The sequence below is a fragment of the Eumetopias jubatus genome, unplaced genomic scaffold, assembly GCF_037043125.1.
Source record: "Eumetopias jubatus isolate StellerSeaLion01/CBP00866 unplaced genomic scaffold, mEumJub1_p1.0 scaffold_13, whole genome shotgun sequence".
NCBI classification, from domain to species: Eukaryota; Metazoa; Chordata; class Mammalia; order Carnivora; family Otariidae; genus Eumetopias; species Eumetopias jubatus.
The window spans coordinates 84,601,799-84,672,648 of record NW_028274819.1 but is presented as its reverse complement, the minus strand read 5'-3'; the positions used below and the strand labels follow the sequence as shown (position 1 = coordinate 84,672,648).

Here is a 70,850-nt window from a genome sequence, read left to right as displayed (position 1 = left end):
ATTTTTTTCCTCACTAGTTAATATTTTTAAAACTCATCTTTGCCACAGAGCTGACAAATGTGACAAAAATGTTCCTTTCTGTCCACAGGCTCCTCCTGTCAAATACACACCACTGGGAGAGGATTAATGGGCCACTGGGTTTTGCCACCTACTGTGACGAAATTGAGAGCTGGCCTGCGTGAGGGTGGGTTTGGCGACGTAGCCACCACATTTATGTAAATAGGAGACAGTGAAATGCTCCTTCATGTATCGGCTTTTAAAAATCAAGTCCAGAGTCTACAAGAAGTATCAAAAAGATTTTTGTTATTGGGCGCCTGTGTGGCTCAGTTGGTTAAGCGACTGCCTTCGGCTCAGGTAAATGAACCCAGGGTCCCGGGACCGGATCCTGCATCCGGCTCCTTGTTCAGCGGGGAAACTGCTTCTCCCTCTACCCCTCCCCGTGCTTGTGCTCGCTCTCTCTCTCCCTATCAAGTAAATAAATAAAATCTTTAAAAAAACAAAAAGGTTTTCGTTATGGCCTGCTAAGAAAAAGGGAGGGCAGAAGCCATGAAATGGAAACTAGGTATGGATGAGAACTGTGACCAATAATCAAGGTCAAAGCAAGCTACGTGGACACTAGATAGAAAGCTCCCTGGCACCAGAGCCCCATCTCATGGTGTTCAGGGAATTTTATACGGAGACTTTTTACTCCATGGCAAATATGTTTAAATTTGTAGATGGACCTATTTTTGTCTGTGTCTGTGTTTGACTGATGGGTTGGTTGGTTGTTTCCTTCACTTGGGACTCTGAGCATAAATAGGGATATCATGGCATTTGCCCTGCACCCAAAGACCAAGTGAAATTAAAACCAAGCATCCTTTGAGTTGATATTCAGAGAGTACTGCAGAGATGGAACACAGGAAGGATATCAAGAAACAAGAAAGGGGCACCTGGGTGGTTCAGTGGGTTAAGCCTCCAACTCTTGATTTTGACTCAAGTCCTGAGGTTGAGCCTTGACTTGTGCTCTGTGCTGAGCATGGAGCCTGCTTAAGATTCTCTCTCCTTTTCCCTCTGCCCCCTCCCCCCAACTGGCACGTGCACGCACTCACATGAGCACTCTCACTCTCTAAAAAAAAAGAAAAAGAAAAAGAAAGAAAGAGGGAAAGAAAGAAAGAAAGAAAGAAAGAAAGAAAGAGAAAGAAAGAAAGAGAAAAGAAAGAAAGAAAGAAAAAGAAAGAAAGAAAGAAAGAAAGAGAAAGAAAGAAAGAGAAAGAAAGAAAAGAAAGAAAGAAAAAGAAAGAAAGAAAGAAAGAAAGAAAGAAAGAAAGAAAGAAAGAAAGAAAGAAAGAAAGAAAGAAAGAAAGAAAGAAAGAAAGGAAGAAAGAAAGAAAGAAAGAAAGAAAAGAAAGATGGTGTGTTAAGAGAGGGAAAGCATTCTGATTTAGGCAAGTCAAATCCACCAAATCAACCTTGGGGATGATGGAATGAGATGCGGAAGGCTGCTAATCCCTTCAAGTGAAAGGAAAGACATAACTCAAGCATGAAGGGTCAGGGCACCCCTGGCTCCTGTAGTAACATTTTGCCTAGGGCCAGCCTGGATTAGAGTGGGGGCTCAGACAAAGATGGAATCAAAAAACTCTCTTCATCCCATAATTGAAGAGTCAGCATATCTTCTAGTCTGTAAAGCTCTCAGGCATCTTAAAAAATATCTACCAAGTTAAAGAACTTTATGCGCATTAGACACTGAGCTGAGCTACCCATTAGTTTTTGCTCGAGTGTTATTGTCCCAGGGAGGCCCATTCAGGTGATCTGTTTTAAACTGCAACCAGTTTAAGCTGCCCTCCCTCTGCACTCCACCTGTCCCTTATCCTGCTCTATTTTTTTTTTCCCAAAGCTCTTATCACCTTATTATATTCTATGTAATTTTCTTATTGCAGTATTTGCTTATTGTTGGTCTCCCCACCACTAGACTAGAAGCCCTAGAAGAATAGAACCCTTATCTGTTTTGCTCACCGATGGATTCCAACTACATGGAACAGGGACTCACACATAATATACCCTCAGTACATATTTGCTCAATGAATGAAGAGTCATTCCTTAATCTCCAAGCCTCAAATCCTTCCAGAATCAGGTTCAGTCATGAGTTTAAAATTTTAGGGTTAATTAGAGAGACCTAAAGCCAGAGGTGAGATTAGAAGATATCAGAAAATACTTCTTAGGTATAAATAAAATTAGAAAATAAACTTTTTTAGCAAATGTTTATTTATATCAAAATACAAAACATTTGTGAAGCAGAGTAATGTTACATGAGGAGCAATTAAATACTCAACTTCTTTTAATCAGTTTAACTTGCAACACTCCCAGGATACCTTCACTGGCTACACATCTTGTCGTCTGATGTGTCTTTGTCCTCTTTTTCTTTGTTTGTGTATGTACGTGTTTGCTTGTTTTGATTTTTAACTCACTATATGAACATGCAGTGTTACTGGTGATGAGTTGGTTAGTATCCAGCAAGCCTGAAAGTACCAGCGAGCGGAGCCTGGCATGGCAGCCTGAGCCAACACAGGCTGCAGATCCTCTCCCTAATTGAGTTTGGGATGTCACTTGGTTTTTTAACTGGCAAGAGTCTAAGGCCAAAGGAGTCCTTGGTAGCCAGGGCAGGCATTATTGCTTAGGGCCACAGAGCAGGCATGGCTTAGGGGTCATCTCAAGCCGGGTCTTCTTTGTGGTTTGGGAAAAAAGGGGTAGGACAGCCAATCGGAGCCCACCTGGAGAGGTGGCAGCTAGAACAGGCCTGGGGCCCAGGAATGGAGGTCAAGGGACCCTGCAGGAGGAGCCCCCTTCCCCAAGAAAGCAAGAAAGAGCTGGAGAGAAGAAGGTTCCTCCCAATCTTGGCAGTCTGTGATTTGGTGGTTGGAGGTGCCTGCCTCTTAGATGGGCTCTTTATAGATGCTTAGCATTTGGAGACTTTGAGGGAAAAGCACCTGGTTAAGAGTGTAGCTGTTTCCCTACACCTCCATTCCCTGACGGAGAGGAAAGGGAAGGACAGGAAGTAGGGGAGAGGACACCCCCCCCCTTTCATTACAACCAGCCCGCTCCCAGACCCAACCTGGGTCTCCCTTTCAGACCCCCAGTTAGTGCATTCACTTTGGCATTGTGCACCTGTAAGCACACACACACACACACGCACGCACGCGCACGTGCGCGCACACACACATACACAAATGCCTGGTTTCCTTGCAGAGTCTACTCAGGAAGCAGAACGGTGTCCCATCTTCACCATCATCCTCTGCTCTAAGGGGTCCCCTTGGCCCACAGGTTCCCAAGACCCAGCCCCAGGCTTGGCACACGCTGACCTTCCCAGGCTTTGGAGAAGAGGGTGAGAGAGAGCAAGAAGCTCAGCAGAGACAGGCTATACAGAGTGTAAGTATGTTCATATAAGGCTTTGGTACAGCACCGATTTAATGTTCTTATCGTTTGATTTCTAAATTGTCTCTTAGAAGAAAAAAAAAAGCTTACTGAAAAAATAGTGTTTTTATTTACTTTTGAGTTACATACCTGAAGTTCAAAAAGTAAGCCTCTAGTTGCCATTCAAATCCACACTTAAAGGTGTTCTGTGTGCAGCTGTACAATTTGTTGGTGTGTCTTTAATAATTAACCAAAGTCAGCCAACCAATACCATGAAGTCAGCTGCCCATGATAACTGACTTTAACCAGTCCATACATGAAGAAAAGAGAGGGAGAGAACACAAAAGCCACCCGCATGTCTCCCACCCCCAACCCCTAGGGGGAAAAAAATCAAATAGAAGACAAAATACAGCAAGATTTAAGGAACCAGTGGGACGAAGGAGGTTCAGTCCAGCTGGCCTCTTCAAGAACAGCACCATAAAGCACCCTAGCGCAGTTATGTGGTAATACTTGACATTCAAGAATGGAAACGAGGTTTGAATGGTCTTCACGAGAAGGCCTGGCATGGGTGGAGAGCAACTCCCAAAGGAAGCTGAAGGAAAAGAAAGAGGTTGAAATGAGAGCAAGAACTCCCATGACGAAACTGATCATCACATCCAGATTCATCAGAAAAGAATTCACACAAAAGGCTACCAGGCATCTGGAGGTATGGAGTTTTTAAGAGGTCTTGGGGAGGGGGCATCAGGAGCCCCTCCCCACCTGCACTGCCTAGCCACCCCCACCCTCTGGGGAAAAGAAATTTATACAAAATTGCCTCCAGGTGTGTGATGGAAGAAGTCTGCTCGGGACAACAGAGTCTGTCCTGGTAGAAGAGAAAAAGCTGAAGGTGAAGGGAACCAAGCATCCCTGGCATGAAGCAGGATGCAGTCCCCGCAAGTCAATGGCTGTGGAGAAGGAGCAACGGGGGGAAACACACGTCATCCATGCCCTCGCTCTCTGGCCCCACAGATGGTAGTGTGGAAATGAAATCTGAATGAGATGTCAAGATCTTTTGAGATTGATGTATACGCCTTGGTAAATGGAGCTTTAAACTGCTATTCTTCCCTAAACCAACCATTCCATCTAAAGTTCCAGCAGTCGAGATCATTCCATAAAGCATTCCCTCCCAGTCCCTGGGCACACTGCACTGTGGCTTACTAAACAACAGATGATACCCCCACAGTCCAGTGTCATGGCCAATCCCTTATGGACAGGAAGAGTGCTGCGCAGGTTCTCCTGTTCTCCCACCTCCCACTTCTTATACTGCCCAAAGTGGCGCAGCAGGGACATCTACAGCAAAGAGGAGTGAAAGGGCTGAGCAAAAAGCCGAAGGGCAATAGACAAAACCCCTCTTCCCCAAGCTCCTAGTTGATGATAAAGGGGGAAAGGCTATGACCCACCCGGATCCTTGGGTGAGCAATTCCCAGTGACTCAGTCTACTCCAAACTCTTCTTGTTCCATCTAGCAGACAGAGGTAGCAAAAGTAAAACAACTCCACACATCCTGCCACCAGCTACCAAAAAGGAAAAGCCAAAATTCAATATCCCTTCTACCACATGGGGACCAAGGAGCATGGCACAAGCATATGGAACAACTCATGTCCCCAACGGGGGCTATGGGCCTCGTAGGCCTAATCGGAGCACCCATCCCACCAACTTGTCCTGTTAACTGAGAGGTTCAAAGACAGGGAATTTTGCTTACTCCATATATAATCAGATCTCAAGCCATTTTGCTCCATGTGCCTTTGCAAAAGGATGGCTCTTCAGAGAAACTGGAGGTCTACATTGGGCTATCTATCCTTCCCCCCTCTTCAGTGTCTATCTTTTCACCATCTTTCTGAGGGCTTATGGCCAGGGTTATGGAAAGGGTAGAAGTAAGCATTACATCCCTTCCAAGCTCAGAAATTTCAAGGTGGGGGCTACGTCCCTTGTCTTCACTTTTCCTTCCATAAATGAAGAGTCCAACTGGAGGTTAAAGAATGAAATGGGAATGTGGTCAACAACTTTTGACCTTGTATACTTTGATGCTGCTGAGGATTCTTAAGGATCAAGCCTTGAGTATAATGTGGGAAGAAGTAGAGTTTTTTAGAGCAACTGTAGATCTACTGAGGGTACTAACCCTCTGAGGGGCCTGGGATACTAAAGTGATTTATTTTGCTGGTTGCACTGAGTACCAGCAATGGGCCAGGGTCCACAGAGAGAGAAAGGATGACCACTTTAAGAGCAAAAAAACCCAACCAAACAAAAAACCAAACCAAAACAAAAACCAATAATGGAAAGCCCTCTTTGTGTGGAGGCTTGGGTAGGTTGGAATGGGTTAGGATGCGAGCTGGGAAGGGACATAGAATGTGCTGCTTTGTCTCTTGCCCAACCTCCCTGAAAAGTCTTACTAAGAAACATCTGGCTATATCCTCCTTTGGCCTCCTGGAAGACTGCAGAAAACGTTAGTCAAGGATGGACACACGGCCAATTGGACTCATAATTAGAGCCCTTCTAGTACTGCATGGACAAAGCCCATTTTCCTTCAGTGTCCTTGGAAAATGAGAAGTGTTTTGAGCGAGTGATCCCAGGGCCTCTAGGACAGTGCCTGAGTGAATGCCAGAGCCCTATAAGGTCTACGGTTGTGAGGGCAGTAGGGTCAGGAATCAGATTCAAGCTCCACCCCAACCTACTCTTCCCATAAAATCCCCAAAATGTAAAGAGAGCCCTTTCAGTGGCTGGGTTATCTGAGTCCCTTTAATGATCAAACTCCCTATGACAAAAGCTCTTGGATAACATGACACTTTGGTTGGAGAGGCGGGGTTAATATTGCCTTTTGTAGTTGACGAGCAGGATGAGAGCAGAGATTGCAGCCACAAGTCTCTCCTGGCTGCCTGTACCATCTGGCCCCTTACCGGCTTCAAATACATCATTCGGAGCTCTTGGCAAGTCAGAAGAAAAAGCTAGCACCCAAGAGACGATTGTTGAGGCTGCAAGGTGCACAGCCTTGCAGTATATGTGAGGTCTTGAATTCTCAAAGAGGTATTCTTCAGGCCACACAGTTTCCTGCTCCAATGCAAGTAAGCTCCCACTCTCTAGAATCTCCAATCCTGGGCCAAATTCTTTCACTATATTGTTGGGGTCTGTAGGTCCCAGGCCAGGCGGCAGGAAGTTCCACCCAGCCCCATCCTCCCCATCATGCCCAAAGTTCTTCTCTCATACCTCATCTTCCACTCAGTGTCCCAGGACTGGACCATCCCATTTCCAACGACACTTTATTTTCCAATTAAAATAATAGCTGTAAAAAGCATATATATTTATATGAGATATCACATTCACACTGGTTCCAAGAATCTGCAGCAAGAATGACCAGGGTATTCTTCTCTATATCTGAGCCCATGCAGGCAGCCTGGCCAAGCTCTCTCAAGATGCCTCCGTCTCACTGCCACACCCTCCAGGAGTGCTCGAGTCAAGGTGCTACAACCAGGACAAGTACTGCTGTAAGCCCGTAGGTAATCCTAACCTTCTCTTTTCTAATGCTGCTGAGCCAGACTCCTCCAGGGGAACTGGGTACCAACCCCCAGCAATAAGAGGATAGATTCACAGTCTTCAACTCTCCGTCCTCACTGTAGTAAGCACCTGTATCAAATCCAACAGCTTCCTACAACCTTCAGCTCACTTGTCCTTTCTGCAAGTGAATTATTGTTTTGCTATTTTTTAAATTTTCATATCCACACATTTCTATCAGAAGGACCCAAGCAACTCTGAACAGAGAGTGTCTCAGAGGAAGAAAGGCATGGAGGAAGGGCAGGGGAAGTGGGAGCATCAAGGCATGAGCTAGTATTCCAGACCACCTGGGGAAGGCAGTCCTGCTCAAAACATCTCTAAGCACAGGTACAAAAATAAAGCAAACTATGACTTCATATAGATATATAGATATATAGATAAGCTAGCTAGATAGACTTTATATAGGTTTTCTGTATATTTATATATGTGCGCCAAGGGCGTGAGCCCCACTCCTCCTGCCCAGCTTGAATTCTGTCTTCCCACTTCCCACTCCCCAGATGCCCCATTTGCCTGAAGCCTCCCACTCTTGACTATTGCATCTGATCCTTGCACCCACCCACCCCTTACATAAGTTCCCCTCTCTTCTTAAAATAGAACAAATTATATGGATTTATATAATTTTATATACAATCTCCATAAAAAATACACTAAAGATGGTATATTACTAATTTCACCCTCCTACCTAAACAGAAGTTGCCTATCAAAGAATCAACCAAAAAGAGGGTCATCTAGGGCCTGATGCTACTCAGACAAATCAGTGTCCTTATAAACTTCTACACACACACACCCCACACATACACCCCAAACCACAAATACACCCCACACCAACACACGACACACATGACAGACACACCCACATACCACAAACACACATCCAACACACTCACATACCCACACCCTAAACACGCCAAACAAAAACACCCATATCACACCACAACACACACCACGTGCCCCCAAAACACCATATACACACCATACCCACTCATATCCACATGGCACACACTCTCACAGCCCATATACTCACATACACAGACAAACCAGACACCCTCATACCCACACAGCATGCACACTCTCACTTCCTGAGCCCAGGAAAGGAACACAGACTAGACAGCTGGCTGGGGCTGGAGACCAGGGAGATGACCTGACAACTTCAGAGGGCCATGTGAGACAGCCCCATTTCTCTGACCCAGCTAGGACCCTGTCTACTCATGACAGACCTCTCATTGTTCACATAGGCAATATAGATATTCATTGACAGAAATGATTGACAATTGCCAAGGATTGCAAGATGACCATGAGGAGGTTTACTCCCCTCCATCAGGAATGAGGCTTCATAGATGCCCTAAGCCAAAAGGGAGCAAAAGCCTCTAAGTCCTCATCGCCCATGAGGGGGGCCAGCATTTCCCTCTTCCACCTACTATGTGAAAATCCCACACATCACCCAAAAGCATGCTCGCAGTATTTCTAAGGCTGAAAATGTAAATCCCCCCTCCCAGCCCAACCCGTCTCCCCTCCCAGGTTCCCTTCCCCACCCAACCATCTCCCCACTGTAAACCATGCACAAGTTCAAGATCCCTGGAGCCATAAAGAAGTAGGGTAAGGAAGGAAAGGCCTAATTGGTGTGTATATGGGGTGGAGGTGGAGAGCTTGCCCTAGTTCCTAAAATAAATCCAGGAAACCCAGTGCCAGGGAGAGGTGGGGATGGTGGAGCACACGTCTTTAAGACCAAAAAGAACAGAACAACAGGCCCAGACAGCCATTCACGTCCCCATCTCGTGAGCTGGGAAAGGCAAACAGCCAAGGTACCAGGGACAGGAACTGAGAATCTGTACACTCTACCTCCCCAATCTAGCTCTCCCAGCCAGGGGTCCAGAGCTGGCAATTACTTCTTCAGCCCTCTTCAGAAACCCCAAGTAATACTATAGACTTATCACAGAAGAGAATACCTAAAGTGATTTTAATTGCTGGTTGCTCTCCTACCAAAGTATTTATTAATCAAGATACTTCAACTCTTCCTTCTGTAAGGTGTGGTGAACCATTAATGATATTTGCACTAATGCTTAATTTTTCCTACCCAGAAATCTTTGGGGAAGGAGGGCCTTTGGATCGGACCCAATCTACTGGAAATTATTTGATCAGCTTAAAATGAGGTTATGAAAACACGTCTACCCTCTCAGCAACCCAAAACACAGAACATGTGGTGAGGATATTATATTTGTTCATGAAAGACTTATTTGAAAGTATAGACAGGGGGCCCAGAAATAAAGCACTGGACCGGTGTGGTTTCACAACCAGTTGGAAGGAGGGGTAGTAATGGATACCCCTCCTTAACCAAACATTAAGGTGCTAGGAGGGCTGAAGTCCCACCTGGGCTTGATTTTTATGGACTTCTTCTAAAGAAGAGATTTTTCATTCTACCTCTCAATCTGAAAGGAGGCAGGGTTGGAGACATCAAAGAGGACAGCAGAATGGCTGGTCTGACTTTAGAGTGAAACTCTTTTGTTCTTCTATGTCAATCAGACTGGTGGCCTTACCCTGTCAAAGGAGGAGAAAGTGAGACCCAAACTTCTAGGCATAAAGCCACTGTGTGGCTTCATGGTCTGAAGGCGGTCTCTGTGCCTCAAGAAGAAAAGGTGACAAATGTAAAAGCAAACCCCAGTTTTTCCTCTCCATCACCAGCAACAATGTCTTACGAGCAGTTCAAGATCATGGGAGAGAGGGAAAGGGCCATCTGCCACTTCTGCTTATGAAAACAAACACACACAGCTCATGAGAATGAATCTTCCTTCTCTGCTGACACAGAGCTGGCAATACGATGGGGATCTCAAGACAAGTCTCCTAGCTTTGGGCCTGAGGAACCCCTGAAAACAAACAGATGAAGTTGAAGGACATCACAGAGAATATGACCATGTTGGGTTTGGGCACTTCGTGTTGTAGGCTAATTCTAGAAGAAGCAAGGAAGTCCAGCTAAGAAGCAAGACCTCTTCCAAGATCCAGTCTGGGCCTATGTGCCAAGACCCCACCCCTCAGTCTTTTTTCAATGACTGTATCACCCTCCCACACCTGTCCCCCAAATGATCTTCACTGCCACTACTCCACAGCCTGCCCCACCCCAGGCAACTGCTCCTCTTTCTTTTCTTGGGATGACCCCCCAACTTGTACACTGCACCCTTAGGGGTAACTAAGTTATCACATGCCCCGATGAGAAAGGAAAGGTAAGGCTTGATGTCCCCTGGCTTTGGCCTTACTGTCATATATCAGGATCCCCAGCTTCTTTCTACTTCGTGATTGACCTAGCCCCCTATTCCCCTTCCAGCCTTACAGATACCAGGTAAAAGAAACTGGCCTCCTTTCTGTGCTCCAACTCTCTAACTCCCTTTCCTGAAACACCCCACCCGATCAATTCCCTTATTCAGTTTAGATCTGGACCCTCTCCCCAAAACAATAAGCACAGCCCCATGGGGCTCCAAGCCTCCAGACTGCCGGAGCCTGCCTCCCTTTATTTTGGAGAAGATACAAAGGCGGAGCTGGCCCATAAGGTCTGGTGAAAATGTGCACTCTTCCCCAGGGGGAGCAGTGGGGATGCACTCAGGGGAGCCGCCCCTTGCTCCCACCCATCTCTCCCCTTTGACTCCTTCCTACTACTCCCCAGAAATCCCTGTGATGGCACCCAAAGCTCCTTTACATGCAAGCAAAGCAAGCCCAAGATTAACCGTTAGCTTCTCTTTTCTTATGTTTCTACATAGTAATAAAATGTACTTTATGTACAGTTCTCCCCCCAGCCCACCCCAGCCCCCCAGAAGGCTTTTCTAACAAAACTGGAAGAAACAGCTGCAGCCACGCGCACCTCAGCCCTGGATTCTAATCCCGGGGAGTGGCAAAGTCGCCCTGACGCTTTGTGAAGTCTGTTTCTCCCTTGAAGCTACTGTTTTGTCAATTCAGCAAAAAACCAAACAAGATAAAACAAAAACCAAACTAGTCAGGAAATTCCATATCTGAACCCTACCCAGTTTCCTCTGCATAAAAAAAGGCACAGGAAAACAACTGGAATCAGTACAACCCTAAATATTTTAGATCCCAAATCAAAATAAAGACAGAGAGCATTGAAAAATATTAATTACTCACCCCAATCCACCCCTGCTTGAGATGCCCCCAAGAGCATGATCACTGGACACAGGCTCTTCAAAGTGGGGCATAGACCCCACCAGCCCTGTGGGATGAAGCATCCTTCCTATAGAGAAAGTGGAATCTCCAAAGGTCTCTCCTACTCCGCCCCCCATCTCGCAAGGAAAGAAGCTAGGGAGGCAGGCAGGGAGATAGAGTGGTGGGGTTCACCAGCACGTGCTGAACTTGGCCACAAACAACGATCCACACACATGGCCCCACGCAAGCCATGAAACCCACTCGGTGTGGTCAGCCAGCAATCAAGAAACAGGATTCGCCTTCTCCTTATTGCTCATTTATTCCCCAAACAATTGCAGTCTCAGACCCTCCTACATACTTTCAGCCTCAGGCTCCTTCGAGAATCACGTTACCCTTGTCCCAGTCCGCAAATCGCCTAACCCTGAAACAGTCACAGTTTCTGGTCAGGGTGCAGAATGAAGGGGCAGGCAAAAGTCTGAGACACAGGAATAGGTTTTTATCTGAGCTGCTTCTACTGCAAAGGTACCAGACCATAAAAGAGGAAGTCTGGAAGACATTTGATCACCCACAGAGTGGAGCGCAAAAGTCGTAGGAAGCTCAAGAGTGCACATTGCAATTGTTCAAGGGCAGAGTATAAAGGACATTTGTTCCCTAGAAATGGCTACACCCCCATCACACACACGTGCACAACCACACCCTCACACACGTGCACGCACCTAGCACAGAAGCATGTTCCTGCAACATCTTTACCCTCCATCACGTGGACAGAGGGCACTATATTCTGCCAATTTCCACCGCAGCCCTTCAAGGAAGGACTGAAATAGCTGCCGGGGGTGCAGAAAGGCTGCCGGTCTTCAAGGACACTGTCGCAAGAAGGAGGCCATCTTGAGAGAAGTGAGTGTGAGGCCGTTGAGAGATACTTCGGCTGTGTGTCCTTTCCCTAGCCTTGGGGACGCACCAGCACAGCTGCCACTCAGTGGCCAGCAAAAAGCACAGCTCCCACCATTTGGTCTGATGTGCTGAGGTAAGGGGCACTGCCAGAGGAAGAGAAGACAGGAGTCAGCACCTTTGTTAGCCCCGGTGAGAGCTTGCTGGTGGGCCCCTCGGGAAAGCACAGCCATAGTCTGAGGCACCTCAGCCCAGAGGTTGGCTCTCGGCCTTGTAGGACATTCTAAAGAGGCAAAGCCTTCCACCTCATCTTCTCCTCTTCTTTGCTAAGCTCAGCACCTGGAACTCCCAGCACAAGGCTCAGAAAGATTGGCCCAATTCACCCTGAAGTCCTATAGCCCTGGCATCCCACATTCACATTTCAGCCAGGATCCGCCCTGCTCGGCAAACCACACACCCACAGGGGCTACAAACTGACCTGGTGTGAGACCCCAAATGCCCCAGGAGAGGTACTCAGCGAGTCACTTGTGGGACATGGTGGCAGAGGTAGTGCTGCCTCGGAAACCAGATGGAGTTGCCCAACCTCTGCTTTTCCATTTCGCTGGCTGCCGCCTGGTGGTAAAGTGGGGGGTCTTGGATGCCCAGAGAAGGGTGTTAGCCCAAAGGTCCAGGCTCCACCCCAAGGGAGCAGGCCCAGCCCAGAAGAATGGAGCAGTCAGCAAGATGAGGACCAGAAACTGCCCCTTCCCCCCTGGGTCACAATGACTCATCGCCCTCAGAAATGAACTCTGGTTGTGTGACATGTGACAGAACCCCAACAGCGGAGTCGGTACCCCCTCATTAGGCGAGAGAAGGGAGGCACCAGGGCTTGTGTGGCAGAAAAGAATCCACTCCCTAAGATGGAAGCTCCCAGCAAGGAGCAGCTCCCCAGCTCTCAGAGCCTCCCCCTGCCGAGGTCATCAGGGCTAAGCCACTAGCAACTGCAGTGAGACCAGCAGATGCCTCTAGTGCTTTGACTTGGCCAACATCCAAGCAGGCAACTGGGGAGAGGTAGATGTCCCCAAACCCGCCAAGACAACAGCACCAAGAAGGAAATACTTCATGGAACCTGAAAGCCACCTTTCCTCCCAGGCAGCCAAAGGGTAGGCTCCTGCAGAAGAAGAGGGGAAAGAGCAGGGGCACCCCCATTCGTCTTCAGGACCTTCTGCTCTGCTCTTGGGCAGCATCATTATCTCACTGGAAGAGAGAGATGCATCTTTAGTCACTGGAAGACAACCTCACAGAAGCTTCTGGGTGCTAAGAGTTCGAATTAGGACAAGATTTTGGCAGAAAAAGGATCAGAGCCCAGGCCCTCACCTACCACCCCTTCTACCTTCACCACCCCCCCGCCTCAGCCAGTTCCACATAAATAAAACTGAGAAGGACAGAGGGGATCCAGAGTGCCCCCAGAGCCTGGAAGCCTGGGGCACCCTTGCTTCATCTGATCCCATCCTGTTGGAGCTTGGGTCCTCGGGATGGAGGAGGGCCCAGGGCAAAGAAGAGTCTGCAGGCAACACGTGGAGAGATGGAAAGGAGCCAGCCGCAGGCGGGCTCCCCACAAGTGGCAATTAATCAATCTGGGGAATTAGCTTCCACAAAAGGAAAGGAGGAATCCAATCAGTGCCTTTGGAACAGTCCTCTGGAGGGTGCCGAGCCAGAGGCAGGATATAAATAGAGCCGCAGCAGCTTGGTGCTCAGCACAGATGGCTCCAGAATGGGAGGCCCTTTGGCCACAGGGCTCCCGGCTCTGGCTGGACTAAGAGGGACTACTGACGGATGAGCTCGAGTTTGTGCATCAGGACCTGCCTCTTGGCCCCACTGCTAAGCAGCTTCGACTGCCGTAGCATGAGCCAAACTGTAGAAGAAAGAAAGATACCAGTCTGGCCCTTTGCTGGCCACCCTCTCTTCACCCAGGAACCAAGAAATAAAGGCTTGTGTTTAGTTCTGTGGTAACTCATTACAGAACCCCCCAAAGCAGGCAGCCAGCAGTCATGGCAAGCCCCATTTCTGCTGTGGACGGGAGAGGGTAGAGAGATGAACGGTGAGTTCAGCCGGGAAGGCATGAATCCTGTTTCAGGAGGAATAACACCCAGGACAGACATCAGGACGCCCAGCCGGCTCTCTGCCGGTCCTCTTTACAAACCCCTCAAGTCGGCTGCCCTCGTCCTCCTTCCTTCACTGACCACAGAAATAAACAGCACTTTGCTTCAATGTACATATATATATACATAGAGAAACCCACAAACTACATACATATGCATTTGTATCTATATCTATATATATGCAGATTTGGAAGATGGGATGGGCAGTCCAGCCCCCTTCCAGGACTTGAAAGCCATTGCTTTCCCCTTCTTCACTTCCAAAGGTATTTGAAGAGGTCAGAAAAAACCAAGCCAGTGAAGAGGGGAGGAGGCAGATCTCTCCCTGTCCCCAGTTCACTTCCTGATCTCTACCTACAGGTCTGCCCCCGGCCCGCTGTCCCCAAAGCGAGACACGCTGGCCAGGATTCGGAGGCTGCACTCTCGCTAGAGAGAATGAGCAGAACAAAGATCAGAGCAGCCCGCGAAACTGCCCCTCTGCTGGCACACCCTCATCCTCCCTCCCCTGCCCCTCAGCCCAGAGCCCTCTGGGACCACTTAGAGTTGCTCCGCGTCACAGCAAGGTGGCGTGGCCGGGGTCGTCGTGATCCACGCTGTTGAGAATCGCCGTCTGGTCTTCCGGAAGCTGGCGGTGGCACAGGTCTGAGAGGCGGGCAAAGGGGTCAGGCCGAGAATGTCTCTTCTTCTTTCGGAGGCAGACGGCTTCATCGGGCCACAGAACCTGGGAGTCTGGAAGCTGCTGAGCCTGGGAGGCAGAACCGTCTAGGGAGAAGGGAACAGGCACACCAAACAAATGGGAAGAAAATAAAGTGGGTGAAAGGGAAGGTGGTAACCTCACACGCTCACCTTTTTCATCTGCTGAGACATATACCCTGGCATGAAAATGAGGCAACTGCAGCAGAGAAGCCCCGTCCTCACCACACCAGTGACCCATCAGTCCCTTTGGCCCAGCCGGGGCTGGGAGCCCTGTGGCCAAAGGGCCTCCCATTCTGGAGCCAGCTGTGCTGAGCACCAATGACCCGCGTCTGCTCCCCTGCTCATACCGAGAGCCAAGAAAGCAGGATGGGTCTAGTCCATCGGCATTTCTTTTTTATCTTTTATTTAATATTAAGTATTTTTATTTAAATCTGTTACCTAGTGTTTCTAGAATTTTAATTTTTATTAGAGTACTATCAGTATTTCTTTTAATGCCTCCCGGGCACCAAGCATCATTCCAGCTGTTGAGGATCAGGGCTTCTAAGAATGGGTTGGAACTCAGTACGTTTTCTTCACCCCCCTTCTCCCCCAGCAGTGATGGACTTTACCCAAGATTTCCATCCTTGCCATAGAGCCAGGCGTGGCCCTTCCTACACTGCCAGGGCCACTCCTCTGTCTCACGGCTCTTCGGCAGATACGGCAGTGAAGTGCTGGGTTTCTAGAAACTATGCTTTAGTGTGGGGTGAGGAGGAAGAGATAAACATTAAGGACTTAAAAAATACAGAAATGTGGAGCGCCTGGGTGGCTCAGTTGGTTAAGCGACTGCCTTTGGCTCAGGTCATGATCCTGGAGTCCCGGGATGGAGTCCCGCATCGGGCTCCCTGCTCAGCAGGGAGTCTGCTTCTCCTTCTGACCCTCTTCCTTCTTATGCTCTCTATCTCTCATTCTCTCTCTCTCAAATAAATAAAATCTTTAAAAAAATAAAAAATACAGAAATGAAATTTCCAGATACTGAAAGCCCTACAAAGAAAGAAGAAAAACAGGACCATGTGAGAGCAAAGGACTAAAGCACAGTTCTACTTTCACGTGTGAGTCTTGAACGATGATGAGACTTCTGAAGCTTTGGGGGAGAAGTGTTCCCAACAGAAGGAGGGGCAAAAGTGAAACCCATGGCTTAAGAGCCAACGTAAAACGTTTCAGAGAAAGAAGGAAGGCTACCATAGCTGAAGCAGAGCAAGCAGAGGACAGTGAGGCAGGAAAGACAGAGAAGGGTATCATAAGGAGTTTGAAATCTGCTCTGGTTGCAGTGGGAAGCTTCCGGAAGGTTTTCATCAGATGTGTGTATGTGCACATTGCCATGAATGAAAGGCCATGCTGTTACATTTTATAAAGATCACTCGAGTTGCTGAGTGTAGAATATACTGTAGAAGGAGCAAGTATGGAGCAGGACAACCAGTTAGGAGGCGACTGCAATAATCAGGGTGGGAATCACAGTAACACAGACGAACTCACCGTTCGTCTCTCTACCCTCTCCCGTCCAGAGCAGAAATGGGGCTTGCCATGATTGCTGGCTGCCTGCTTTGGGGGGTTCAGTAATGAGGTGGGAAAGAGTGGTCAGATTTGGGGAGCCTGTGTGGCTCAGTCGTTAAGTGTCTGCCTTCGGCTCAGGTCATGATCCCAGTGTCCTGGGATCGAGCCCCGCATCGGGCTCCCTGCTCGGCGGAGAGCCTGCTTCTCCCTCTCCCACTCCCCCTGCTTGTGTTCCCTCACTCGCTGTGTGTCTCTCTGTCAAATGAATAAATAAATAAAATCTTTTAAAAAAATAAAATAAAATAAGAGTGGTCAGATTTAGGATCTGCTGTAAAAGTTGGGCCCAAAGACCTTACCAAATGGATTGGACGGGACACGTGACAGCAAGAGAAGAAGCAAGGCGGAAGTAGCCCGAGCAGCGAGGTAGTTAGTAGTGCTATTTAAGAAGCTGGGGAGGAAGTGAGGAGAGGCAGATTTGGAGAGGATAATCAATAAGTCTATTTTGGACTTTTCAAAGGCTTACAAAACATCTAAGTGCGTGTTCAGCAGGCAACTGGAAATACGAGACTCGAGCTCATGGAAGAGACCGGGGCTAAAAACAGACATTTGAGAGCCATCAACATATTACAAGGAACAGGATGGCATGACAGAATAAGAGGGAGTATAGGCATCTGAGGTGGCTCTTTTTGTTAAAACAAAACAAAACAAAACATAGATATGTAGGTAGGTCGGTATATTGGTTCTTCAACTGCAATGGGCTTGAGGGGGTTGAACATTCAGCTTTGGGCTCCAATTTCTCAACCAAACCCTAAAAAAATCATCTTCCTCTTTTCTGCCTCAGTACTCCCCTCTATAAACAAATAGGATAATAGCACCACCCAAAGGCTAAGTGAGAAACAGTGCTCACTGTCTTCTGAAGATTCCAGGGGCCTCTGTAGAACACTTTTCCATAACCCAGTCTCTAAAGAAAGTTACTCTCCAGTGGTTATTAAAGATCTGCAAGGAAACTGTTCAGCTGTCTTTTTTTGACAGCCTGTGACAAGATTCCTAAAAACCACTGGTAAAAAAAAAAAAAAAAAAAAAGAGTACATGATAAATACTAAAGAATTTTCTAAGTGTGAAAAAGGGCTGAATCATTTTTACACTATCTTAGCAGCTACTGATCACTGTTGGATATAAATATCAGATATATTTCAATAGAAACATCCTTTCTATGATAAGGAGATTTCATTCTATCTCACTGAGAAAAGTTTGGTCATCCTGCAGAGGCTGGGTCCATGCCATGATGTCCCCTAAGCACTGAGTAGGATCCCATAATTCCCACGTCCAACTAGAAGGTCTGAAATAATAGAGGAGAAAAATATAAGGAAATAGGGATAGTTCCAAAAGGCATATGGCAGAATGAAAAAAAATAAGATACTACTTATGTTATTTAAAAATGCATTAAAACAATACAATGTATTTTCGAGAGGCGTATGCCCAGAAAGGCTCTGAAAGCATGCATACTACCAAGAAGGATGGATCCCAGGAGAGAGGAAACAATTGGGGGGACCATCAGAGACTTTATCTTTCTTATTTTTACATGAAAATTATATTTATGTATTACTTGGTAATTAATATTAAAAAGAGACAATAACATAAGCCGGTGGATTTAATTCTAGAGAAAACCCAAGGATGGGATCCTGAGCCAAACAATCCCATAATAACGGCAGAGAGAGGGGAAAAGAGAGGATCTGCCATTTACCGGATCGTTTCTTTGACTTCGAAGAGCCCTTGGATGACTTTTTGGGCTTCTTTATCCGTTGGTATTTCAGAGCCTCCAGCCTCTCAGGTACAGCAGCATTCTCGGGTGCAGGTGGATGTGTTCTGGAAGGGACAATTAGAGAGGCACAGGTCAGCTCCCAGAAAAGGGAGCTTCTGAAGAGGGGCTGGAAGAAAACCATACAGCCGACCCACAGGAGGACAGAGTCCCAGGTGTCCACAGTGGTTCCTTGACACCTGCCTCTTGATTGCTCCTGGAAGAGAGAAAGGCCGGTAGAAAACTCCAGCAGTGGGAGGCCTGTCTCAGATGGAAACCAATCTGTAGAGCAACCAGGAGACCTAAGAAAGGGAGAGACAGACTTTAATAGTGAGCCTCATCACATGCCACTCAAACCGGGAGGAGGAAGGTCAGAGAAGAAAGCAGCTTCACTGCCCAAAGTTGTTAGAAATCATCACGACCTTTAAGTGAAAAGTAAAAGGGTGGGTTAAAGCAGGAGGTGAGGAACCCCATCCCAGTGAACTGTCCACCTCCAGAAAAGAGAAGGCCAGGGCCAAATGAAAAACCCAATATCCAGTGAGGGGGAGGGTATATAAAACCCAGCTTCACTGGGCTTCTTCCCCTCCGTCCACCAGAGTGAGGCAGAACCCCAGCAGCTAACAGCAACAAATACTTGTCATCTACCCACATTTCAGCAGGGGGGGTCTCCCTGGACCTCTGCAGACTAGGCTCAGATGTCATCAGTCATGCATGAGAATAAAAGAAGGTGGAAGTAGATTACGATGGTTAGTGTCCAAATCTGGCAGCCTTGCAAAGCCCTTGCCTTCGGTAGCAAGTGCCCAAGTGAATCTCTACATCTTGAGATTCAGTAGAGAAACGGGTTGGGAGAGACGCCACGTATGTCGGCCTCTCCTTCTCTCCCAGCTGCGGGGCGGATGCTGTCATGTGCCTAACGGATCAACCATGAGGTTAGAACAGAGCCCACAATTCCCCTGGAGCCTGAGCAGCCCCTGTGACAAAGGGGACCAGAGGGAGCTGAGAGGACGAACTGGCTGTGACAACCGGTGCATATTGGAGAGAATTTTTCAAGAGTCATAAAAGAAAATCTAGAAGACATGTTATCAATGTCATTTCTTCTCAAAGTAAGCCAAACTTGGAACCTGAGGAATAAAGGCAGAGAGGGAGGAGTTGCTCTTTCCTTCCCGCCAGGGCTGGCATTCGCATACCATCAGGGGAGTAGGGACATTCTAGGGCCATAGTGCACTGAGGTGAATCACACTCTTCCTCAGTCCCCACATCTCCCTCTTCCAACTCCATCACATTGGTTTTGGGTAACTCCTGATTAAAAGGAGGACAGCCAACCCTGTGAGGGGAAAAGAAGTGCCCAGTAGTGAGCAAGCAATCCAAAGCAGCACAACAATGACAGAGGGATGGGGGGTCTGCAGCCCCATCTCCCCAGGTCATACTTGTGGGGATGAAGGAAGAAAAAACTTACAGACTAATTGTTGATAAGCCTCTGGTCTCTCAGGTTTCCTGCATTAACTGGCAATGAAGCAACCTCCATCTTCTTTAATGGATGTCATCATTCCATAGCCTCTTAGTAAATAAAGTATCAAGAAGCTCCTCCAAAGTTCAGGTCAGAGACAGCTTCTAGATTTTCCATATCCCCCTGACAGCATGGAGCCCAAGGGCCCCACCTACACACACACACACACACACACACACACACACACACACACACACACACAGGCAACACATGGTCTCAGACAGAAGTCCAACGCACCATGAGAAGTCAGGTCTTCCACCCCCAAAGACGCAACCTGCAAATTCCCCGTCCCGTCCTCCTTCAGACTCTACCCACAGAGATCCTACACAGCAGTGGCGGCGGCTGCAAAGGAATCTGGAAGGCGGGCAAAGGGTGGAGATGGCTAGGGTATGAGGGAGCATGACTCTGCCATGCTAGCGGGATGTCCTCACCCCCTTCTCATCCTTGACTAGGGCTTCTTCAGCTACCTAAAAGGAAAATCAAAGGTATGAATCAGCCGTTCAGTTTACCTGTCTCCTGGTCCTGGCCAGCCTCTTCAAAAAGACCACACAAGGTGAGCGACGCATGGTCCGAGGAGGCACATGACAAGGAAGTGGCCCCAGGGCGCAGTGTTTAAACCACAAAACCCAGGGTGATCCAGGAGGGCATGAGAGAAACTGGCTCAGAGTGCCCCAGAACATTCCTAGGGTTTCTCCAAGCCAGGTGAAACTTCCAAGGATATTATTACTAAAATTAACATACCATTACCTTTATCATTTCTGTCACTCAGCATTGACTTACCACTTACCATGCCAAGCACCGGTCTATGTTCTCTACGATAGTTTGTGTTCATCCTTACAACAACCCTAAGAAGTAAATACTAGACTGATCCTGTTTCTCAGAGGGAGAAACTGAATGCGTAGGGTTAAGCAGCTTGTCTACTAATCCAGTTATTATGTGACAGAGCCAAGACTCTCAACATTAGGCTAAACTGCTCTTCCAACTTCCTCCTAAAGGAAACAGGCCCAGAAGCTATCTAGAAGAAAACAGTGCTCCCACACTTCACCTGAGCGGTAGTCACTTCACCCTGCTGCAGTAATCCCTGACATTCTCTGCTTCAGTGGCACGGCCAGAGTAAGACAGACCAGGGATGGGGAAAAGCTGGCTGAAGTTATATCTTCAGGCAAAAATTCCCAAACAGTAATGATCCACTGAGGAGGATAAGCCAATTTTCCCTTGTGAAAGAGCCAAGCTCCAGCCCTTCCAGGACACCTGCTGTCCACCTGTTTTCACTTTGAGCTCAGTGCTCAAACACAGGAACAAGACAGAAGGCTCCTGGAGGCACCAAGACACTCTACCGATGCAGGAGGGAAAAACAAAAGCAAGTGTCTGGAAGGATAGGGTGAAGTGGGGAAGAGGGGGCAAAAATGGATCTTTATTTTTAACAAATTATACAGAAAAGACATATGTGAAATGTGGCCCAACGGACTTTACCTGTAGCATGTAAAGCCCTTTGGAATCAAATTGTCTCTCTTTTCTAGGAAGGGTGACCTTGTCTGCAGTCAATATCAAGCCCACAGGGGACCTATCAGATAATGAAGCTTTTGGTGATGCTCCCTGTCAGACAGTGGAAAATTGGGTTAAGCAACCTCATCCTATCCCTGGAATAAAGCTGGTAAGTGAATCTGAGGTTGACCAGTAGGTTACTCTGTTAGAACAGCATCCAACCCTGGGCTTTCTAAGAAATGGAGGTCACCGTTCTCTTCCCAGTCCAATTCAATTCTTCTAAAACATACAGGAATCCAGCAAACTCTGGGGCCCTCCTCCTCACAGGAAGTAAGAGTATGAGGCCTAAAAGCCTAGAGGTTTTTCTGGATCTTCCATGCCATATGGAGTTCCCCCTAAACCTCAGTTCTCTGTCCCAGTGATGTTTCTCTGTGGTTCAGAACTACCAAAAACTGCCTGGAATTTACTCTCTCTCTCTCTCTCTCTGTTTTCATAAAATCCATACAAAACCCAAATCACAACCATTTAGCCCGGGGCCTTGGCTGCTTAGCTCTGTGCTTACCCAGAATAGTGGAGAAAAGACACAGACAAAAAGGTCCAAAAAGTCAGCAAACCACGGGTCAGAGAAGTCAGAATCCATTGGACAGTTCCTGCCCTTACTGCCCAAGGGCTGACCACTCCAACAGTTGGTGGCTGCCCCTGTGATTTAAGGAGAGTTGTCCTCCTCTTCATAACCTCCTGACAGCAGACTCTGCTCATCTGACCTTAGACCATGGAAGGGGGACGAGGAAATCCACTTGTGTATAAGGTATGGCCGGGAAAAAGGTCCCCGCCCCGCCATTCTCCACTTATAAAACAGAAAGCCAGGATTGCAGAGGTCAGCTCCCACCCAGCTGTAATGACAGATGACAGCTTTCTCCGGTGGGGTCAGGGGACAAACCCAGTGTTTGGCCTCAGGGCTTGGGAGAGACGTGTTTCCAAATGGGAGCTCCTTCCTACGGTCCACCAGTAAAAGGGGGGGTGTCCATCCACCCTCCCAGACCCACCTGATCAGAGAGGCCAAAGTCGGCACTAACAGGGGAGGGGCTCGAGGGGGAGGTGAGAAGAGAACTGTTAACTGGTATGAGACAGGAAACCGAGAAAACCGCCGGCCTCCCAGCCGGCCCCAGAAATGGCAGGTCCACGCAATACAACTCCCCGCTCTGAGATGGGAGTTGGGAAGAGGAGAAAAAGGGGAGAGAGAAAGGAAGGGGGGGGAAGACCACTGCAGGTACAGGGGGGAGAAGGAACAGGAGAGAGACTGAAGGAAACAGGAACAGAGCAAGAACGAACGTAGACAAGACGTGTCACATCTTCTCCAAGCAAGACCGAGTGGAGACACATGCAAAGGCGCAGCATGAAGACAGCGTCTGAAGAGGAGCCTGACGCCTCCCAATGGCCCCAGCAGCTACCGCGCCCGGGGGAGGCTCTCAGCAAGCAGGAGTGAGCAGTGGCTCTTGCTGCCCAGCAGCATCAAGATCTAACTCCGAGGCTGCGGGGAGCACGTTATTCTCCTAGGCTGGGGATGCTGGCCAGGTCCCCAAGGAACCAATTTGCCCTCAGCGCTGCCCTTGGTTTCTGGGTTTGCCACAGCAGGGACAGTATGACAGCTCAGCTCTCAGATCTGGCGCAGTGGGGATGTTGTGGAGAGAGGGGTCAACAACTGGGTGAGGCGAGTGGCGGTAACAATGGGGAATGGGGTCCAGGCACTTTCCAGGAGTGGAGTGACAGCTGGTCCTTCAGCTATCACCTCTCTGGTGACAGAGGGGTCATAACTGGGGTTCAGGGAAGGAGAGCAGGGAAGGTGGAGGATGGTGGAGGATGGTCCAGTCATTGTCACTCTGGGGCATCCATCCAGCAGGCCCCAGGAGGCCCCTCATGAAGGTAGGCTCATAATTCCTTCCTGACACCCTCCCTTCTCTCTCCAGTGCTAATGGCCACAGTGTGGCACCCAACCAGCCTCAGACACAATCCCAGGGCCTCTTGGCTGTTAACAAGTTTATAGCTGCAGATCATAAAGAAATGGCAAAGCAGTCCAGTCCTCCTTATGGGAAGCCACTCTTCGGACTGAAGACTTATAGTCCTGAGTTAGGATCATCAGCCACCCTTGACATTTCTAGGTGGGCGAGGGATGCAGATGTTTCTCACCTAGAGAAACCAGGAGGCTCTCCTGCTCCCACACTGCTTGTTCTCAGAGGTGCAGGCAAGTACGTCCATGGCAAAAAGAAGCATCTTAGTCACCATGAGAGACAGTGAGTCTCAGGTGACCCTAAGCCTCTATAAGAGACTTGCTACCCCTCTAAAATGGCCAAGTTCCCAAGACCTCCACCTGGAAGAATGCCAGAAGAGGACCAGCCTCGGTGGAGAGCAGAGGAAGTAGACAGTGCTTCACCGCTCAACTTCCTCCCACCTGGGGGAAGCCTGTCCTCTCCCCCTGGGGAACTCCTCCCAAGACCCTAGAGCTGTGACCCAAGGAAATCAGGAGTGGCTACTACAGGGATCTTGAAAGCAATTTGAACCTGAGGGCGAGGTCCACATCTCAGTCCTGTTACAACCAAGAACGGGCTACTGAAGGCAAGGGACATGGGAAGTGGGGACATTCCCCTGCCCTTGCCCTCATAGAACTACAGGTGACCTGGTCCTGAGGATGACCCAGCTGGTGAGGGGAGGAGCTGGGCCACACCCCAACCCTGTGCTCCTTGAGAATATTAGAAAGATCCCAAGAAGACTGTGAGGGACCAGCAACCCCAGAGGAAGATCTGAGTCTCTGGGGGGCTAGGATGGAAGTGGGGGGGCACTATGCTGGAGGCTGCTGGGAAAATATGGCAAAGGGCAGGGGAAGGGGGGGGGGATTCTGGATCTGAGTGTGGCCCTGATGTTTCCAGAGGTGCAGAGATGCAAAGCGGATCGTAGGCATTCTAGGCCCCTTGGGGTGCATGCAGGGTCCCAGGGGACTTCTGTGAGAGGCCCTGGGTGTGTTGGCAGCAAGTGTCTGAGTGAGGAAAACTGCAGGGAGGCTCTGGGAGAGGCTTGGCATGTGGGGTGGGGGTCGGAAGCTTCAGCTAGGCGGTGCCCGAGCGTGGCCTGGTGAGGCTGTTGGAGCAGCATGATGTGGGGAACCCAGAAGCCGTGGCATATGGAGCAGCGAAGGCTGCTGCCCACAGAGGGGGTGAGGGGACATGGTTTGGATTCCCCTGTAAAGGAAGCAATGGCCCTGCCAAAGCCCCGTCCGCCTGTCCACCCCCCGCCCCGCCCCGGCCGCGGAGCTCCCTTACCTATTGAGCTGAGGAGAGGCTTGTCTCGACAACACTGCCCAGATAGCTGAGATCAATCAGAAACAAAGCAGTTATCAACACGGGCCGTGGGGGAACCACCCACGCACACCCAGAGGGGAGGAGGGGAGGAGCACAGGGGCCAGAGAACCACAAGCGAGGCCAGAGAATGGGGTGAGGGGAAGGAGAGGAGAGAGACAGAGAACCAGACGGCACGATGGACGAGGCAGATGAGCGCTGCACAAAGCACAGACGACAGGGCTGTGGCGCACAGCATCTCCTGCACAGACAGAGGCACGGGGTCCCGTGGGCGCGCCAGGCCCGGCGTCCTAGCTAGAGCTCTCCTCCACCTTCTCCGCCCGCCAGGACCAGGGGCCAGTGGGAGGAGAAGCTGTACTTCCAGGTACCAGAGAGGGTGGGAGTACGTGGGGCAGGGGAAGGGCGCTGGGCTCCCTCCTCTCCAACCACCTCCCATCCTGCCTACCACCGGGCCAGCCTCCTCTGGAACACTCTGCTCCCCTGCACAGGCGGCCACATCAAGAAGAGAGACCAAAGGACGGAACCAGAGAGAAAGAGAGAGAGGGAGGGAGGGCAGCAGGGACTGGGGGCGGGGAGGGGGGCACTCCGGAGATGTTGCAAGCCCTTCGGAGCAAGTCGGGCCAACCCAAAGAAGATGGAGAAGGAAGAAAGACAGACAGAAAGAAAGCCAGACTTGAGGAGGAAGGAAGGGAGAGGGGGAGGAGGAGGGAAGGGGGGGCAGGGGAAGAAAGACAAGAGAAAAAGAGGCACAGACGGGCGTCCAGGCCGACTCTGGTACCTGGAATACCAGCTGCTACAGTTTAGTGTGCTCTCTCAGGCAGGCTGACCGCAGGAGCTTGTCTGTCTGTCTGTCTGCAGCTTCCTGCGAGGCACACAGGTTGGGGTAGGGTATGTGGCTCCAGGCACACAGTTCACAGGCCTGAGATTTTGCTTCCAGTCTCCAGGATGTGCCCCCTGGAGAGCTTGTGGGAGGGGGCTCCCCCCGCTCACTAGGCTGCTAAGGCAGGAGATTGGGGGCAGGAGACTGGGAAGAGGAGCCCCAGGCCTGGTGGCCCAGGGAAATCAGGCTTCAGGGTCCTGCTTAGCAGGGAGGATGGGTCAGGGGAGGAAAGGAGGCTGGATACGAGGTCTCTGGGTAAACCCTGGAACCACCCCCAAAGCCAGGATCACAGGGATGTGGAGAGCTCTCCACTCTAAGTGTAACTGAGGTGACCACTCACTCGGACACACCACGTCCCCCCACCCCTTGCCCATGTGTGTCCACTCCCCATCACCCTGGGGGCCTTCTGAGAGCTCTGGGCTGGGTGGAGAGGCTCCCTCGTGCTCCTGGCAGGGTACCTGGGCAGGTAAGCCCCACCCTCAACCCCGTGACCACACCCTGCTGATGCCAAGACCAGAACTCTCCCGAAGGGATGCTGCAGCATGTCCAGACAAGCCCTGTCATTTGGGTTGATGGAAGGGGCGGAGGGTGGGTAAGGAATGGGGGGTGGAAGATGACCAGGTGGAGGTGGGCAGGAGAAACCAGCTCACACTCACCCTGAAGTAGGTAATGGCGGTGGGGGGGGCTCTGGTCTGAGCAGTTCCTCCCCCATCCTTCGAGGGGAAGGCGTCTGTCCAAACACATCCAGGTTGTCCGCAGGCCCTGCAGGGCCCGGCGGAGGGGAGGGGTAGCCTGTGGCCAGCGTGGTGAAGCCCATGGTGGGCCGGTAGCTGGGGCTCCCGCTGCGGCTGCTCTGGGAAGGGGAGCCCGTGGATGGCGTGGACTTGCGAGAGAAGCTGACAGCGGCCGGTGGCTGCAGGGTGATCTCCGACATCTCCGCCTGCTGCAGGAGGCCCGGGCGAGGCCGGGCCCGGGCGGCAAGCTCAGGAGAGCCGGTGCGGGAGCTGAGGGGGCTTTGGGTCAGAGGCGAGAGCCGGGAGGGCTGTAGCACCACTTGATGTAAACTGGGCTCGGCGCGCCTGGCCTGCCGGGGGCTGGGCCGGGGCCGGGGCTGGGGCTCGTACCACCGGGTGTCCAGGCCAAATGTGCTGGGGCCGCTGTGCCCCCCCGGCTCGGCCGGCTCGGGGTAAGGCAACACGGGTATGCCCATACCTTGGCTGGTATGTCTTAGCTGCCCTTGGCTCACCAGAGGTTGCATAGGTCTGTCCTGCCACTTAGCGGAGGTGGGCACTGGGACGGGGCCTCTGCCCGGCGACTTGCCTGCCCAACCCTTTGGCGCCTCCAGAGACAGGATGCCCGGGTAGGCCGCGGGCACCTGCAGGGAGGTGGGGGGCAGTCCTCGGGGGAGGCAGGCCTTGGGCTGCAGACTCTCCGCTACATCACAGGGGTGCAGCTGGTGGGGAAACATCATGGCCGGGGTTTCCAGTCCCCCAAAGGGGAATTCTGGCCGGCCCCAGGGCTCAGGGGAGCGCCCTCCTGTGGGTGTCTGAGTCAAGGGCAGCGTGCTGTTAGAAGCGTTCTCTCCGTTTTCCTCAGGAATGGTGGGGTGGCCGAAAGGCCCCTCAGTGTGCAGGGGTGGGGAGGACATGACCGAGCTCAAGGGGCTGCCCACTTCTGGCATGTAGAAGGGTGGCGGCTCCACCTCCCCAGGGCTGCTGCTGCTGAGGTACCCATAATACTGGCCCTGGTGGAAGGGCCGGGGGGCGGGAGGTCTGGCCTGGCCTGTGGCCTGGAGCCGACCTTCCAGGCCGCCGGGGCCCTCCAGCCCACGGGGCTGGAACCGAGGGCTATATGCTGGTGGTGGCAGGTAGGACTCCTGGCTAGATGACAGAGGGGTCAGCTGGGACTTCAGGGCAGCCACAGATGTGGGCACCAGCGGGTCCTCGTTCTCCTCGTCTGACTGGCGGAACTCGGGGTACATGTCCGTCTCCTCAGCAAAGGGAAAGCCCTCAATGCGCCTGCTCTTCATCGAGGGCTCCATCTCAGAGGGATCCATCACGAAGCGGCCGTCAGGGCCTCTGCTGATGAGCTCAATGGGCGTCGTGGCCTCGGCCTCCGCCTCAGCCTTGGCCACACTGTACTTCTTGCTACTGATGGCCCTCTTGGTCTTCTTGTACAACGACAGCTCCTTCTCCCGGGTGGGACTCAGCATCCTCTTGGCCGCCGGCTGGCCTTGGTCATCGGAGGACTCCGAAGGGGCCCGGAGCGTGCGGATGCTCTCGGGGCTCACCTTGCCAGATGACAAGCTGTGGGGGTGAGTGAGGGAGCAGGAGTGTGAGGTAGGGGACATCTGCTCCTCCTCTTCTTTTTCTCCTCTTAACGAACAACCACAAACACCTAAGATAATACTCAAAAAAAGGGGTGCAGATGGGCTGCACATTTTGGCGTGAAATACTTTGGCCAACGCTCCACTGTCTAGATGCGTGCCGGCCATTTTTTGAATGAAGACCCACATTTCCACCTTTCATCCCGCCCTGCCCTTCCTGTCTGCCCCGCTCTGTCCAGCTGCACCTCTAACTTCACTGTCTACAGTACTGCCCCCTCTGTGCAACTTAAAAATACCATGCAGATCAGTGGGCAGCCAACACTTTAGAGATACTGGTCTGGGGGCCGAGCGGGGCACACCACCTGCCTGTGTCCACCCTCCACCCTCTGTCCACACAGCACAACAGCGGAGGCACTTACGGAGACTCTAGGCTCTTTCTGCAGTGAGTGATGGAGAGTGGAGGATCTGGAAGGAAGAAGACGGGGAGGAGAGCCAACTGAGGCCAGGGACACAAAACTCGTCTCGTGTGCCCACAGGGCCCAGAGCAAAGCCACAGAAGGGAGGAGCTCCTTCCAAGGTTAGGTATCTTTGGGCCCAGTCCCGAGTCCCATGCCCACCACCACAGACCTGCCTTCTCTCACATTCTGGCCCCATCACACCTTCCCCAGCATCCTTCTTCCTTACTCCCTCTTCTAGACCAAGGCCCGCTGACAGTCCTACCCATAAGACCCCATTTCCCTATTTTCAAGGGGGCCTCTGCTAAACGTGAGCCATCTCTTCCAATGGGGAGCATTTGAAACTGGGCCAGGTAGAGCAGGGCGGTGGGGGCAGACACCCACCTTTTTTGCGCTTGAGCTTACGCTTGCGCTGCTTGTTGACAAAGCAGGCGGCCAGGGTGCTGAACAGGACGGCAGCTGCCAGGAAGCAGATGGTAGCTACGATTCCAGCCAACACAGGCCGAGCTAGCCCGTCATCAGTCAGGTCCGGCTGTGGGAAGATGTCTGCAGGGCGGTGCAAGGAGCATGCATGATTCCTCCCCTTGCTCCTGTAAAAGCCCCCACCTACTCTGACACCTAGCCCCCCAGCACTCTTCCCTACCTCTGCAGAACAGATAATGTTAAGGCTCAGGCTCCATGCTCAACTCTAGCACTTGAAGAGAGACTAGTTTACGGAAGTCAAGTGATCGCTACAGAGCTTAGACAGAAGGAATCGCATCTATGTCTTACCCCATAGCGGTAATAATTTCGGTAATGATGTCTACCTGGCTAGTGCTTTTTGCAAAGGGTTCTCATGCATACTACCACACACCCTCACATGAGGCCAACAGAGCACATGCCACCGCTCTCATTCTCTAAGGTAAAGAAAGTGTTGCTGGCAGAGTTTGAGCGACTTGCTGACATAAATATTGCCTATCAGTGCCTGCACCACGACACCGTACCTCTGGCCTCCTGTTAGGATTTGCTGCCTTTTGCCATGCCATCTCGACAAAATGAGAACTTACTGTGGAGGCACCTTGAGGGTAAAATACTACAGCAGGGAGAAGAGGTTGTGACTACAGAATTCAGATCCATCCATCTCTAAGTCATGACAGCACAGCTGAGCAATTTCTACAGGGAGGGTGAGCACACCCTGGTCGTTTCGGGTTCAGAATGCTGGAGCCAGCAGGGACATTCAACACAGGTCCAATTTCATTTTACAGGTACAGAAGTGAGTTTCACTTTGTGCCCAAATCCATACAGCTTGTTAGTGATGGAGCCAGGACTAGACCCCCATCTACTGTACCCCACTTCAAAGTCAGTTATAATAGAAAGTGCCACACTTTAGATTCTGTGGATTCTGATATATTTGGCCAGAGCCCATCGTTCTGCTGAAAAGAACAATGGATGAAAATAACCCAAATCGTGCTGATGAGTTGAGTGGGCAAATGGAATGCTAGAGCCTTTGGGAATGGGGGGCTCAGAGACGGGGGGCTGAGGGCACTGTGCCTTCATTCACCCACGGGAGTCTTCCCGGTATGTGGGCTTCCTTTCAGGTGCCAGACATAAAGCCACTGAACACAGAACAGTTCACTGATGAAAACCCTCAAGTCTTCTATTCTGGCCTTGGCTTCAAGCTCTGTTCCCTGCTCCTCCTCTCTGAGTCCCCTCCCTGGAGGGAAGTCAAGACAGGGTACCTTTGTAGTAAAAAAAAAAAAAAGAAGAAGAAAAGAAAAGAAAAGAAAAGAAAAGAAAAGAAAAGAAAAGAAAAGAAAGAAAGAAAGAAAGAAAGAAAGAAAGAAAGAAAGAAAGAAAGAAAGAAAGAAAGAAAAGAAGGAAGGAAGAAAAGAAAAAAAGGTCCATGGTGCCATGGTGTTTAACATGAGGCAAAAGTCACACCCCACGGCCCCCAGTGCTCTGGTGCCACTTGGGTTCTCCCCTGTCCCTCCCCAAGTCTGCCTGCCCTGGTGCTTCTATAGCTCTGTGAGTCCTGCTGCATGAGCTTCTTGGCCAAGCTCCTTGCCAACTGGTCCCGCAGGTCCTTGTGTGAGCAGTGCCCACAGAAATGGTGCCATTGCTTAATCACTAAGCAAAAGCCTCTTCCCATACCAAGGGAGCCACTTCACTGGGCGAGGGAGGGGCTCTGCTGTCTCAGGAACTGTAGCTAGAGAAAGATGTGTAGAAATGGGACCAGGGCCAAGAGAAAGGAAGATAAATGGGGAAAATGCTAGGGAGTTGGCTTTATTTAGCCTGAAAAGAAATCTAGGGAGACGAAGGAGTGGAGGAAACAACACCAAACAGCAATTTTCCAAATAAAACCACCATAATTATAAAGCAGTCTTATAATAGGCCTTCAACAAATATGTGCTGACCTGTTGTCTCTCCAATTCACCGCCCCAGTCCATTACAGAGGACGGCACTGGAGGAAACAGGGATTTTATAGCAAAAGAACGTAAACCAAGTTCTTTTTGACTACTATCATGAGAAGATGAGCTACATTTCTCCCTGTGGCTATCTTATAGAAAGTGTCATAAATGCAGCTCTTTAGCTGGAGAAATCCTGTCCATCATGGAAGCAGAAGGATGGGTTGGAGGGCCTTAAGAAATGCGGTGACTCAGTTTCCACCAGAGCTCTCGTTTCCATTTCAGCCTCCCTCCCCATATTAGCTATCTCGCAAAGGACATCTACATGGCTCTTATGTCCTACAGCTGTAACAGACCCCCCCCCCCCCACCAGCCCAAGTACCTGTGCTGGAGACGCCGGCGATGTTGCTGGGCTCGCTGATCAGATCCTGCATGACGGCCAGAACCCGGAATTCGTACCAGGTGTCCTACAGCCCCCAGGACAAGACCCTGTCAGCCTACAGACCTGAGACAGCCACTGACCCACTACTGACCCTCCCCCACCTGCCCTGCAATGATCTCTCATGGAACAGGGTACCCAAAGCAGTGGCATACTGGAAGTGATGAACAACCAGCTCTCAGTTTAAAAAAAAAGTCCTGATTTGTAGCATTCGCCAATTTCCATGGTAAAAATACTCCCACCATGGCAGATTTCAATCTACAACTGTGAGGTCACTGAAAGCAGAGTTGGAAAGAGAGACGCACAACATGGACTCTCTCTTAGGAGCCCCCATGAGCCAGTTCTACCACTAAATGAGTGTCCAGGGAAGGAAGACAGAAAGATAGATGAGCTTGTCTGTATCCATGAAATAAGCTGCTTCCTCTCTCCAGCTAGAGAGACATCAAAGTTTAAAGGGGGTCAGCTGGGAAAAAAAAATAATGTATCTTCCTCCAGGAAGTCTAAATTGTTAAAGCAGGGGTCCTTCCCTGGGCAAAGTGAGGAGACTATCCTTCTCGGAAATCCTCTGCCCAGCCAAAGTTAGATTCCTAGCAGAAAGCTGAGGTCACTCTCTAGTTACACATTCGGGGCCCCTCACCTGCCCTCAGTTGCCATGACCTGAGGATCCCAGACTTTGGTAGCAGATCTGAGAATAAAGGAGTTGGTGTGGGGAGGGGACAGTACATGGCTGGGCCTCGTACACCTGACTTGGGTCACTCAAAGCTTCCGGTGACTCCAGCGAGTCAATGTCACTTTCAGAATTTGGGAACAGCAGCAGGGAAGAGCTGGGCACCTCACCTGTGACAGATCCTTGGCAAAGAATTCTCCATCAGTGCCTGGGATGGCACTATCTAAGATCTCCCAGTGTTCCCCGACACGGTATTCCATGATGTAGCGGTCAATGGGAAAGCTGTGATTGGCAGGGGGGAGCCAAGACAGGAGCACACCCTGCTGGGTCCGGTTGGCTGTGAGGCACCTTGGTGGGGTAACCAGCACCAGGGGTTCTGGAGTTGTGATAGGGAATGCTGCAGCACAGAGGGAAGAGAGAGAGAAGGGGCATGGCGGTGCGGAGGTCACTGCTCCCTCACCTCCCTACATGCTGTCTTCTGGCTCATCATGTGTCCCTCAGAATGTGTCACGTTCCCTTGCATGAGTCATTTCAGGGACAAGACTGTCACATAAAAGATGTGGCCTACATGATCCTACTTTCTGAGCACTTCTAAAAACATAGATGCGGGGTGCCTGGGTGGCTCAGTCGTTAAGCGTCTGCCTTCGGCTCAGGTCATGATCCCAGGGTCCTAGGATCGAGCCCCGCATCGGGCTCCCTGCTCCTCAGGAAGCCTGCTTCTCCCTCCCCCACTCCCCCTGCTTGTGTTCCTGCTCTCACTATCTCTCTCTGTCAAATAAATAAATAAAATCTTAAAAAAAAAAGATATTACAAAATGTATCTTATGTCCTCTTCTAAGGAAGTAGGAATGTCTTCCCATAGCTCACTTCTGCTCTCAATTGCCTTCTTGGCCCAGGTGGGAAACAAGGACCAGGAGGAAAGTTCTAGAGCAGGGGTAAGCATCCCACCACTGCTGCACCCCTTGGTGGCAGTAAAGGATCCAGGAACAGGCTGGAGGGGTGCCACTTGTTCACAGCTGCTCTTGGGGTGGGATGGAGTGAGCCACTGGGTCCAGGAAGGAAGAGTTGGCATGACTAGAAGATTCGACGGGGAGCACTGGCCACACGCCCACCACCAGACGAGGCCATGGGCCAGAGGAAAGAATTGGTAAGAGCACAGGAGGCAGGATTCCCAGCCTGCCCTGTGAAGCCACGGGAAGATGCAACCATGTGGCTTGGCAAGGAGGGATAAATACTAAGCCTCCTCCTTAACAGGAATCTGGCCCAAAGTGTTCTGACGTGGGACAAGGCACTATGGTCCAGGCAAACCCCACAGAACAGTATGATAAGTCCTTCCTGGGAGAGCGAATGACATAATTACGTAAAGCACGTAGGAAGGTGCCTGGCACATAGTAAGCAGTGAAGTTAGCTGCGAGGACCATCACCACCACCATTATCGTCTTTACTCAGCTCCTCCAGGAAATATCCTCAAGACATCCCAGCCTAAGGCCCTCACCTAAAGTGTTCACAGTGACCACCTCACTGAAGGCGCTCGTTCCCAGCTTGTTCTGGGCCAGGACGCTGAACTGGTATGCTGTCTCAGGCTCCAGGGCGTCCACTAGCAACCAGCTGGGTCCCGGTGGCACTGGCAAAGACAGCCAGTCGTGGGGCCCAAACTGTGCCCGCTTCATCCTGGCCAAAAGAAAGAGAGAGGATCGGGGACAAGGGGGTGGGGTGGGTTACACTGGAGACAGGAGAGTGCATGCAAGGTCCTCAAGGAGGTGGCGGTGGGCAGACCTGGCCTTCCCAGGCTTTGGGACAGAAAGAGGTAATGACCAAAGGTGGGAAATACCCAACTTTGGCTGTGCCAGGTCGCCGGCCACTGCTGGTACCTCCTCTGCTAAGAGGAGCCCCTAAGTATAAGTGACATTCAAGATCCTGGTCAAACTACCAAGTGCATTTTGGGAGAATCTCACCCTGGTCACAACGCTGAGAGGGGCTCTGCCTTGAGAGAAGTCAGGACATGAGGAACAAGGCAGGTGCCATTGTGGGAAAGTGAGGATGAGCAGCTCAGCAATGGCAGACTAGGGGAAGAACCCAGGTGACCTCAGCTGCGCACCCTCCTAGGGACAGCCAAAAGTGGGGCATCAAGTAACCCAGAGGGTTCACTCAGTCCAACCAGCTTTGAGTCATCTGAGGAAGTCTAGGGTGTATGACAAAAATAACCAGGGGTTTCCCCACAGTGAGGACCAGGATCCTTAAGGCCTTAACGGTTAGAACTCACCATCAAGGGGAAGGTCACGCTGTGTGTGGACAACACGGGAACTAGGAGTGAAGGTTAGGCCTTGTTCTATACCGCCCACTTAACTCTCCCCTGGCAATGAAGCCGGCCGTCTACAGGTGCAATGCCCCGGCATCACCACGGGGAGGAGACATCATCCTATGGGATTGAGACCCTGGGCAGCTTTCTTGCAGCTCTGAGCTACAACTTAGCGGACGCCCGCCCACCGGGTTCCCTCTATGTTTAAAGGCTCACTAACATGAATGCTTAGGAGTTTGAGCTGTGGCAGCAGAAAGCACAGCAAAAAAGAAGCTAGTGCCAAGTGTCTGAGTCAGTACTGGGAGAGTCAGAGGCAATCAGAACGAGAGGAGGGAAGGAGGACTCCCCAAACTTTGCAACCACCCATACCCCCCATCCCGGCCCCGGGCACCAAAGCAAGTGAGCAAAGTGTAATAAAGCGGTGCAAATGAGCAGCAGCGTGGAGCAGGACCGCAAGCAGTGAGGGAAACCCCAATCTATGCCCAGACCTGCCACCTGGACGTCCCCAAAGATGGCTTGGCCATGCCAAACGCCCTTCCCTGGACACACAGCCACCTGGCAGCACCATGATTCTTGCAGTGGCCACCTGACAGAGTTGTCAGGAGCAACCCCCTCCCCCTTACTTCAGGCCCCCTCCCCAACCTCCGGAGGACCAGAGATAAGGATTGGAGGATGTTCTGGTTGCAACTCAGAGAGCTCCCCACGCTCACCACCTAGGTCCAGTGTGCCTATCCAGAACTCAAAACCCCTAGGATATTCAGGACATATCCACAAATCACCATGATGGGAAAGAGGGCAGCTTCCTCTCAACCTCCCTTGCTGTTGAGAAGTGTATCAAGGGCTCTCCCTGAATCTCCATGAGTTGTCCTCTGCAGGGATGTTTCCTCCTTCCCAGGCTCTGGCTGAGCCTGATTGGGAATACACTCAGATGAGGCAGGTCTGAAAAGGAGGAAGTGGGAGGACTCATCCTTCCTGCTCAAAGATGTCCCACGCTGCAGGTGGCCAGTTCCTGGCTCAGGATAGGAATGTGTGGGAAGAGAAATCTTTGGGGAATGGGAAGGAGGTCAGCTATGGCTCCTCTCTCCATCTTTTCCGTGCCTCCTGACCTCAGCCTGATTTGTGCATCTTTGAGATCCCTCACCTACCCCAAGGCTTAGGCAAAGATCTCAAATCACTACATCTGGCCAAATTAACAGCAGAGATATAAACACAATAGAGACACAGGGTCCTAGAGAAAATAGAGATGCTGAAGACAAGGCCAGAAGGCAAGCACCACTTCAAATCGGTTTCTGGAACCACTGGGGAAGCGACAGAATAAAAATTAGATTCTACGCTTCTGGCTGGGCTGTTTCACAATGCCCTTGAAGATTAGGAGTCTCTTCCAGACTCCAGAGGACAGAGGGACCTAAAAGAAGCATGAACCAAGGACACAAAAAGGGGTCGTGAGATAAGCTGGGGAAAGAGCAGCAGAGGGCGATGGTCACTTCAGGAAACAACCTAAACTGGCATCCCAAACCTTCCAGGCTGGGAACGCAGAACGCGCGGAATCCCTCAGACAGACACACCCCTCCCCCATAAGACCAAGTCACTGCGTCAACACACCTCACTGCCTGGAGGTCTAGCAGGCGAAGAACCATATCCTTCTCATAATGTCGACCCATCCCAGGGACTGACTGAAGTCGGGGTTTGGGGAGGGAGAAGCAGAGAGCAAAGCATGCGGGGGTGACTCACAGAGGTCCGTACCAAACTGAGAATGTCTGCTCGAATCCTCCATCATAGCCTGGCTCCCAGGACACGTTGGCAGTTGTCATGGAGACCTGGACCCGGACACTGCCCGGGGCATGGGGGCTGGTGCCTGGAGACCAAGTGAAGTCCTCTCAGACTGAAATGAACTGGGTCCAGTGAGCTGGGCACCCACAGTGGCACTGCACAGTAGCAAAATGCAGTGCCCCAAGCGCAGCGCTCAGGGGTCAGGGATGCTCTGAGGAGCGGACACCCTGAGCAGTAGGGCTGCAGAAGGAAACCCATCCCCCTGTGCCATCTAGTCCTTCTAGCAAGACATGGCATGAGCATCAGGAATATGGCCAAAGGGAAACCAGAACCTTCGTCACCCCAGGCTAAAGTCCTGTGCTCACCTGGCAAACACAGAGACACTCTCCCTTAAGGTCACAGGCAAAGCCAAAAAGCCCCTGTCCTGTCAAGTTCTCTGGCCTCATGAGACAGCCATATTCCACCCGAACAACAAAGTGAGAGGCAGCACAACACAACTGTTAAGAACTTCAACTTGGGTTCGGGTCCTGGACCCAGCACTCATTAGCGATGCAACGCTCAGTGAGGTGTGCGATCCACGCCAGCCTTGGATTCAAATGGATGTACGCTGGGGACTTACCAGCTCTCGTCTCACAGGTTATAAATGATGGGGCACCACTTGGTACAGAGCCTAAAACTGGTGGTAAATGCTCAAAGTGTTGTTTGAGCTGTTACGACTGGCTGTCAGTCCCCAGAGGGGCAGGCTGCAATGGTACAAGCTGAGGTCTTAGAGACACACACCTCAGGCAGAAGAAGTGGAAACATAATGCCTGGCACCCCAGGAAATGGGAACGCCAGGAATCTCCATGCCAAGCCCAGCCTATGGAGCTAAGTGCACGGGTCCCCTCCCAGGTCCCCCTCATTCCGTTCTTCCAGCTCCCCTTCCAGGCCCTAGACACAGACCTCTGAGCAGTTGCCCCTGCCCACGCACCTGTCCCATTTCTGTATGGCAGTGTTGCTGGGTACATTCTGCCAGAAAAAGATCTCCTGGGACAGGCCCCGTGTCACCTTCCCTTACCCCGAGTCTATAGAGGGCTAAGGCTACACGCGGCAGGCTCCAGGTTCAGGGGTGGGCTGATTCAGGAAAGATGCCCAGAAAGGGTGGACAGTGCCCAGCACCCAGACCACAGCCCTCCTGCCCACAGCCCCCGTACCGATGACGGTCAGGTGGGTACTGGCAGTGATGCTGGTGACCACGTTGGTGGCGATGCACTCCCACTCCCCGTGGTCCTCCTTACTCAGGGCTCGAAACTGGAGACTCCCACTGGGCAGGGCATTGTGCTTGCTTCTGCTGGGCTTCCCTACCTTGGCCAAACAAGGAGGCAAAGAGGAAGGCAGGAGCGGGGTGGCAGGGGAGGAACCAGGTCGACAGGGAAGAAGAGAAGCCACCAACATGTCAGAAGTCCAAGAACAGGAAGAGAGCAGAACCCACACACTCGGCCTGCACCCCCCCACCATCCCTCCTCCAGAGGACCCATCATTCTAGAAGGCAGACCCGCTACTCAGCACTTGGCCCTGTTAGAACAGAGCCACTATAGGTCTTGCCCATCTGCCACACTTCCCAGGAGCTCCAGAACCCAGAGGTACCTTTTTCCACGTGATGACAGGGAAAGGGTCCCCTGCAGCAGCGCAGGGAATGAGCAGCTCCCGGCCGGCCTCCTGCCTATATTCCCAGCCTGGTAGCACCGTAAAATACGGGGGGTCCTAGGGAGAGCACAGCAAGGCCATGACGCCGAGCGTTTCAGGTACCCACTCCCACGGGGGCCACTCTCAGCCCCAGGCCTCACCTTCAGGACAAGCCGTGCGGGAGCAGACTGGCCCATGGTCCCCAAGGTGTTGTAAGGCACACAGGTGTAAGTGCCAAGAGCCTCCTCTGTGGCCTCCTCAATCCGAATGGAGCCATCCTCCATCAAGGTCCAACCCAGGTTCTGCCAGAGCACAGACAGCAGAGCAGGGAGCAATGGTCAGGGGGCAGAAGCTTGGTCCTGGCCCCCGCCAGGCCAGCCCTGAGCTGGTAGGCCTGGGCAGAGCCCCAGCTAGCCTGGGGCAGGGGCTGTCTAAGTGCCCTGGGAGAATGGCTCAAGCTCTACCAGACAGCAGACCCCCACAGGAAGCAGTTCTGGGTTCCTAGAGTTTTCTGGTGGGGAGTGGAGGAGTCCTGGCAGGGAACCAGACCCTCAGAGGCAGTACCTCAGCGGCAGGAGTGTGTCTCACTGTGACCCCCACATGCATCTCTCTAGCACCTTCTCGACCTGCAGGGGGCGGCCATCCTTGTTCCATTTGACCACGGTGGCCGGTGGCTCTGCATCCACAGGGCATCGGATATAGCCGTGAATTCCCACGGGCACGTAGATGACAGGGGGCATGTTGAGGACACGGGCTGGGTCTGCAGAGGGGTCATGTGGGGTAAGAGAGAAGAAAGGCATGAGGAAAGGCAAGGAGTGAGAAATCTGGGCAGGGGGCCAAGACTCCTCACACACCCCCGGGGTCTCATACAGATACCCCATCTCCAAGGAACTGCCATTCACACCTACCCACCCATGTGTCCTCAGTGCTCACAACAGTGCCAGATGCCGGGGCCACCACGAGGAACAAGACGGACAAAGCCCAGAGTCCACACCAGGCCACCCCCATGCAGTGCAGGCTGCAGGTGGCTTTTGCCTGTCCAGCTGACTGCATTCTTCAGAACAAAGGCATGTTCTAGTCTGCTCCGATCCATAACACTCCTCAAATGCTTCTACGCATGGACTGAACTGCAGAACAAGGACTCTCAACGTCCATATCTCCAGCCCCTAGACTCCAAACTCAAAGTCAACGTTTGACCACACCCTCCACCAATTGCTCCTTATCCCAAATCTCTCTGGGACACCAAGCAGCTCTCGGTCCACATCCTAAGCCAAAAGAAGAATGTCAGTTCTATGCATAATGTGTTCAGAGGCATGACCACCGGTGGTTCTTTTCTCTCCTCTCTATTGTGCTAGTTGCCCAGTCCCCCCTGAGCCTCAGTTTCCCCTCTGTGCAGTTGGAATGCAGAATAAACCTTGGCCACAGAACGGATGAAAGGTTCTCAGGAGAACAGCAAGAGCGGCACATCCTGTGATGTGGGTGACTCATCAACTTTCGATTCCCCCAATTTCCCCTGAGGGCTACCAAGGAGAAAGGTCCAGAACTTCCAGTGAGGCAGTGAGGATGAATGAGCTGGTATCTTTTAAGCATTTGGAGCTCTTCAGAGAACAGCATTACATAAATACCAGGCCGAGTTATATATTTAGACATAGCTTCCTACTTTTGTATGTAGAGTTTTTTTTTTTTCTTCTCCAAGATTTTCAAAGGTTTATGAATGGGAAATACTCTGAACACTGCTTTTTAGCAGAAATAAAGATCCTTGTCTCACCCACCTGGAAATCTCACCCCCCGGATTCTCTTTGAAGGCAAGGAGGTAAAAAAGGACAAGCGGGAATGGGTGATGGCACTGGGGAGAGACGGGGAAACCACACACCCCTCTAGGCAGAAAAATGGCCCACGGCTTCACGGATGCGGGGCTTACTCCTGGTTAGATTCATCATCCTTCTGAAGACCACCCCTGTTGGCTCTCTCCCTCTGCCACTGCCACCTTTTTGCCCAAGTGACATAACCAGACAAGATGCTACTCCAAGTGGACTTTTCCCTTCCCCAGGCCCCTTCACATCCAGCACAGGTTGGGGCACAAGCTAAGTCACGTGCAAATAGCTTCTTGGCTGGCTTTTTCCTACTGCAGGTCTGGGTGGGACAGGCCTGATGTTCTGGGTCACATCACATCGCTTTTCTTGGGCCTCATAGCCCTTAAAAACTCGGGACTCCTAATGTAGCATGCTGAAAGCCCTTTAAAGTTGATGACAGTGGGAATGGTGAAGTGTTGCCTTTGTCCCTGCTGGCAAAGTCACTGCATCAAGAAGAAAACGATGAGAATGTGAGGTTAGCAGCTGAGCAGGGCTCAAAGGTCCAGCCTGGCTCCAACACCCCAAGGCCCATTCAACAGGAGACAAGTGCAAACACCCAGCTCTGCAGTGTGGCTTCGGAGACCAGCCCCACCTCCCGGGGTCACCGACTGTTCTCCTGCTTGTTCTCAGCTCAAATGCTGACCCAGGAGTCTCCAGACTGTTCACCTTCTCACCCTGCCGCTGCATGCCCTTGCTGGGGGAGCGGCTCTCCCACACCAGCCCTCACCTGTCACCTATGGTAACAACGCAGCACCTTTGTTGTCTGAATGACAGGGCCATCCACAAATCAAAAGGAAGAAATTAATCCTCATTACTCATCCTTCTCTCTCTTTCTCACGATGATCAGTTTGCCAGGGGGTGGAAAAGCATTGACTATGCTGATGGATTCAAGATTAGCAAACTGAATTATTGTGCTTGCACAAAAGGCCTCGGCTGTTCTGCCATGAGGAGCAGTTCATCCATTTGGATCTCTGGCAGCCCAAGAGAAGAGCAAGGAGAAAGCCAGGAGGGAGCCAGGTGTTGGCAGAACGAGATCAAGTCACCCCAGAAGAGGGCTCTGTCCCCCTCACCCCACACACCCGTCCACAGTGGGGGAAGGCACAGAGCTTGCAGGAAATCTAACCCTGCATCAGTTTCACCTGCCTTCCCTCATATACCGGAGGAAAAAAAAGCACCAGAGAGCATCTTGTTCATGGTCCAGAGAGAAGTGCTGGCTAGCATTCAGTGCAAGGACAACTGCTCAGAAGGTCTGCCGATCCTTGAATCCAACCTGAGCTTGGCTGACGGAATGAATCAGCTAACACGTGGAGCGATGCCGGGCCCATAGGAGATGCCCAGCAAGTGCTAGCTTCACTTCAACTGACCAGTCCAGGTCTTGGCCTCCTGTTGGGCTGTCCCTGCTTCCTGTCATTCCTCTGCCCACATTCCCTCAAATGACCCTCAGTCTCTTGCTGTCCTCTAGCCTCCAGTCTGGCTAATGAGGCCTGAATCTTCTGGAACCCCCACCATGTGTGGCTCTCCCTCGCTCCTACTCACACTGCACAGTTAAGTACGCTGAGGCAGAGGGGGAGCGCCCCAGGCTGTTGCTCGGGACACAGGTGTACTTCCCCGCATCCTCTGGCTTCACCCGGAAGATGATCAGGGTCCCATCAATCAAGATCCGCACTCTCAACTTCAGGTCGCTGCAATCACACAAGGAGATAAGGAGGGGCGGGGGGTTGGCACGTAGGGAAGAGGGTCTTCCATGAGACAGCAGAGCAAGGCAGCAAGGAGTCCCCTCACCCTGCGAATGAGGCAAGGAGAGCCAGACTTCCTCACATTCCTGGCTCCTCTCAAGCCTGCTGTGTGCAGACACCAGCCTTGCACGTGGGACAGGCTAGACCACCCCTCTTGCAAGCTCCCAGAGGCCAAGGGCGGCCTGCGGCAGCCCCTGCTCAAAGCCTTGCCCCTGGGAGGACTGGTGGCTGGGGACCCCCCCTGAGAGGGCAGGGCAGTATGCTCACTTCTGGAAGTAGACGTTCTCATCCTGCCAATACCAGGTGTAGGTGAGGTTGCCGGGATACGCCTCTGCCCGGCAGGTGAGCAGAGCGTCCTGGGATATGTTGACAGTGATGTTCTCAGGAGGGGAAACTATGAAGGGAGGCCCTGGGGAAAGAGGAAATAAACATGACCTTACCTGGTGCGGGAGGGGAGAGCGACAGCTCGGGGGGCCTCCCAGGAAGGTCTGAGACACCTCGGGAAGGGGTGCCCAAAACTCTGGGAGGGAGCTGGGGGGCAGCACTGGCCCACGAGGGAGCAGCATACCCTGGGCACCTGTCACAGAGATGCTTCCAGCTGCTGCCAGTGTTCAGCTTCTTATTCTCCTTACAAGTCCCAGAGATGCAAAAGGTCCTGGCATGTGGCCACAGTGTGTCCCAGCCCTGGGAGACCGCTACAGACACCCTTCTTGGTGTATACCTGCACCCCGCCTCTATGCACACACGGCCTCTATAAATCCTGGCTCCCCAAACCAACCATCTGACGCCCCCCCCCACACACACACCCCTTCCTGCCCATCCAAGCAGGGCACAAGCAGGAGGGACAGAGGCCACTCTCTTCAATCCAGAGCAAGGAATAATCTGGCCTCTGAAGGAGTTAAGGGGCTTGTGCTGCTTATCAGCCAAAGGTCTGGAGGGCAGATTGGGGGCGAGGAGGCAGGGGGCAAGCAGAGTCACCAGCGGGTGAAATCCCAGCTCTCCCTGGCACTGGCTTTCCAGACAGGCCACAGCTGCCCCCTGGCTCTCTGCTGAGAGGGCAGCTCTTCTCCAAGCTGCAGAGGGACCTCTGGCCCCCGCTGCCACTCAACACTCCAAGTCAGAAGGAGGCAGAAAGAACATGTGTCTCAGCAGCCCTGGCAGCCCAGACAGCCACCCCTAGCCCTCGCTGTTCCTCCAGTAGTGGGGGGCAGGCAAAGAAGATGGCTGGGCTCAGCACAAAGAGACCCCGCCACCTGATGCTGCCCCCTCTGGAGCACTCTGGGGCCCCAGGCAGGGCAGACTGGCATTTCCCAGTGCTGACCAGGCAGACCCCAGCTCTGCCAAATGCCCTCAGTGTTGTTTAAACGTCTAAGGTTTGGACTGAATTCCTGACGCCATCACTAATGGGGTGGGAATCTGAGAGAGGTCCCCTCCCCTGGGGAAGATGGAGGCATGGCAGGACACTATTTGGACAGAGAGAGAAACCCAAAACCCACTCAACATGGTGCCTCCCACCATCCCACGTGATGGCCACAGCAGGTCACCATGGGAGCTCTGGCTGTGAGCTACACAATACTCGGGAGGAGCCCAACCCCACTCCTTGTGGGCTGCCCATCTCTCCAGCCACCCCAGCTGTGCCAACTATGCCCTGGGCAAACCTCTCTGCAGCTCATATGGGCTGGAAGTCACTGCAAAAGTTCCAGGGCATGAAAGGGAGAGGAACTGCTCTTACCTTGGACAAGCAGGTGAGTGGTATGGACAGCCTCTCCCTGGATGCTGTATGCACGACAGGTGTAGGCACCTCTGTCCTCCCTACTGACCGATGTCACCGTCAGGCTGCCATCACTCACCTGGGGCCAAGGAGAGACGGAGCTCAGCACCCACCCGGGGGGCCCACCAATGCCGGCCCCAGGTGGAGAGGGACTTGGGGCTCATGCACTAGGGGAATACGGAGCCAGGCACTTCATGTTTCATCTCCCTCCAACCAGACACCAGCCAGGCTGCGTGCTCAGCAGAGTGTTACCAGTCACATGAAGTGGGAGGCCGCCGAGGAGAGGGAGGAAGCAAAGGAAGGGGAGCAAGGAGGAAGAAGTGCAGCAGCTCCAATGGAGAATCACACTTACCTGGTATTTCCCACTAGCACCTAGGAGTGTCCCCTCCTTGAGCCAGGTGACAATGGGCTTGGGGTTCCCAAAAGCTGTGCAGGTCATGGTAACACTGCCACCCTCCTTGGCCTCGATGTACTGGGGGGGTGTTTCTGTAAAGGTGGGAGGAGCTGCAGAGAGACCCGGGACGGGGAGGGGGGGGGCGGCGGTTAGCCAGGCTGCTGCCCTGCATGCAGCACCCACCCATGCCAGGCACCATGCCCACTGTGTTCATACATAACCCTCTGTGAGGCGCTCGGATAAACGAAGGAAGGGGCAGACGGGTAAAATCCTCTGCCCATGAGTCGTACAGGGGGAGGAGAGACCTGAAATTCAAAGTCAGTCTGGCTGGGTGCAAATTCTCAACTTCTCCCACTGTACTCAGCTAATTCCCAATAAACAAACATTTGCTGAGCATCTATGATGCTACTATGCTCAGCACTAAGGACAGAGCAATCAACAAGCAAGCTCTCTCACAGCATGCGCCCACCTGCCCCCAGCTCCCGTCTGTTCCGTCATCCCCCAGTCTTTCACTCAGCCTCTCTGGGCTTTACCTAAATCTGGCCCCCTCCAGGACTGAGGTGAGGAGTAAGTGAGATAAAGTTTGTGAAAGGGATCTTGTCAGGTAAGTATGTGTGAAATGTTGGTTATTTTGCCATTACTCTCATCATAATCATCTCCCCCGAAACCTCTGAGGCATCCACGAGAAGCTTTGAGATGGGTGTCACCTCTCCAGACAGCACTGCCCTGAGAACCAGTCAGAGTGCTTTGAGATTCGGTCCTGCCTGCCCCTCATTCTGCCAACCTCGTCTGCTACCACATACCCCCTTCACTGTACTCTAGCCACCCTGGCTGTCTTTGTCTTCCTCAAATGTGCCAAGAACACCCAACCCCAGGGCCTTTGCATGTACTGTCTTCTCTGTACCCAGACCTCACTCCCTTGGTTCATGCAAACCCTTGCTAAAATGCCATCTCTGCTTTAAGTGGTTGACCCATCTAAGATAGCACTTCCAGCATTCTCTACCCCCTTGGACCGCTTTATTTTCTTGAAAGCAACAATCACTGACTCTCCCTGAGAACAAAGATCTTTTCTGCAAATCCCACTGCATGCCCAGCTTTTCCCACAGTTCCTGGCATGTAAGAGAGCACACAACAAACATCTGTTGAATGGACAAACGCATTTAGTATACACACATACACACACCTACAGACCAACACAAATTAAACACACAAAACTTCCTAGGAGCAAGATCATGACAATACCACTTCCCTCCATCATTTCCAACACCCTTAGCCCAGCGTGGGCACACAAGGGGCACCGGGAGGGTGCATACTTCATCACACATAAAACACACACAATGGACACCTTCAAGCACATCAATCCTCATCCAACATCTAATGCAATAAAAGTGATGGCAAAAACCATCCCAAATCCTTATACGGGGATTCTGAAGTCCCAACTTCCAAAACGGAATGTGTGTTCATCTCCAACAGAGGCCCTCTTGCCAAACCTGCCCCTTGAAATGCAGCTAATACAGTCTCAGCCTCCATTACCTCTGGTATCAAGCTTAAAAGAAAAGATAATAAATTAAATTACGTCCTGAAGTGACAAATTAATTACTAATTACATAATTACTTTATTATTTAGGTGCTAATCAGGAAAGTACTTTGAACAATCTCGAGTTTTCAGGAAAATAATGGTTTGACTCTCGATTATTTACAGAATTAGGTGTTAGCTTGCCAGCTACATTTCCAGACTTAATTCTTTTTCACAAGTGCCCTATAATTAATAGTGCAGGTTAGAAACAGGCTGGCCTCTCCTCCAAGTAATTCACTAACCTAAAGCAAGACTTGGCTTGGGCTTTTTGGGTCTTTTCTATGTGATAAAGGAATAATTGGGTTTGTTTCCACCCAACTGGTCTTCAGGAAAACACAGAAGGAGAATGAGACCATTTGTAATTCTAATTTTTCACTGGCCTTTCATTTTCCAAAGGTGAAATCTGTCAGAAAATGCCTGACACTAAACATTCTAGTTTGGAAGCAATGGAATGTTGGCACTCTCTCTAGACTCTTTCCTTCCATAATGGAAATATTTATGCTGGAAGGAACCTCAGAACGCGGGGTGAAGGGAGGGGGGAATAAAGGGAGAGAGCTCTCTCACCTTGAAAGGTGTCTGTTGTGTTCTCCCCATTTGGGAGGCAGGCTCCTGGCTAAGGGCAAAGTATTCTATGGTAAACTCTGGTTCTGAAGCCTGGGGCAGAGAGGGGAGCAATCTTAGCTTTCCTGCCCAACACCTCCCTATGAACAACCTGCCGCCCTCCCTGAACGCACTGACTCTCCTTCCTCTAGGCTTCCAGTCATGCTGTTCCCTCTGCCTGGAATACCCTTCTGCACCTCCCATCCCTGCACCTGGCTAACTCCCTAGTCAGGTCTCTGCACAGGAGTCACTCCCTCAGAGAAGCTCTCCCTCCTTTGTTCTCCCAAAGCCCATATTGCAATTGTCCCTGGGCTTACTGCCTCTGGAAGTCTCCTTAAGAGCTAGGTCTGGGTTGGGTCCACTGCTGTGTCCCCAGAGCCTGCCACAGAGAAAACATTCAAAATGTGTGTGTGTGTGTGTGTGTGTGTGTGTGTGTGTGTGTGTGTGTGTGTGTGTGTTACTTCCCTTTACTTACAAGATTTACAAGGAGCACTCCAGCCTGATCTCCAGGCCCAGGGTATACAGGTTACTCATGTAAATACTAAAAGCCAGGATTCAAGATGTGTTGTGAATTGACAAGGACTTTCAAACTACCACAGTCCTCTGCATCTTCCACTCTGAGGACCTTCCTGTGTTACTGCCACCCTCCCACTACACGCTCATCTGATTTCATCTTTTTTCTCTCTTGAGAAAGAGGATGGCCAGCAGCTGACCCACATGTAATTAACGTTCCAGACACTATGCAAGACGCTTTCTCACACAGCATTTCATCTGATCCTCACAACACCTCTGCAAACAGGCACTGGAAGAGTTGATGCTCAGAGACTTACCCGGGATCCTACAGCTATTGGATTCATGAAATGAATGCAGTGGGTTCGTGAAATAAACCAAACCTTCTCAGGTCTTGTCCCATGCTCATTCCACTCTGAGCAATTAGGAATTCTCAAAGAATCAACTCCCACTCATGCGCACAGGGACATAACAGAACACACAATTCTTAACTAAATTCTACTTTCCCGTCGTGTGAGCGCCTACTGAGCACTCCATGTCTCAGGTAGCCGAATGGACTGCCAGCATGACACGAAAGAAAAGGGGGTGGAGATTTCAGCCCAGCTTTGGAAGGGCACAGAAGACACAGAAAGCAACATGAGGACTCTCGGCTCGGTGTTCAGTCAGTGAAGCTTTTAGCAGCCGATTTACCTTCCTAATTATGTTTTGCTTGGGCTAATATTAAGACGAGTTTTCGTTCTGGGCACACACAACAGCTGTCATCAAAAGGAGGTGACTCAAAAGCTTGCTGTGTGATGGGGACAGCCCACCCAAGACTTAAAATAAGCCTCCAATCAGTCTCTTGGGACTGACTGACAGGAGCCAACTGCATCGAATGGGTTGGGCAGTGTGGACCAGCACTGTTCTAGGACCACAATGGCTAAGGGATCAGTGCCCTGGCTAAAAGAGCCTGTTCTTTCAGGACCCTGGAGAGGTTCTCAAGCCACAGAGTATGGCCTGACCCCCGTGGGAGGAACGACCCAACCCCACAAGGCATGGCAGACAGAGCCATCCTTCAGAGCAGATCAATACCATCAGAAGCTTCCAAGCCAGGCACATCAATTTCTCTCTCCCACCCACGGCATCTATAGTCACAGACATCAAAACCATAAGGACCCAAGCTGTGTGTGGCACATCCAAAGCATATATGCCACTTCTCCAGATTTTTCTCCACAGTTCCAGCTTCTCCTGGCTCCTCCAGAATATCTCCTCCCAAGTAAGGACTCCCAGGGACACAAGAGAGACTCTCCATCTGCGGACACAGAGAAGGCCCAGTGCCTGGTGTGGTCACAGCCTCAGACCCAGGCCCCCAGCCTACACCAGCACTGGGAACTGGGCCAGCTCACACGTGGCCTCTGCAAACACTTGAAAAGCATCAACACACAGCACAATTCACTTCATGAGAGCTCTAAACACCTGACAGCCATTAACATGGTTACTCTTCACGGGATTCTTACATTTCCTTGGACAGTAAACCCAGTACAAGCAGGGACCGTGTCTGGACTTTGTCACCACCGTTTTCCTATCACCTGGTGCAGGCAAAGCACACAACAGACCCTCACTGCATGTCACTCAAATGAACATATTTAACAAGGAACCAAAATATTAACCTAAAAAGGAAAACTGTCATGGTAGGACTCCAGGAATCCCACTAGTGTGGGAAGGCATTTCCTGGGCTAGCAGGGTCTTCCCAAGGCTAAGAAATGGCGTCAGCAGTTACAAATTTGGCTTCCACAAAGCCTTAACCCTCTGGTTTCAAGAACCAGATTCCGACCTCCCTCTAAGGAACTCTGACGCCAACACCCACAGCAAACCCCACTTTGTGCTGCTTCTCCCGTGCACCTCCACTGACCCCAGAGGCTCTAGGGAGACAGCTGAGGGGGAGCAGGAGGTGGGAGCTGCTAACTCAACGGGGCCCAGCCCTGCTGACTAGTTCTTGCAGCAGAGATTTGGCGCAGGGATAGGGTACAGTCAGGAAAGAGGCTTCCCCTAAAGCAGGTCCTCAGAGTGTAGACTTCCAGGTCACTCCCCACCCACCCATCCCCAGGAATGAGGCCCATACGCACCGTTGATGGTAAGATGGACCCAGCTGCCGTTGTGAAAGGTGTCATACTGCTGGTCCAGCATGAGCACTTTGCACTCGTACCAGCCCTGATCCTCAGAGCGAACCTGCTCCAGCCGCAGGGATGCTTTATCATGAAGACTTGCTCGGCCTGCAGTAAGAAAGTGGACAAAAGCCCAGGAAGCCATCAGGATGAGGCTAGCAGCACAACGCCCGCCAAAGGCAGAGGACCCATTGTAACATTCCAACCATTTCCCATGGCAGGGCCTCAAAATTACATCCGGCACCAACCCCAGGCAGCAGGTGGCAAAGGGAAAGGCACGCAGCCTGGCCACGGAGACATTCTCCCAGCCTCAGTTGGCCCCACCCAGCTGCAACTGTAACTCTGGGTTTGGCACTGGGAAGAGCTGCAGTCCCTTGGAATACTCCTGTCCTTTTGCAGGTCTCTTGGGACAAAGGAAGGGCACGGGGGATGCAGAGTTGAAGAAAGAGAGCAGGAGGAAGCAAGGGAGGGAGCAAAGGTGCAAACAGAAGAAGGCGAGGTAGGGGACTCTAGGGTAGGCCCCTGAACCTCAGTTCAGGCTGAGTGACATCCCCCTCCCACCTGGGTCCCCACGCCCAGCACCTCTCTGCCTGGCTGACCTACGGTAAAGCAGAGGGAGGGCAGGCAGGGACAAGAGTGGTGGGAGGCACCAGGGCCCATAGGCCCGAGAATGAGGCTAGGGCTGGCGGGCAGAGCAGAGGCCCCCCAGCTACGCTCCTTGACTCCAACCTCTTCCCCATTAGGAGGCCATCTTTGTCTCACTCATGGAGATGAGAAGGTAAGAGATGCCGCAGGAGGCAAGCGGAATGGGAGCCCAGGATGAGGAGCAGCCCTGAGGGCCCACCCTTCCCTCACCCTTCCCTCACCCACCACCTCAGCCCACCGCTTCTCCAGTGTCTGTTTTCATCCTTGTCTCAACGCTGGCAATCTGCCTAAAAACCAGAATGTCAAAACCAACCACGGCCAAAAAGAGAATGAGAGATGGGTCCAAGAGGGAGAGAGAGAGAGAGAAGCGGAAGCTTTTTGGGAGAAGTGCAATTCAGACCTCAGGAGTCAGAAGTAAAGATAAGAGCAAGGTCTGCCAGCGTCCTGTCTTCCTTTAAAACCCCAGCACACACATGCACTCGTGAACACACACACACACTCACACTCCCATTCACATATGCACCCTGACGCACGCCCCACGCTCTCCTCCCTGGCCGGCTGGCGGGCAGGCACGGCAGTGACACACAGCAAGGCCCCTGCTGGAGGGAGCAACTACAGATCAAGACACCCGGGGGCCCGGGGGAGGGAGGCCGGAGTGGCAGAGGTGGCAGAAAGCAGGTGCCCACCGCTGTGGCATGAACTAGCCCCAGACGTCTGCCTCCGCTCAGGGATGGGATGAGGCCCCAACGTCAGAGCCAGAGGGAGGGAGTGGGCCAAGGCAGACAAAGCCGAGTCCACAGTGGCCACCAGCACATGCCGGGCCAAGGGCAGCACGGCTCTGACTCAGCTTCTTCCTGCACAGAGCTGTCCTTCAGTGCAGCCCTGCTGTCCCGCACGGTGGGCTCTCTGGGCTTCCTTGTCCTTACTCCTGCCTCTGCCCCTGCACATCCCCAGTTGTGCTGTGATGCTCTGTGTCGGCGCCACCTCGTCCCTCTCCTCCCCACCACTTAATTAAAACCTACCAAAGTCCCAAGGATGGGAGGAAAGAGGCAGAGACTACGGAGAACAGATAACAGACCAGTCAGAAAAAGAAGCGGCAATAGAGAGACAGGCTGGAGGAACAGTGACCATGACCCCTGAAAAAGGAAAAGGCCAGCCATGCCAAAACCAGGAGATGAAATGGCAGGGTGGGGTGGGGGAGCCCCCTGCAGCCCAGACCTTACCTGCATACTCAGGGTCCACATGGGGTGGATAGTAGCCAAACTTGATGAAGATAGGGATGGGTACCCCAAACTTGAACCACTCCACAACATAGGGCGGGGGCTGTCCCGTCACCGGATGAATCACGTCGCATCGCAGGACCACGCCCTCACCGGCTCTTGCGGTCACAAACTCGGGCTCCTCTCGCAGGCCGTGGGCAGCTAGTGGGTCAGCAAAGTTGGGATGCACAAAGGGAGGTGACAAGGAGATCTTGCCTTTGCAGCCCAAGAGGCAGCCCCCTGCCCATCCGAGCCCAAGGACCTCCATCCCCCACCCCCCTCCCCAAGGCCCTCCTCCTGAAAAGCTCAGTCACTCCCCAGAGGGTCCCTAGTGCACCCTGAACCTGTTCTCCCCCTCCCTGCTCATACCTCCCACGGCCCTGGGGGTCCCAGGTATCCGTGAACCTGAGATGGGGAAGAAGTGGGGAAGAAGAGAAGGAAGCAGTTCTTTCCAGTCCTGCTAGCCAAATCTTCCCTCCCCAATCCAAAGAGCACAGCCATGATCATGTCCTCCCCCACTGTACCCCCCCCAAACAGTTCTAAGGGGTCTGGCTACTGAGAAAGTAGAGGGGCCTCAGCCTCGCTGTGAAGACCCGCAGCCTGGGCTACAGGGGCCTGCTGTAGCTGAGAGTGTAAATATGGAATCTCTTCCTGTGCAGGATGCTTCCCACCAGAGCCTGGTAGGAGCGGCAGAGACAGCCTCCTCCTACGCCCCACCCCCAGCTCAGCCTGATGTTCACAGCACAAAACAAGAGTACTCCATACAGAAGCAGGGGGAATCCCTAACAAGCTGAGCAGAGGCTGCTCATGGCAACACTAGAGGGAAAACCCCACAGGCCTGACTGGCCTCTCCAGGCCCCTCCTCCCTTGCCCCACTGCGCCTGCTGCAGAGAGGGGAGCAGGAGGGGTCTCCAGCCCTCAAAATTCCAAGCCCCAGACATCACCATTAGAAAAGCAGGGTGCTGGGGACAGAGCGGGACCCCTGAGACTGGGGAAATCACCCCAACTTTGGCAGATGATAAAACATACGTCTGGATAGGGTGCACGCATCCTCTTGGCATTGGGAAGGCAAAGTGGAGAGAGACCCCCCCCCCAAGCTGGAGAACACAGAGAACAGGTTAACTCAGGCGCTGCTTCTCACCGGGCAGCCTGCTCCCGAGCCCCGACAGGAGGCGTGCTGCCCCCACCTTCAGCCTGAAACTGCTCCCTCCCACACGACGACTCCGTGCCTACAAAGTCACCTTGTCCAGCTTGTTTCCCAGTGAAAGGGACAGCCTAGAGAAGCCTCTCCCTCCTGCCTTCCCTCACACTACCCAACACAACTCCGGACTAGACCACAGCTCGCCCCATCCAAACTCGCCTCCTTTCGCCTTCCCGGCTGGGCCCCTCCAGGCAGCACCAAGGACAGCAGCTGCTCTATGAGAGGCACAGAGCCAAAAGCTGATGGGTCCTCCCACCACAGAAAGGATGCCCAGAAGAACGGCGTCCGCCTGTCCATCTGTCCCTCTATACATGTCTGTCTGCCTTTCTGTCATGGTACCTCTGCATCTGACTCTTACTGCATCTCTGACCCCTGTGTGCTCCTGCCTGTCTCCTTCTTTCGTCTCTGTCTTTCCTTCATGTCTCTGCATCTCTGGCTCCTTCTAGAGGTCTCTAGACTCTTTTTGTCGGTCTCTCTGACTCTTCCTCTGTCTCTCTGGCTCTGAGACAGAAGTCTCCCTCTCCTACTCCTTCTCCATGTCTCTCTGTGCCGCTCTGTCTCTCTTCAAGTCTCTGTGTCTCTGTCTTTTCCTCTTTAGCTCCCCCTCTATGCGAATGCTTCTACTTGTCTGTCTTTCTCAGTTTCATGTCTCTATCAGTATGTATGTCTTTGTGTGTGTGTTGGGGGAAATGTGTGGATTTCCTTTCGCCTATACACCGGGAAGAGGTTCTCCCTGCTTTTCTGTGTGGAGGGCTCTCTGTGTGCTTACGTTTCTGTGTTTGCATCTCTCTCCATGTCTGCCTACACGTTGTCTGTTCATCTCTGTGTCTCTCCTTCTCTCCCTCCCCATCCCCCTCTCCCTCTCCTCCCTAAGTTGCGGAAGGAGGAGGAGGCAAGCTCTTCTAGAAGCTGATTGGCTGCTGGTGACATCACTGTTTTCTAGAGAAAGAGCTAAGATCACAGAGTATTTTTGGAGCAGAGCAGAGTGTTGCACTCACCTGCCTGAGGCCCCAGCAGGTTTCCCAATCCCCCCACCCGCAACCTTGCTTCAGGCTAGGTTTGAATTCCAACCCCTCAAGGAAAGCAAGGAGAGGGCTCAGCTGCAGCAGGCCCCTCCCCCACAACCCCAGGGGCACCTAGATAGGCACAGAGCCTGCCTCCCAGCCTCCAGGAGCACAAAGGCTGATCCTGGACCCAGAAGGAATGGGCAAACAGCGGGCACCAGGAGCGAGCAGGGGGAGCAACGTGTGTACGCATGTGAGAGTCTGTGTGCATGAGAGCAGCTCATGGCAAAAGGATGTATGAGTGTGTATGAATGTATGTGCATGTGTGCATATGTGTAGCTCTTAGCAAAAGGACATGGATGTGTGTTCATGAGGGAATGTGTGTGTGCATGTGTGAGTGTGTATATGTGTGTATGTGACTGTGTGCATGTATATGTGAGTGTGCATTGCACACACTTTCCAGGAGGTGAAAAGAGAAATACAGGAGCCTAGGGGAAGAGGAAGGAACTATTCCAGGGCCTGGTTACCAGGTGTGGGGGACACAGGCTGTCCACAGAAGGGGGCTCCTTCCCAGGGCTTTAGCCCTAAAGCCTAAGGCAAGAGGAAGAGGGTCTGAGGAAATGGCCAGCACTGCTGAGCAGGCGGTTGCCCACCTTTGGCAGTGAAGCTCGGCTCTGTAGCTCCCCGGCTACCGGGGTTGAGGGCTCTCGGGGGCAATGCCAGGGGGTGGGTTGACTCTGAAACGGGTCCCCACAGTGCCGGCTGCTCAGGGCTGCCTCATTCTCACCGCATGGCAATGAGGCAGTCTTTCACACCTCCCCTGGCACTGGTGCTGGCTCCAGGTTCCCAGCCCCATCCCGTAGCCGGCCCCTGGGCTCAGGACTGAGCATGCAACCCAAGGCCAGCGCCCCCCACCCCAACCAGTAGGCCTCACCCCTCCTCTCAGCACAAGGACCCTTTCAGCCAAGGACAAGCAGCGGGAGAGGGGACTCAGCGAGATAAGCATCCCAAGGATTCTAAGCAAGGCAAAAAGAGATGGTGTTTCCCAAGAAGAAAGCAGAGGGGTGGGAGCCCCTGCTCCAGCCTCTACACTCAGTCCAATCCTCCTGGTTTTCTGAACCCTAAAATATTTTTTTAAGATTTTATTTATTTGAGAGAGAGAGAAAGAGCAAGAGTGAGAGCACAAGCAAGAGGAGCAGCAGAGGGACGGGAGGGGGGGGACGGGGGGGGGGGAAGCAGGCTCCCCGCTGAGCAGAGAGCCTGGATGGATGATCATCATGATCGATGATCGATGATCGATCCCAGGACCCCAGGACCCTGGAATCATGACCTGAGCTGAAGGCATATGCTTAACGGACACCTGAACCCTAAATATTTATCAGCTTCCTCAACTCCTCAACACACACACACACAAACACACACACAGCACTCTCACTCCTCACCTATAGGCACTTCTTCCTAAGCCTGATCCCTTCTGAGCCAAAGCATGTCTAATAAAACACTTTGCCCAGAAAAGCTCGAAGCAAGAAAGAAAAAGTAAACAAGCTGGCAGTAAAAAGGGAAGAGGGGCTTGATGGAGGAGAGAGAGATAAACTCTAACCCAGGAGGACACCAAACCCAAATCAAAGAGTGAAAGAAACTTAAGAAACCGGGAAGGAGAGAGACGCAGGGACGGACACAGTGCACACCGGACACAGACAGAGCCCGGTCCAGCGCAGGAGAGAGAACTCTGGGGCACAGGGGACACAAAGACACAGGCCTTCAGAGGACCCTAGAACCAGGAGGGGGACAGAATGGAGGCGATTTCTTTGGGGAGCGAATAGGCTTCTCCCCAGCAGGGTTGACTGGGGCAACTGCCCACTGGTTCTGAAGGGAGGAAGAAGGAGGGAGGGAGAGTGAGGGAAAGCAGGGCAGGGAGAGAGGGGAAGGGAAGGACGGATAGTGACCTGGGTGAGGAGGGGCTGCAAGAGGGGGTGACACCCCCAGGCCCCTTCCCCACCAAACAAGCCTACAGCAGCCCCAAGAGATGAGGCTCCAACCTCAAAGGGGAAACTGGCATCTGCAGGGGTGAGGGCGGTAGGAGGCCTGAGGTGCCCTGGATTCCACATACCCGTTTTAGAGGAGGCAGGAAACAGCAGTCCCCTGAGCAGAGCGAATCTGCATTTTGGGGCTCTGCCCAGCCCACTCTGGAGTTGTTTTATCGGGAGAGGGAAGAGAAAGCAGGAGAGCAAAGGAGGACGGAGGACGAGGTAGCCCCTGCTGTCTGGCTGACCTTTTGGGAAGCCCACAGAGTACAAATCCCCTGCTCTCTATGCCAGGTGGTGCCCGGTGGGCAGCCAAGTCCAGACTGCCACTGGATCCCTTGTGGGCATAGAACCATGAGGAGCCAGGCCCTGGCACAAACCCTGTGCCTGACACTCACAGCAGGGGGCTCTTCCAGCAGGGCAGGGCTGAAGGAGGGAGGGTCCCTGAGAATGAGAGACACTCTAAATGCCTAAGAAGGTCTAAGAGCCAGAGCAGGGGGCACTTTGGCTGTCAGGCAACGTAACTTCCTCTAAGTACCTACCACATAGCAGGCTCTGGGCCGGGCGGGCATGTAACACAAATTTCCTGGAATGCTCACAGTGCCCACCTGACAGAAGTACTACTGGCTCATTTTCACAAATGAGCAAACTGGGAGGCGACCTGGCTCAGCAGTGACTCGGGGACAGGTGGGGCAGTCAGGCTCCAGCTGCCACGTCTCGTCTTTGCCCACACTCACGGACACCATCCTGCTGGACCACAGGCCCCGGGCACGAAGGCCCCTCCTGCGTGGCACCCCAGACTCAGCGCCCCGCCCTTTCCTCCCTGAGTCAGAGAGCTGTCCCTCCCCATTGCACGCTCTGCTCAGGCCTCCACAGAGAAGCAAGACTCGGTGGGCCTGCGGCGGGATGCAGCTGGCGTCCTGTGACTGACTCTGGGCTCAGCATCACTCCGCAGCCTCTGGGTAGGTCTGGTAGTGGCTGCGGTAAGGGAAGACCACGGGGTGAGCACCAGCCTCCATCATTCATGAATGCAAGTCCTTACTGGAGCCTCCCGTTCTTCTTCTTCTTCCTCCTCCTCCTCCTCCTCCTCCCCTGCCCCTCCTCCTCTGGGCACCAGACTCCCAAACCACAGGCCTGTTGTCTAATAATACCAGCGACAGCCACCGCCACCTCCATCTGCCAGCCTAAGAATAATCCCTGCTGAGTCCAAAAAAGGCACAGCCCCCAATAGTCCCCCGATCACTCCTCCCCAACAAGCCAGGAGGCTCCAGGAGATTCCAGGAAGCTGGGGACACAGGCTCCCAGGGAGCCTCCCACAGCGGTACACACCCAGGGGGGCGGGCTGAGGAAGGCAGAGGACAGACTCCCTACTGCCCCGAGCAAACAACACTCTACAAGCGTGAGATGGACACCAGACCAAAACATCTGGTCATGTCCTTGTTCTTTCCTGAAGGCAGGTGGGCTATCGGTCATCTGGCCATCATTCGGCCTCCAGCAAGGGCCCCCACACCCAGCCTAGGCAGGCTCACATTAAAGTCCCCACCTTCCATGGTCTCCCCATCAGTGTCCTCACAGCCCTTCCGGCCCCCATTCCCCATCAAACCTCTCAGGGTGGGAAGTCAGAGGTCAGGTGAGTCCAGCCAGGCCCTAGCCAGGAAAGCTTCCATCTTCCAAACAGCAAGGCACTGGGGGGAGGGGCAGGAACTGCAGGCCTCCTTCCTCCTGTGGGTGCCTCTCCTTCCCAACCCTCTTGGCTGGGCTCCCCTCAGCGGCCCCCGAGGCAGCGATGCTATTAGCAACCTTAATTTGCTCTCAGCTAGATTGTATTTCCAAGAGCCTTTTCCCCATGAGCCACTGACAGGAAGCAGTCAGTAATTCAACCTCCACTCTGCTCCTTTAATGGCTCCTCAGCAGAAAGGCAAAGCCACACCCCACCCCCACAGCCCCACCACATGGTGGAGGCCTGCACCCTGCACACTCACGCGTGGCCAAGTGCACGCGTGTCCTCCAGAGCCGGCAGGCAGGCAGGCCCAGCCAGGTGAGGGCACCGTGGGCTCTGCCTGCACCAGGCCACCCTCCTCTCCTCGGAGAAGACAAGATAAGGAAGTAGGAAATCGAAGCCCCATATTTACTGACGGTGAAGCACCAGCATTCCCTACTCTGAAGCCAGAAAATGAGGACAGTGGCTCACCTCGTATAATTTGTGAAGGCGAGCCTGGGTGCAAGCTAGCTGCCACAGACCTTCTCGGTGGGTGACTGTGACCAGGAGGGAGGTAAGGGCACTGGGGATATGATGACAGGCTAAGGGGACTGTCCCGGTCCCCTCTCTTCTCAGAAGGACAGTCAGGCTGGCTGGCACCTCCCTCAAAGCTTTGGCTCACATGGAATTGTTCTCCAAAACCCTTACGGAGGCCCTGTCTCTGCTCACCAGTCTCCTGCTTATTCACGCAAGAGAGAACAGAAAAGCAGGAAGATTCCTAAGAAAAATAGGTCAGCTGCCTCAGGCAGACCGAGCTGGCACCCGAGGGCAGTGCCCCTGAGGGGGCCAGGCTACCAGCTGCCTCTGCAGCTCCAGCTCCCTCTCCCATCTCCCCGGGAACCAGCCCCTTCTCTACTCTAGAGTGCACTGCGTTAACAGGAAACTGATACCAGAGCCCACTGTAGCAAGACAGGCCCATTCTCTGTGTCCCCTGGAGCTCTGCCTGGCTTTGTCCCTTCCCCCCACCTAGGTTTCCTCTCAGGGACCTCAGGCATCTTTCAATCCAGCCCTGGGGCTGAGCCTCCAACTTCAAAAACTTCTGGGCTTCCTAGACTCTGGTGCAGAGCAGGAGATGAGGAAAGTAAGGTATCTGCTCTTAGTCTCACTCCCCACGTCATGCCTGGAGCCTAACCGTCCCCCTGTCCTGCTACATTCTGTACATGTGCATGCAAACACACAAGTGCACAAGCACACACGTACGGGTATGTGCACACACATATAGGCACAGGCATGTATACACACAAACATGCACACCTATACAGGGGTGTGGCACACATCTGCAGACAGCTCACACCAATTACAGCTCTTTTCAAAATTCAGAGCCACTCTTCACACAAGCTGCTTAACCCATCCTAGGCAGCAGAGAGAAGAAAACTGCCCCCCTGAGACCCTGGGTCCCAGCCTGAGAAGGTCACAGGATGTGTCTGGGGAGGGAGGAGACTTTCAAGAGGAAGAGAAGTGCATTAAATCTCAGGCCTAGCCCCCTTTATCTCCCCACCCTCACACCAGCCCCCCCACCCCACCCCCAGCACACAGGAAGGCGGGGAGAGAGAAGCAAGCAGCCAGCAGGCCTGAAAAAGACAGGGTCAAGGGAGAAGACAGAGCAGCAGGCCAGGCCACCCTGGCTGGGGTGGGCAGAGGGGAGAGAAAAACTCAGGAGAGCAGTGCCAGGAGCCAGGAAAGAGGGAGGAGCAGAGAGATGCTGAGTTTCAGCATCTCCCCAGCCAGGCAGCCTCCGCTCCTTGGGTAACCAGATCCTATCTTTCTGTCTCAGAGCCACAAGCATGAAACCACCAGCTCTGGGACCTGCCTACTCCAAGTCTGGGGGCATGTTGGGCCTCGGGCCAGGAACTGAAAGCTGATTCTTCCCACTGCCCCGCTGCCATGCCCTTTCTGACACATCCCATCCTCAGCTTCTCCTAGGATGCATGCTGCCAGACACACCCCTGCCTCTGGCGTGTGTGCAGGGGACACACACACAGGCACACATGCACACACATACCACTTGGCCACTTGCTGGGCAGAGTCCCTTGCTGATGGACTGCCCATGGGGTCTTGTTAGCAGCCTCCTGGTCTGCACCCCCTCCCTCCCATCTTCATTGGCAAAGGGAAGAAAGGAGAGTCAAGGCCAGGCAGAGAGTAGAGGGCACTGTAGCAGCAGGACCTGAGTCAAAACCCCTCTTGGTTTGGGGACACTGTAGTCAGGGCTAATCCAGCCACAGAATCTGTGGTGGACAGGAGGAGGCAGCCCTGGGAATAAAGGCCCAGACTTTTCCTGTATGGCAGGTCCAGAGTCATCCAGGCATGGCCCGGGGTCCTCCCCCAGGCTTGCTCAGTCTGGGATGCTGAGTCTCCAGTCACCATCTCCCATACTCCAAATACCTCCCCAACCTCTCCGCTGACCTTAATCACCATCTGGACACACATGATCAGAGTCAAAAGGGGAGTCATCCCTAACTCTGTCCCAACCCGACACTGCCTATGCGGCCCATTACCTTCTACCCCTCTGCTACAGCAACCCCTGCTTCAGCCAAACCCCAAAGGCTGGGCATCTCCAAGTCCCTACCTCGCAGGCATCTCCCCAGAAGTCGCCTCTGCCAGTCCGAGAACCGCTGAGCTCTCACACAGAGCCAGCATTCGAACAGCGGCCGGTATTTCCCATGTGAGCAAAGACCTGCCACACAGGTCCCCTCACCCTCCCTCCAGAGGCTGTGATGCTATGACCTGCTTGCCTCCTGGGTTCCCTGCATCCTTCCCACGAGCCTCTGGCCACTGACAGAACTCCCAGTTCTGCGGATCTTTCCAAGCAGTCCTGAGGTCTGCACGCCCTCTGCGCACCTCCCTGGGGTTCAGAGGGAAAAGAGGTTCTCCCCAGACAAGGTCAGCCTCGGAAAGGGTACTGGTTCCTGACACAGGCGGACTTCTGATCTCCCCTCCGGACACTTCCAGCTCCCAATGCCCTGAACAGCCGAAGGTAGATAAATTGAGAAGGGGCCTGGAACCCCAGAGATACTGAATATAATAATAATAATAATGTTAACATTTATTGAGCACTTACTATATATATCAGGTAGTCATTCGTTTCTTTACAGCACTAACGTTCACCAAAAAACCCTACAAGCTCATTCTGTTAAGCCTATGTTCCATTGAGGCAAGTGACGTTTAAAAGGTTGAGCAACTTGTCCAAGGTCACAGGGCCAGCAAGTGGCAGAGCCAGGACTTGAAACCAGATCATAGGACTCTACACCTCGGTCCTTAACTCACATACAAATAGTCTTTTTAAGCTAAAAGGACCCCAAGACCAACAGGGGTGGCAGGCTCAAGGGTGCATGTCAAGCCATCCCAGACAAAAGGACCTCTCCACACCCAGAAAGAGGGTATAACCTTCATGCCCAACAACCTTCAATGTTGGGAAGTCCTTCCTTCTGTCTGGCCATTCTGTGTGTTGCTGCAATATAAACCCATTTGCCTTTATTCTGTGTCTAAACTTGCACAAAGTCCTTTTCCCTCACCCTGACTTCTCAGGGTGGAGGCTTATTTCAGAGCCTCCTTTCAGTGTCTCTGTTTTATTCAAAGATCCCAGCAGCTCCTTTTGTGCTTTCAGCGACAGTCCCATAGCAGGAACGTACCACAAACTGGAGGGGAGGAGCACCAGGGCATTGGAAGACTACAATAATACCCGGGAAAGGAAGAGGCTGAGGCTAAGGACAAATTCTCACACACAGCTCCACCCACCTCACACCCACCACCCAGAAGCTGAGAGCTTCTCAGTCTCCCTGGCTTCAATTATCCCACCTGACAAATGGAGTTTTTAAACCACCCAAGGCAACATACCATTTAACAAAATCACCCTTCCTTCGCCCTCCTCTGGTTCCGTTTTCAGACTCACTCCCTTCCTCAAATAGACATTCCATTCTAGAAACTTTCTCAAATCACTCCCCTCTCCCCCTTACACACCCCCAGACAGTAGAAGACCCTGGCTGTAAAAGGCGCCTCCTGCGACCCCCCTCTGCCCTAGCGCGGCTGGGAGCGTTCTCTTTTCGCGGGGTCCTCCCTGCTGACTTCCACCCACCGACCGGTTCTCTCCCTGCTCTCCTCCCCTCCCGGCTTTGTGAACTTGCCCGCAGCTGGGTCGTGTCTGCGTGCTGAAAACAGTGAGCTCAGAGTCCTAGCACCCTCCAGGCTCCGCTCCTACTTCCATACAAGGGCCGAGAGCCTGGGGTGCCACCCAGAGGCTTGTAGGTCGCTTTGCCCGTCTCCAAAGCAAAAGCGCGCGCGCTCACGCACGCATCACCCAACTCGCTGGCTTCCCTCTTGTCTCACCCCCAGCTCAGACGGGGAAAATCAGAAAAAGAAAAACCTCCCTCCGCTAGGAGATGCAGCAGAGGGGACCCCCACCCCGCCGCCCTCACCCCCAGCCAGCTCTGCCTCACAGCGAGGGAGGGCGGCGTGGGGTCGGCCAGGCTGCGGCCGGCTCCCAGGGAACTTTTGTCTGGTCGGGGCCCAGGTGCGGCTAAGACAGGCGCGGGCACCTGGCAGGGCTAGGCAAAAGCGGACACTCCTCGGAGGGGGCGGAGGGACTCAAGCGCTTAACCAGCTCTTCTCCTCTCTCCGGGCTCCGTGCGCCCCCTGCCCCGCGAGGGGGATCCGACCCCCAGCTGCCAGGATGTGTAATCAGAAGGGGTGTGAGCTGGAGCAGGGGAGGCCCGCGGCGCTGAAAAACCTGTCCCTTTAGCGAGCCGCGGATGCCAGGAGTCCCAAGGCTCTGGGTCGCGCCTCCCTGCAAGGGCTCGTCTGCGGAGCGGTGGCGCTGCGCGGGGCTAGAGCGTGCTGCAGCCTGCCCAAAGACCCGCAAACTCCCTGGCAGCCAGAGTTAGGAAAAACGCCGACTCCCTAACGCTAGAAGAGGCGGCTGCTCCGGCAAAGAGCACCTGTCTCCGCACGCTGGTATGAAGCCCCGGAGCCGAAGGTAGGCGAAGTCGACCCGGATCCCAAGATCTTTCCCCGAGTGCCCGGCAGCCCATGGACTCGGGTCCCTTCCCGCCCGGCCCCACCGGCCCGCGGCCCCCAGCCCTTCCCGGCAGTGCCCCAGAGCGCGCCTCGCTGGAACCCGAGCCTCGCCCGCGGAAAGGCGCAGCGCTCGGCCCGGCCGGGGACCCCGAAGCGGGGAAGAAGGGGCTGAAAGCGCCAGGGAGGGCCAGAGGAGGGGCGCTGCACTTCAACTCACCTTGAGCCGCAAGACCTCGGGTGCTGATCACACTTGCTATCAAAGTGGCCACATACCAAATCATAGTACTACCGCGCGCCAGCCAAGAGCCTCATCCTATCGCAAAGTGCTCCTGCGCCCGCACACTTCTCGCGCCCGAGCGCCTGCTCACGCCCGCTCGCGCCCGCCTACGCCCCGCGCCGGTGCTCCTGCAGCCCTGGCGGCCCGCTCTCCATCCCTCCCCGGCTCCGCTCGGCTCGGCGCGCAGCCTCCCCGGCCCCCGGCGCAGCGGCACCTGCACTACTAGCCCCGGCAGAGCGCAGCCAGCTCCACGGTGAAACCTAGCCAGGCCGGGCCTCCAGGACCGCCCCCGCAGCCCGCCCATTGGACACTGCTCGCAAACCTGGGGGCCGATTGGTTCAAACGTCTGTCCGTCGCGGTGCGAAGGAGGCGAGCCCATTTCAAGGTGCGTTGAAGTGTGGCGAGCACAGAGCCGCAGAATCATGCGCATTGCCAGGGAGAAGGCGTTGTAGCGTCTCTGCTCTGTTCTGTTCTGTTCTCTGCTCACACTGCATGGCAAGTTTCTGGTGAAGGGAATGGTAGCTTCTCGGGCTTGCTAACGGGACCCCGGGAATCTCAATTACCCCAGACAGGTCCAAGGGGACGTCGCCCCCGCCCACCCAGGAAACCCAACATCCGGTTTTCAACCAGCAAAAAGCTGTTCCCTGGAGAACGATGCTGATTCAATGATGGGGAAACCCAGGAACCGGCAGCCTGGGAAAGCTAGGGAACGTCCTTCGCTGGAGATCTTTTCAAAGAGGTCACACGATACCCTCCCCCACTCCTTTCCACACACGGACATTCTTCCCTCTGCAGTGCACCCCCTTCCACCCAAACGTGATGTTGTTAAGTCAAACTCCATCCGGCCTGAAGGCAGGGGGATGACTAAAATGACCTCCAAAAGTCGCTCCAATTTAGAATGAATCATTGGCTCAGCTGAGGGAGTGTCAGAGACCCCCCTCCTCTAGAACACACGTACGCACATACATACTGCCACCCCCAGTGCAGGTCATCGTTGCTCATCATTACTAAATCTCTACTTTGAGCAATAAAAGTTTTTTTTTTCCTTCTCTTAAAAAAGGCTGCCTCTTCATGCACAAAATTCTTCCCCTTCCCACCTATCTGGGAACCTAGCCTCATCTCAGCATCAGAAAGCCAAGATGGATTTGTGGAACAGTTTAGGGGTTTGAGATGGAGGGACCCAGGGAAAAGGGCAGGTGGACTTATTCCTACAGAGGAAGATATATGAGGCAACTGGAAGGTCTCCATATTTTGCAGTCTCTCTACTCTAACCTCTCATCCCCTCCCCCAACACAGTTGTATCTGCAGAAGAAATAAACGAGTGTCATGGAAACATCTACTATAAACAATCACCTCACACCAGTCTTCTGAGGCTGCAGTGAAGATGTTTGTTCTTTCAAGGAGTGAAAGCAATGTGAGAGTGGCACAGTTCCCTAGGATGGGCTATGAGCCAAGGAAGGAAGACATAGGGGCAGCAAAGGAGAGTTCAGGAATTTCACCTTCTCAAAGCACTCACTGGCCACAAAGCACTGGCTCTAGGACATGAAGCTCCTAAAAGAACAAGAAGGAGACTTGCTTCTGGGAAAACACATCCACACACAACATGCATCAAAACTAGCCTTGATAGCTGGAGGAACACCCTTCCTGAAACCTGAGCTCTTTCATCTCACAGCCAGCCAGGAGATGGAAAATTGGGACCCCCAGCAGAGTAGCAGACCCACTGGTAAAGTTTTAGCACCTGCATATAACCTGGGGAACCAGAACTTCCTACCCACCCACCCCCTCCAGTCATGCAAACACACTCAAGAGCATAACACTGAGGACAGCTCTCCATGAGCCTTTGCTTTGGCTCTCTTTGTCTGCTTCAATGCCTTTCTTGGGAATATGAAGTGGATTAGAAGCTCTGAGCCCCCACTGATGGGCTAATTTCCAGCTAGCATGCCCAAGAATGACAACTTCACCCCAACATATACATAAACAGACATACACATACTTTCCCAGGGTTTTAGGGCTGTAAAGCCGTATGGGGATCCATTTGCAAAAGTAGTGATAACAGAATTCTTTCCCTTCCAAAACCTCTAAGCAACTACCTGGAGTAGAGAGAAATGCTGGATTCCCAAGGGCTAGTCCCAGTTCCATAAAGAAGGCAGAGGAGTAGGAAGGCATCTGTGTTCAGGGAAACATTCTTCCAATGACCTGCAGAGTTAAGGAAAAAGATGGGGCCACTCTCTACATCCATCTTGATTGTATCTGCTTGGCCATCTACTTTGTCCTACTCAGTGTGGTGGTTCCTGCTAGGGAATTAAAACTGTCAGGTTGGCAGCAGAAAAAAAACAAAACAAAACACATAAAGAGCTTAAAAGCATGAGCTGGGTTGGGAAGGCATACAAAGGAACTATCAAAAAAAGAGACTACATTTCTTCTTTTTTTATTTTTTAAAGATTTTATTTATTCATCTGAGAGAGAGAGAGCACAAACAGGGAGGGGCAGAGGAGAGGGAGAAAGAATCTGAAGCAGACTCCACACTGAGTGCAGAGGCAGATGTGGGACTCCCTCCCACAACCGTGGTATCATGACCTGAGCTGAAACCAGGAGTCAGATGCTCAACCAACTGAGCCACCCAGACAGCCCAAGACTAAATTTCTTTTCAATAAGACTATTGGAGATGAAGTGGAACAAGAAAGTGAAGGCAGAGAGAAAAGGGAAGAAAATTGAGATATAAAAGGGAAAAGTTAGCATCATCATCATCATCATCATCATCATCATCAGACATGTCTCAGTTTGGTTTCACATGAGCTCAAAAGAGCTATATTGTTTCAGGTCACAGTGAAGAATAGGTCCGATTAAAACTTCCCCTCATGGCATATGGCTAATTTCTGGATCCACAAAGGATGGAAGACCCTCCCTGGCATGGACACATCCAGTTGAATATTCAAGATGAGCATGGACCCCAGCTGTCCAAGAGGGACATTAGGGAAGAATAGGAGCTTCTCATGGGAGTGTACCTGATTAATCATCAATGATGCTAATAAACACAGTGTATGTATATCAGATAAGGGAGTAGATGGCATCCCTTCTTCTTTTTGGAAATACAAAATGCTAGTCTTATCAGTTACTCCATGAAAAACCACATCTGGCCACCTACCTGCACATCTCCAGAGGCCCTTGGAGCTGACAGAAGCTTCAAACCTAGGAGAAGAGGGCATCCTCACTCCCTCCTCATATCCACTGAGCAAGTAGGACTCAAAAACAATAGTCCACTCATCTGTCACCACTTAGCTTCTTCAGCAGTTCTAGACATCTCTGTAGAATCTAGGTTAGAACAGTTGTTGGGACAGCTGCTTGTGAGGAAGAGAGGCAGCTCTAAGTCAAAATAATTTACCCAAAATAAGCACCAGAAACCATGTTTAGTGTTTATATAATTAAGGAACTGTATCAGTTATCTTGCCATATAAAAAAAAACATACCAAAATGTAGAGACTTAAAACAACAAGAGTCATTTATTTGCTAAAAATCTGCAATTTGGACAGAGCTTGGTGGGGGCAGCTCTTGTTTACTTCATATGGTATCTGACCAACTAGGAGATGGAGGTTGTATTTTAAGATGGCTCACTCACATGGCTAGCAAGTTGATGCTCATTGTTAGCCAAAGCTGTAGGCAAAACTGTAGTTCTTTTCCATACAGGCTTCTCCACAGGCTGCCTGGGCTTCCTCACAGCATGGAGGCCGGGTTCCAAGAGCTGGCATCCCAATAGAACCAAGCGGAAGATGTATTACCCTTATGTCCTAGCTTTAGGAGATGCATAGCATCACTTCTGCAAGAGTCAAGACTCTGCCCCAATTTCAAGGCAGAGAATGTAGGTCCCTACAGCAGCAGTGTCCACGTCCCATTGTAAGGAGAGCTCATGGGATGGGAGGTAATGTTGCAGCCAGTTGGGGATGATACACTCTACCATAAAAACAGTCTCCAAAATTAAGACAAAAATGAACTTTAGAGAAAATCCCTAAAAAGAAAGGGTTTGCAAACACTATCTAGATCTTAGAATTTTCTCACTTCAATTCAAACTGCTGCCACCAGTCCCAGGCACAAAGGGATGTAAGTTTGACCCTTATAAAATTTTAGCCCATGTGTGAAGCAAATCCTCTCACCTCATTTTCTGTTAATACGCTAGGGACCAGTCAGCATGTTTTAAAAGAACTTGGAAGGAGAGAAGAAAATAAACAAAGGAAATTGGATTTCCAAAATATAAATATCTAATCTTAAGATCTGATACAGGAGAAGTGGCAAAAAGATTTACAGGATTCTCAAACCTTCTTATCATAAGAATTTTCCATCTAGGTTCAAAATGCTCACAGAATTTCACAGGAACCTTGCTTGGCTTACTTCTCTCCCAGATCCCTGCTTGTCTCTTGGGCAGGTGGCCTCTGGTCATAAATTGTTTTTCTAGACAAAAGTAGCTATTCTAACAATCTACTTTGCCCTCTCCAAAAATAAATTCCTGAAGACTTTATCTTAATAAAACTCAAACTGAATTGCGTTCAAAATTTTCAGAGGATCCAGACTTTCCCTATTCTGTTCCAATTTCCCCTAAGGGCCATATCTTGGTTAGGGGGTGGTGACCGGCCCATAGACACATCTAGTCCTTTCTGGCTTAACACAACTGTTCTGATCACCATAGGATCACCTTATGATATTTCATCCAGATGAATCCCCAAGCACGGGGAAGAGAGGCTATCAGAACCCCACCCATTACAGAGGTGCAGTATGACGTTCCTTAACTGTGTGTTCCATCATGTTCCACATGATGTTCCATCATGTGCGTATGGTAGATACAACACACCAGTGAGTCGGTAGGAGATGACACTCTCCCACAACCCTGTCATATATGTGTGCACAGTTACCAGTTCCTGGAATTTTAGCCACACTGTATTCATTTCTTGTCTGGCTGACAAGGGAACAAGTTCTGGCCCAAGGAAGAAAGTAGGTCCACAATTTAAGATAAGTTTATCTGAAAACCAGATAGATAGCCCCCTTAGCCATACCAACTCCTTTCCTCTTTCTTCTTGGTTTTCCAGAACAGCTCAGAACAATCTCAAATAAGGCATGTTTTATGATTCTGTGGCTTAATTTAAGAATGAAGAAAGGAGGCTCTCTGTTTTGCATCAAATTTGACCACAGAACTCAGTACCCTAATGATAACCCTCCTTATGAAGTGCCCCCCAAGAATATGCTACCATTAATCTTCACCAACCCCTCACCTTGTCAAGGTCTGCATCATAGAAAATGTGATTTGTAGGACTCCTAGGCAACTTTGGCCCACCTGAGTATGTTGTTGCCTACACAAAGCCGAAGGCCCAGCGGTGAGGTGCTAGAACAGATAGGCAGCAGTGGTCCCCACTTACACACTCTGGCATTCAGGAGTCTAAAAGACAGCTAGGAATCAGGACTCTGATGAACCATCCCAGCTCTGGCTCCAGCAAGTTGGGGGGGTCTGGGTCATTCTTTTATCTGAGTTATAGTTTCTCCATCTACAGAAAGGATGGTAGATCAGAAATAGGAATGAAGTTCTGCAGGAGAGGGATTTAAAGGCTTTTACGTGTTGTTGCTCTGTCTTGGTCTCCAATAGTCTCAAGCCATAGACCAATTCCATGCCTCTGTTATATTATATAGGAGGAAAATTGGACCTGACTTTACCCCCAAGACTCTTGAATGGTCAGGGATTCTAGGACAGTATAGGAGCTTCCACAGAGGTACAGGGAATCATGGATTAGAGCAGCTGGTATCATTGAAATTGGCAAAAGATTGGTGTGAGCAGAAGATCAGGAAGATATGGGAAATCAGCCAAGAAATGGGTCATGCTAGAATGGAGAGATCAAGGGCCTAGGCTCAAGAAACACCGGAAGAAGGAATTCTCCAATTAACAAGTAGCCACTGAACACCAATTCACAGTCAGCACTGTGCTAGGTATTGAGGAGGAGGCAACGGTGACAGACCAGGATCCTTATCACTCAGGACCTTAGTTTCTGGTTGGAAAGATAAAGATGACCACCTGAGCAACACTTAATAAACTCTGTCAACATGGAACCTGGAGAGAGATGGTGGCCCAGGCTGGAATTGCCGTAGAACCTCAAGAAGGTGGAGACAGTAGAAATAAGTAAGAGCTGAGTGGAGGAAGTGAGGTGTGAGCCAAATCTCAGATGAAGGAGAACGAGAGACAGAATGGATGAAACAAGGCCCTGCAGTCAAGGGAAACTGCGGGTCTCTAACCCCCTGAGAGAAAAGAGCCGGTCTATCTAGTTTACTGCTGTCTCGTATCCCTAGTACCTGCCATGTAGTGGGAGTTCAATAGAGATTTGTGGGAAATGAACGTACAGAAGTGGTAATAAAGTGACATGGCTGGCATGTCCCCCCCGCCCAAAAAAAGCTTCCATGTTTAGAGCAGAGACTGTTTTAGGGGAAATGAGGAAATAGGTCAGCTAAGGAAGGTGAGAGGAGGAGTAGGCAAACAGGAGTAACACAAGTGAGTGTGGGGTTAATTAGAGAGGTAAGGAGGGAGGCAGTGAGAAACGTCTGGGCCCAAGAAAGAGCTGAGGAGAAAGCATCTCTCTTTGCTCAAATAAAACCAAGGGGAAAGAGGTGGGGGATGGGGAGTGACAAGGAGCCCAGGCAATGGTGTGGGAAGGCCTGTGCTTCTGCTTTGGACCCACAGATGGATGGGCTGGGGATGGGGGAGGAGAACAGGCTCTGGAGCCACAGCTGGAGGGCTTTAGGGGGTCTATTTCTGGCACACATTCGACCCCCAGACCTCTCATTCTTGGACCCCTCCACACTTAGTTCTCAACCCCCACACAAAAGGGCCTTGTGTAGGAGTGCTAAGAGATGCCAAATGCATCTTTATTCCCTTGCTTCCCCCTCCACCCCTTCCCCAGAGCCTTGGCTCAAGCATTGCTCTGCCAGGTGCAGGAAACAGGAAGAGAGGGGCTGGGGACCAGACGTGAGCCAGAGGTCAGATGGAAATGTCAGCCCTGACCTCCCTGTCTCCAGTTCCCTTTACTCTCTGCTGGCTCCTCTTTGACTCCCCATCAGCCGCACCCCCACCTCACCCCCCTCCCTTTGTCCCTATCCCCCTCCTTCTTTCACTGCCCCCTTTATCACAAGACCTCACTTCTCAACCCTCTCTCCTCTTTCTCTCTGTTCCTCCCCTTGTTGGGCTTCAGAGTGGTGTGGAGAGCCTAGAGACAGCACTGGATTTATTCTTGGAAAAAACACCCATGGCAGAGGGTACCACAGCAACAAGTTTCCATGGTGCTTGGACACAACGTAAATATGCTATAAAGGAGCAATTACTGGACTCAGAGTCAGAATACTGGAGTTCCATCCCTGTCTTACCTCACCAACAGTGTATCCTTAAGCAACTTGTGTAACTTCCTTATGCCTCATTGGGAATTCCACAAATGTCCAACCATTTAAGCAGCAGCTGTCATTCACAAGTAAGTACTGAGTACCTAATGTGAGCCAAGCACTGTACTAGGTGCAGGATGAGCAATGCAGACATGGTTCTTCCCTTCACAGAACTTGCAATTAATAGCCAAGAGGGTTGTTCAGAAGAATAGAATGAGCTAAACGGTTAACACGGTGGCCAGCCCACAGCAGGTGTTGAAGAGGCACTGTACACAGGAGGTGTTTCAGAAGCCCAGTGAGGAGGGTGGTCTGGCCCCATAACCCCCATGATATGAGCTGCTATATACATGTAGCAGCTGCTACAACACTGATTTAAAATTATAAGATGGTGCTGAACTTCTAACCTTGCTTGCAGCCCAGTGTCTGTTTCTAGGGAGTTAGAAACTAGGGAACAACATGAGATAGTGAAGATTTATCTACACGGGAGACAGGATTGTCCAACCTGGGAATGCCCAGATATGTGGGAGATTCTGGTGGATATGCTTGAGAAAGGTGTATTCCTGGGTGTAGGATGGGAGAAATAAATACACAGTGATGTATTTATGCAAATATAAATAGATATTTGGGAAAGGAGAAGAATTCATCCAGAACCCTGACTTCTGAGGGTTTAGAAGCTAAGCTCCCTCCCCACTCCCTTTCTAGGAAACCAACTTGGAAAAGCTCATGGACTTGGGGGTAGTCACAGCTGCCAGGGAAGCCCAGGGCAGGAGGGTTTTGTGGGAGGAGGCCAGTTGAGGCACTGAAAAGAAAGTCTCATAGGGAATCCCGGACAATGAGCTGATAGAAGGAGGAATGTGGAGAGAAGGGGGATGAAGGGGCAGGCTGCCATGAAGACTGCTCTCCTGGCAACTTCCCAAGGTTAATGGAGGGGCACCAAGAAGCCTCTGCAACATTCCAACAAGAGGGAGGCTGGTCTGAAAAGAGCATTTGCTGTGGGGAGAAGGGGCCTTTCTCTGCCCTAGGCTGCTGTTCCTTTGTGGAGGTTCTTTGAGGCATGAGCCCTGCAAAAACACGTGGCGGGGGGCGGTACGGGCAGAGTGGATGCTTTACCATTCATCATCCAGGCAAATGGTGTACTCCTGGCAGACAAGAAGGGGTCAGAGGCTAGTTCAGCTGCCTTTGGACCCTGGGATGATGGTAGCTGAGAAATTTCTATGCATGGAATTCCAGAATCTAACTCTGCTCCATGAACTATGGGTATTTAGAGAAGGGCAGAAAGAGAGAAGGGGAGAAAACTGAGTGTTAACTGAAAACTAAGCAGTACCTTTAGAGGGAAGGGGGATCAGGAGTTCACAGAGTAGATGTTGACACTTCCCAAGCTCAGGGCCCTGTGTCCAGATTGAAAGATTTGGCATAAAATACCAAGGCTTTTGCCATATGGTAGGTTAGTACAACTAAAATCCACATCTACACACACACACACATGTGCAACACATTGCACTCACACCCGCTGTCAGGACTCACACACACATATGCAAAATCACGCACATAAATGCAGGATGCTCTTGTGCATATATTCCAGGCAGACTCTCTTCATATAACCACATATATGTCATATCTACATCTGTACATATTTTCAAAGTCCACATCCTCTTAAGCTGCTCATATGAGCAAGTGGATGCCATGCCATATCCTCATGCATCACAAGACACACATTGATCCATAGTTTATATGTATATAGGATCTCCTGCCTTCCCATACCAGAACTCCCAGCATGGATGTCCCTAGAACGTTCTTCTCTTCCTTCTGGCCAAACCAGGTCCCAAGGAGACTTGTCCACATGAAATCCACCTTCCTCAAACTCATCGTGAGCCCATTGTCCAGGTTGTCCTAGGCTTCAGTCTAATTTTTGTCTCCAGGGTACCCAGCTCTCCACGCCCAACCTGTTACAGACACTGGGTAGCAGCTACCAGCAGGTGGCACCAGCAGGAACCTCATGTAACCAAGATTTATATTAATGAGAACAAATCCACATTTCTGGGAGAAAAAAGTTGTTATGCCAGTGTGTAACCTTCCTTACTATGTCCAGGGCTGAGCCCAGTAAATGGATCTACTAAAAGCACCAGGCCAAGGAAAGCCACTCCCAAGGAAGGGGAGGAAGAAGACAAAAGATGCGGAGTTACAGGGAGGATTGGAAGTTGAAGATCAGGGCTAGTAAGGAGGGAGGGGGAAGCAGAGAGCATTTCTGTGCTCTGTCAGAGGTTTGGACATGTGTTCTCCTGTTTGTGTGCACATG

The 70,850-nt window shown here is 51.9% G+C and overlaps 1 protein-coding gene across 1 annotated transcript; it reads right to left on the bottom strand.

Annotated features, from left to right (window-relative positions):
• Positions 1-14,693: 14,693 nt before the first annotated feature.
• IGSF9B (immunoglobulin superfamily member 9B) lies at positions 14,694-61,157 on the bottom strand. Its single transcript, XM_088017711.1, has 20 exons — positions 61,094-61,157; positions 49,843-50,040; positions 47,936-48,082; positions 43,103-43,254; positions 42,712-42,829; positions 41,247-41,388; positions 40,780-40,925; positions 38,008-38,150; positions 37,552-37,692; positions 37,352-37,468; positions 36,919-37,069; positions 35,687-35,810; positions 33,152-33,327; positions 31,828-32,054; positions 30,934-31,018; positions 28,552-28,713; positions 28,132-28,177; positions 26,043-27,692; positions 18,111-18,232; positions 14,694-14,902 (listed from the first exon to the last, which is right to left on the bottom strand). The coding sequence occupies exons 1-20, from the start codon at positions 61,155-61,157 to the stop codon at positions 14,694-14,696; spliced, it is 4,320 nt and encodes a 1,439-aa protein (XP_087873837.1).
• Positions 61,158-70,850: the final 9,693 nt, after the last annotated feature.

Bases quoted from the DNA above. Each gene is read 5' to 3' on its own strand.
- IGSF9B (XM_088017711.1), bottom strand. From the start codon at position 61,157: ATGATTTGGTATGTGGCCACTTTGATAGCAAGTGTGATCAGCACCCGA. The intron at 40,926-41,246 runs GTGAGCATACTG...GTGTGATTGCAG, and splicing joins GAGAACGTCTACTTCCAGAA to CGACCTGAAGTTGAGAGTGC. The intron at 37,070-37,351 runs GTACCTCTGGGT...TGTTTGGCCAAG, and splicing joins CTGTCATCACGTGGAAAAAG to GTAGGGAAGCCCAGCAGAAG.